This window comes from Triticum urartu, chromosome 3, assembly GCF_003073215.2.
Source record: "Triticum urartu cultivar G1812 chromosome 3, Tu2.1, whole genome shotgun sequence".
Taxonomy (NCBI): Eukaryota; Viridiplantae; Streptophyta; class Magnoliopsida; order Poales; family Poaceae; genus Triticum; species Triticum urartu.
Genome location: NC_053024.1, coordinates 718,493,096 through 718,565,184, shown reverse-complemented (window position 1 = coordinate 718,565,184; position 72,089 = coordinate 718,493,096). Strand labels below are relative to the sequence as shown.

The 72,089-nt window shown below is 41.6% G+C and overlaps 3 protein-coding genes, 1 non-coding gene and 2 pseudogenes across 7 annotated transcripts; 1 reads left to right on the top strand and 5 right to left on the bottom strand.

Moving 5' to 3' along the window:
- Positions 1 to 19,510: 19,510 nt before the first annotated feature.
- On the bottom strand, positions 19,511 to 24,377 carry LOC125549388 (E3 ubiquitin-protein ligase RGLG3-like). Of its 2 annotated transcripts, none has more exons than XM_048712816.1 (15): positions 24,205 to 24,377; positions 23,691 to 23,744; positions 23,495 to 23,569; positions 23,327 to 23,383; positions 23,053 to 23,227; positions 22,473 to 22,557; positions 22,232 to 22,372; positions 22,016 to 22,129; positions 21,193 to 21,290; positions 21,038 to 21,111; positions 20,859 to 20,964; positions 20,456 to 20,583; positions 20,198 to 20,342; positions 20,046 to 20,102; positions 19,511 to 19,882 (listed from the first exon to the last, which is right to left on the bottom strand). In XM_048712816.1, exons 2-15 carry the CDS (start codon positions 23,729 to 23,731, stop codon positions 19,742 to 19,744), a joined length of 1,437 nt encoding a protein of 478 aa, XP_048568773.1. In that variant the 5' UTR covers positions 23,732 to 23,744; positions 24,205 to 24,377; the 3' UTR covers positions 19,511 to 19,741. The 2 variants fall into 2 exon arrangements, with proteins under 2 accessions (XP_048568773.1, XP_048568774.1); XM_048712817.1 differs by lacking the exon at positions 24,205 to 24,377 and adding an exon at positions 24,006 to 24,171.
- Positions 24,378 to 31,861: 7,484 nt separating this feature from the next.
- Positions 31,862 to 36,286, bottom strand: LOC125546179 (E3 ubiquitin-protein ligase RGLG3-like). Of its 3 annotated transcripts, none has more exons than XM_048710352.1 (12): positions 36,130 to 36,286; positions 35,406 to 35,539; positions 34,818 to 34,902; positions 34,578 to 34,718; positions 34,362 to 34,475; positions 33,489 to 33,586; positions 33,333 to 33,406; positions 33,157 to 33,262; positions 32,789 to 32,916; positions 32,531 to 32,675; positions 32,393 to 32,449; positions 31,862 to 32,242 (listed from the first exon to the last, which is right to left on the bottom strand). In XM_048710352.1, exons 2-12 carry the CDS (start codon positions 35,520 to 35,522, stop codon positions 32,159 to 32,161), a joined length of 1,149 nt encoding a protein of 382 aa, XP_048566309.1. In that variant the 5' UTR covers positions 35,523 to 35,539; positions 36,130 to 36,286; the 3' UTR covers positions 31,862 to 32,158. The 3 variants fall into 3 exon arrangements, with proteins under 3 accessions (XP_048566309.1, XP_048566307.1, XP_048566308.1); XM_048710350.1 differs by having other exon boundaries at positions 35,406 to 35,591; positions 36,130 to 36,284; XM_048710351.1 differs by having other exon boundaries at positions 35,406 to 35,578; positions 36,130 to 36,284.
- A 2,606-nt stretch (positions 36,287 to 38,892) lies between these two features.
- Positions 38,893 to 38,965, bottom strand: TRNAR-UCU. Its single transcript has one exon. It is a non-coding gene; the product is annotated as a tRNA-Arg (tRNA).
- Positions 38,966 to 45,215: 6,250 nt separating this feature from the next.
- On the bottom strand, positions 45,216 to 50,909 carry LOC125547286 (annotated as a pseudogene).
- A 7,246-nt stretch (positions 50,910 to 58,155) lies between these two features.
- LOC125546178 (probable splicing factor 3A subunit 1) lies at positions 58,156 to 60,921 on the bottom strand. The gene is made up of 2 exons (XM_048710349.1): positions 58,729 to 60,921; positions 58,156 to 58,634 (listed from the first exon to the last, which is right to left on the bottom strand). The coding sequence occupies exons 1-2, from the start codon at positions 60,832 to 60,834 to the stop codon at positions 58,365 to 58,367; spliced, it is 2,376 nt and encodes a 791-aa protein (XP_048566306.1). The 5' UTR covers positions 60,835 to 60,921; the 3' UTR covers positions 58,156 to 58,364.
- Positions 60,922 to 62,352: 1,431 nt separating this feature from the next.
- Positions 62,353 to 68,693, top strand: LOC125547285 (annotated as a pseudogene).
- Positions 68,694 to 72,089: the final 3,396 nt, after the last annotated feature.

Below are 72,089 nucleotides of genomic sequence, written 5' to 3'. Positions count from 1 at the left end.
ATTGTATGCAATGCAATCGCCCTGTAATGCTTTACTTTATCACTAAGCGGTAGCGATAGTCGTAGAAGCATAAGATTGGCGAGACGACAACGATGCTATGATGGAGATCAAGGTGTCACGCCAGTGACGATGGTGATCATGACGGTGCTTCGAAGATGGAGATCGCAAGCACAAGATGATGATGGCCATATCATATCACTTATATTGATTGCATGTGATGTTTATCTTTTATGCATATTATCTTGCTTTGATTGACAGCAGCATTTTAAGATGATCTCTCACTAATTATCAAGAAGTGTTCTCCCTGAGTATGCACCGTTGCGAAAGTTCTTCATGCTGAGACACCACGTGATGATCGGGTGTGATAGGCTCTACGTTCAAATACAACGGGTGCAAAACAGTTGCACACGCGGAATACTCAGGTTATACTTGACGAGCGAAGCATATACAGATATGGCCTCGGAACATGGAGACCGAAAGGTCGAGCGTAATCATATAGTAGATATGATCAACATAGTGATGTTCACCAATGAAACTACTCCATCTCACGTGATGATCGGACATGGTTTAGTTGATTTGGATCACGTGATCACTTAGAGGATTAGAGGGATGTCTATCTAACTGGGAGTTCTTTAGTAATATGATTAATTGAACTTAGATTTATCATGAACTTAGTACCTGATAGTATCTTGCTTGTTTATGTTTGATAGATGGCCCGTGCTGTTGTTCCGTTGAATTTTAATGCGTTCCTTGAGAAAGCAAAGTTGAAAGATGATGGTAGCAATTACACGGACTGGGTCCGTAACTTGAGGATTATCCTCATTGCTGCACAGAAGAATTATGTCCTGGAAGCACCGCTGGGTGCCAGGCCTGCTGCTAGAGCAACACCAGATGTTATGAACGTCTCGCAGAGCAAAGCTGATGACTACTCAATAGTTCAGTGTGCCATGCTTTACGGCTTAGAATCGGGACTTCAACGACGTTTTGAACGTCATGGAGCATATGATATGTTCCAGGAGTTGAAGTTAATATTTCAAGCAAATGCCCGGATTGAGAGATATGAAGTCTCCAATAAGTTCTATAGTTGCAAGATGGAGGAGAACAGTTCTGTCAGTGAGCATATACTCAAAATGTCTGGATATAATAATCACTTGATTAAATTGGGAGTTAATCTTCCAGATGATTGCGTCATTGATAGAATTCTCCAATCACTTCCACCTAGCTACAAGAGCTTCGTGATGAACTATAATATGCAAGGGATGGTTAAGACAATTCCCGAGCTCTTCGCAATGCTGAAAGCTGCGGAGGTAGAAATCAAGAAGGATCATCAAGTGTTGATGGTCAACAAGACCACTAGTTTCAAGAAAAAGGGCAAAGGGAAGAAGAAGGGGAACTTCAAAAAGAACAGCAAGCAAGTTGCTGCTCAGGAGAAGAAACCCAAATCTGGACCTAAGCCTGAAACTGAGTGCTTCTACTGCAAGCAGACTGGTCACTGGAAGCGGAACTGCCCCAAGTATTTGGCGGATAAGAAGGATGGCAAGGTGAACAAAGGTATATATGATATACATGTTATTGATGTGTACCTTACTAATGCTCGCAGTAGCACCTGGGTATTTGATACTGGTTTTGTTGCTAATATTTGCAACTCGAAACAGGGACTATGGATTAAGCGAAGATTGGCTAAGGACGAGGTGACGATGCGCGTGGGAAATGGTTCCAAAGTCGATGTGATCGCGGTCGGCACGCTACCTCTACATCTACCTTCGGGATTAGTATTAGACCTAAATAATTGTTATTTGGTGCCAGCGTTGAGCATGAACATTATATCTAGATCTTGTTTGATGCGAGACGGTTATTCATTTAAATCAGAGAATAATGGTTGTTCTATTTATATGAGTAATATCTTTTATGGTCATGCACCCTTGAAGAGTGGTCTATTCTTATTAAATCTCGATAGTAGTGACACACATATTCATAATGTTGAAGCCAAAAGATGCAGAGTTGATAATGATAGTGCAACTTATTTGTGGCGCTGCCGTTTAGGTCATATCGGTGTAAAGCGCATGAAGAAACTCCATACTGATGGACTTTTGGAACCACTTGATTGTGAATCACTTGGTACTTGCGAACCGTGCCTTATGGGCAAGATGACCAAAACCCGTTCTCCGGTACTATGGAGAGAGCAACAGATTTGTTGGAAATCATACATACAGATATATGTGGTCTGATGAATGTTGAGGCTCGTGGTGGATATCGTTATTTTCTCACCTTCACAGATTACTTAAGCAGATATGGGTATATCTACTTAATAAAACATAAGTCTGAAACATTTGAAAAGTTCAAAGAATTTCAGAGTGAAGTTGAAAATCATCGTAACAAGAAAATAAATTTCCTACGATCTGATCGTGAAGGAGAATATTTGAGTTACGAGTTTGGTGTACATTTGAAACAATGCGGAATAGTTTCGCAACTCACGCCACCCGGAACACCACAGCGTAATGGTGTGTCCGAACGTCGTAATCATACTTTACTAGATATGGTGCGATCTATGATGTCTCTTACTGATTTACCGCTATAGTTTTGGGGTTATGCTTTAGAGACGGCCGCATTAACGTTAAATAGGGCATCATCAAAATCCGTTGAGACGACGCCTTATGAACTGTGGTTTGGCAAGAAACCAAAGTTGTCGTTTCTGAAAGTTTGGGGCTGTGATGCTTATGTGAAAAAGCTTCAACCTGATAAGCTCGAACCCAAATCAGATAAATGTGTCTTCATAGGATATCCAAAAGAAACTATTGGATACACCTTCTATCACAGATCCGAAGGCAAGACTTTTGTTGCTAAATTCGTAAACTTTCTAGAGAAGGAGTTTCTCTCGAAAGAAGTGAGTGGGAGGAAAGTAGAACTTGATGAGGTAACTGTACCTGCTCCCTTATTGGAAAGTAGTACATCACAGAAACCGGTTTCTGTGACACCTACACCAATTAGTGAGGAAGCTAATGATGATGATCATGAAACTTCAGAACAAGTTACTACTGAACCTCGTAGATCAACCAGAGTAAGATCCGCACCAGAGTGGTACGGTAATCCTGTTCTGGAAGTCATGCTACTAGATCATGATGAACCTACGAACTATGAAGAAGCGATGGTGAGCCCAGATTCCGCAAAATGGCTTGAAGCCATGAAATCTGAGATGGGATCCATGTATGAGAACAAAGTATGGACTTTGGTTGACTTGCCCAAAGATCGGCAAGCAATTGAGAATAAATGGATCTTCAAAAAGAAGACTGACGCTGACGGTAATGTTACTGTCTACAAAGCTCGACTTGTCGCAAAAGGTTTTCGACAAGTTCAAGGGATTGACTACGATGAGACCTTCTCACCCGTAGCGATGCTTAAGTCTGTCCGGATCATGTTAGCAATTGCCGCATTTTATGATTATGAAATTTGGCAGATGGATGTCAAAACTGCATTCCTGAATGGATTTCTGGAAGAAGAGTTGTATATGATGCAGCCAGAAGGTTTTGTCGATCCAAAGGGAGCTAACAAAGTGTGCAAGCTCCAGCGATCCATTTATGGACTGGTGCAAGCCTCTCGGAGTTGGAATAAACGCTTTGATAATGTGATCAAAGCATTTGATTTTGTACAGACTTTTGGAGAAGCATGTATTTACAAGAAAGTGAGTGGGAGCTCTGTAGCATTTCTGATATTATATGTAGATGACATATTAGTAATCGGAAATGATATAGAATTTCTGGATATCATAAAGGGATAATTGAATAAGAGTTTTTCAATGAAAGACCTCGGTGAAGCTGCTTACATATTGGGCATTAAGATCTATAGAGATAGATCAAGACGCTTAATTGGACTTTCACAAAGCACATACCTTGACAAAATTTTGAAGAAGTTCAAAATGGATCAATCAAAGAAAGGATTCTTGCCTGTGTTACAAGGTGTGAAATTGAGTAAGACTCAATGCCCGACCACTGCAGAAGATAGAGAGAAAATGAAAGATGTTCCCTATGCTTCAGCCATAGGCTCTATCATGTATGCAATGTTGTGTACCAGACCTGATGTATGTCTTGCTATAAGTCTAGCAGGGAGGTACCAAAGTAATCCAGGAGTGGATCACTGGACAGCGGTCAAGAACATCCTGAAATACCTGAAAAGGACTAAGGATATGTTTCTCGTATATGGAGGTGACAAAGAGCTCATCGTAAATGGTTACGTTGATGCAAGCTTTGACACTGATCCGGATGATTCTAAATCGCAAACCGGATACGTGTTTACATTAAACGGTGGAGCTGTCAGTTGGTGCAGTTCTAAACAAAGCATTGTGGCAGGATCTACATGTGAAGCGGAGTACATAGCTGCTTCAGAAGCAGCAAACGAAGGAGTCTGGATGAAGGAGTTCATATCCGATCTAGGTGTCATACCTAGTGCATCGGGTCCAATGAAAATCTTTTGTGACAATACTGGTGCAATTGCCTTGGCAAAGGAATCCAGATTTCACAAGAGAACCAAACACATCAAGAGACGCTTCAATTCCATCCGGGATCTAGTCCAGGTGGGAGACATAGAGATTTGCAAGATACATACGGATCTGAATGTAGTAGACCCGTTGACTAAGCCTCTTCCACGAGCAAAACATGATCAGCACCAAAGCTCCATGGGTGTTAGAATCATTACTGTGTAAATCTAGATTATTGACTCTAGTGCAAGTGGGAGGCTAAAGGAAATATGCCCTAGAGGCAATAATAAAGTTATTATTTATTTCCTTATATCATGATAAATGTTTATTATTCGTGCTAGAATTGTATTATCCAGAAACATAATACTTGTGTGAATACATAGACAAACTAAACGTCACTAGTGTGACTCTACTTGACTAGCTCGTTAATCAAAGATGGTTATGTTTCCTAACCATAGACATGTGTTGTCATTTGATTAACGGGATCACATCATTAGGAGAATGATGTGATTTACATGACCCATTCCATTAGCTTAGCACCCGATCGTTTAGTATGTTGCTATTGCTTTCTTCATGACTTATACATGTTCCTATGACTATGAGATTATGCAACTCCCATTTGCCGGAGGAACACTTTGTGTGCTACCAAACATCACAACGTAACTGGGTGATTATAAAGGAGCTCTACAGGTGTCCAAAGGTACATGTTGGGTTGGCGTATTTCGAGATTAGGATTTGTCACTCCGATTGTCGGAGAGGTATCTCTGGGCCCTCTCGGTAATGCACATCACATAAGCCTTGCAAGCATTGCAACTAATGAGTTAGTTGCGAGATGATGTATTACGAAACGAGTAAAGAGACTTGCTGATAACGAGATTGAACTAGGTATTGAGATACCGATGATCGAATCTCAGGCAAGTAATATACCGATGACGAAGGTAACAAAGTATGTTGTTATGCGGTCTGACCGATAAAAGATCTTCGTAGAATATGTGGGAGCCAATATGAGCATCCAGGTTCCGCTATTGGTTATTGACCGGAGACATGTCTCGGTCATGTCTACATTGTTCTCGAACCCGTAGGGTCCGCACGCTTAACGTTACGATGACAGTTTAATTATGAGTTTATATATTTTGATGTACCGAAGTTTGTTCGGAGTCCCGGATGTGATCACGGACATGACGAGGAGTCTCGAAATGGTCGATACATAAAGATTGATATATTGAACGGCTATATTCGGACACCGGAAGTGTTCCGGGTGATTTCAGAGAAAACCGGAGTGCCGGAAGGTTACCGGAACCCCCCCGGGAGAAAGTAATGGGCTTTATGGGCCCTAGTGGAAAGAGAGAGGGGCGGCCAGGGTGGGCCGCGCGCCCCCTCCCCCTCTGGTCCGAATTGGACTAGGAGAGGGGGGCGCCCCCCTTTCCTTCTCCCTCCCCCCTTTCCTTCTCCCTCTCCCCCTTCCTTTCCCCCTCCTAGTAGGAGTAGGAAAGAGGGGAGTCCTACTCCTACTAGGAGGAGGACTCCTCCTTGGCGCGCCCCAAGGGCCGGCCGGCCTCCCCCCTTGCTCCTTTATATACGGGGGCAGGGGCACCTCTAGACACACAAGTTGATCTTCAAGATCGTTCTCTTAGCCATGTGCGGTGCTCCCCCTCCACCATAGTCCTCGATAATATTGTAGTGGTGCTTAGGCGAAGCCCTGCGACAGTAGAACATCAAGATCGTCACCACGCCATCGTGCTGACGGAACTCTTCCCCGACACTTTGCTGGATCGGAGTCCGGGGATCATCATCGAGCTGAACGTGTGCTAGAATTCGGAGGTGCCATAGTTTCGGTGCTTGATCGGTCGGGCCGTGAAGACGTACGACTACATCAACCGCGTTGTCATAACGCTTCCGCTGTCGGTCTACGAGGGTACGTAGACTACACTCTCCCCTCTCGTTGCTATGCATCACCATGATCTTGCGTGTGCGTAGGAAAATTTTTGAAATTACTATGTTCCCCAAGAAGAGCTCCCACTCACTTTCTTGTAAATACAGGCTTCTCCAAAAGTCTGTATAAAACCAAATGCTTTGATCACACTATCAAAATGTTTATTCCAACTCCGAGAGGCTTGCACCAGTCCATAAATGAATCGCTGGAGCTTGCACACTTTGTTAGCTCCCTTTGGATCGACAAAACCTTCTGGTTGCATCATATACAACTCTTCTTCCAGAAATCCAATCAGGAATGCAGTTTTGACATCCATTTGCCAAATTTCATAATCATAAAATGCGGCAATTGCTAACATGATTCGGACAGACTTAAGCATCGCTATGGGTGAGAAAGTCTCATCGTAGTCAATCCCTTGAACTTGTCGAAAACCTTTCGCAACAAGTCGAGCTTTATAGACAGTAACATTACCGTCAGCGTCAGCTTTCTTCTTGAAGATCCATTTATTCTCAATGGCTTGCCGATCATCGGGCAAGTCAACCAAAGTCCACACTTTGTTCTCATACATGGATCCCATCTCAGATTTCATGGCCTCAAGCCATTTTGCGGAATCTGGGCTCACCATCGCTTCTTCATAGTTCCTAGGTTCTTCATGGTCTAGTAACATAACCTCTAGAACAGGATTACCGTACCACTCTGGTGCAGATCTTACTCTGGTTGACCTACGAGGTTCAGTAACAACTTGATCTGAAGTTCCATGATCATCATCATTAACTTCCTCACTAATTGGTGTAGGTGTCACAGGAACCAGTTTCTGTGATGAACTACTTTCCAATAAGGGAGCAGGTACAGTTACCTCATCAAGTTACACTTTCCTCCCACTCACTTCTTTCGAGAGAAACTCCTTCTCTAGAAAGGATCCATTCTTAGCAACAAATGTCTTTCCTTCGGATCTGTGATAGAAGGTGTACCCAACAGTCTCCTTTGGGTATCCTATGAAGACACATTTCTCCGATTTGGGTTCGAGCTTATTAGGTTGAAGCTTTTTCACATAAGCATCGCAGCCCCAAACTTTAAGAAATGACAACTTTGGTTTCTTGTCAAACCATAGTTCATAAGGCGTCGTCTCAACGGATTTCGATGGTGCCCTATTTAACGTGAATGCAGCCGTCTCTAAAGCATAACCCCAAAACGATAGCGGTAAATCAGTAAGAGACATCATAGATCGCATCATATCTAGTAAAGTACGATTACGACATTCGTACACACCATTACGCTGTGGTGTTCCGGGTGGTGTGAGTTGCGAAACTATTCCGCATTGTTTCAAATGTAGATCAAACTCGTGACTCAAATATTCTCCTCCACGATCCGATCGTAGAAACTTTTTTTCTTGTTACGATGATTTTCAACTTCACTCTGAAATTCTTTGAACTTTTCAAATGTTTCAGACTTATGTTTCATTTAAGTAGATATACCTATATCTGCTTAAATCATCTGTGAAGGTGAGAAAATAACGATATATGCCACGAGCCTCAATATTCATCGGACCACATACATCTGTATGTATGATTTCCAAAAAATCTGTTGCTCTCTCCATAGTTCCGGAGAACGGCGTTTTAGTCATTTTGCCCATGAGGCACGGTTCGCAAGTACCAAGTGATTCATAATCAAGTGGTTCCAAAAGTCCATCAGTATGGAGTTTCTTCATGCGCTTTACACCGATATGACCTAAACGGCAGTGCCACAAATAAGTTGCACTGTCATTATCAACTCTTCATCTTTTGGTTTCAACATTATGAATATGTGTATCACTACTATCGAGATTCATCAAAAATAGACCACTCTTTAAGGGTGCATGAGCATAAAAGATATTACTCATATAAATAGAACAACCATTATTCTCTGATTTAAATGAATAATCGTCTCGCATCAAACAAGATCCAGATATAATGTTCATGCTCAACGCTGGCACCAAATAACAATTATTTAGGTCCAATACTAATCCCGAAGGTAGATGTAGAGGTAGCGTGCCGACGGCGGTCACATCGACTTTGGAACCGTTTCCCACATGCATCGTCACCTCGTCCTTGGCCAGTGTTCGCTTAATTCATAGTCCCTATTTCGAGTTGCAAATATTAGCAACAGAACCAGTATCAAATACCCAGGTGCTACTACGAGCTCTAGTAAGGTACACATCAATAACATGTATATCACATATACCTTTGTTCACCTTGCCATCCTTTTTATCTGCCAAATACTTGGGGCAGTTCCGCTTCCAGTGACCAGTCTGCTTGCAGTAGAAGCACTCCGTCTCAGGCTTAGGTCCAGACATGGGTTTCTTCTCTTGAGCAGCAACTTGCTTGTTGTTCTTCTTGAAGTTCCCCTTCTTCTTCCCTTTGCCATTTTTCTTGAAACTGGTGGTTTATTGACCATCAACACTTGATGCTCCTTCTTGATTTCTACCTCCGCAGCCTTTAGCATTGTGAAGAGCTCGGGAATCGTCTTATCCATCCCTTGCATGTTATAGTTCATCACAAAGCTCTTGTAGCTTGGTGGCAGTGATTGAAGAATTCTGTCAATGACGCTATCATCCACAAGATTAACTCCCAGTTGAATCAAGTGATTGTTATACCCAGATATTTTGAGTATATGCTCACTGGCAGAACTATTCTCCTCCATCTTGCAGTTGTAGAACTTATTGGAGACTTCATATGTCTCAATCTGGGCATTTGCTTGAAATATTAAGTTCAACTCCTGGAACATCTCATATGCTCCATAACGTTCAAAACGTCGTTGAAGTCCCAGTTCTAAGCCGTAAAGCATGGCACAGTGAACTATCGAGTAGTCATCAGCTTTGCTTTGTCAGACGTTCTTAACGTCGTTAGTTGCATCTGCAGCAGGCCTGGCACCCAGCGGTGCTTCCAGGACGTAATTCTTCTGTGCAGCAATGAGGATAATCCTCAAGTTACGGACCCAGTCCGTGTAATTGCTACCATCATCTTTGAACTTTGCTTTCTCAAGGAACGCATTAAAATTCAATGGAACACCAACACGGGCCATCTATCTACAATCAACATAGACAAGCAAGATACTATCAGGTACTAAGTTCATGATAAATTTAAGTTCAATTAATCATATTACTTAAGAACTCCCACTTAGATAGACATCCATCTAATCTTCTAAGTGATCACGTGATCCAAATCAACTAAACCATAACCGATCATCACGTGAAATGGAGTAGCTTTGAATAGTGAACATCACTATGTTGATCATATCTACTATATGATTCACGCTCGACCTTTTGGTCTCAGTGTCCCGAGGCCATATCTGCATATGCTAGGCTCGTCAAGTTTAACCTGAGTATTCTGCGTGTCCAAAACTGGCTTGCACCCGTTGTAGATGGACGTAGAGCTTATCACACCCGATCATCACGTGGTGTCTGGGCACGACAAACTTTGGCAACGGTGCATACTCAGGGAGAACACTTTTATCTTGAAATTTAGTGAGAGATCATCTTATAATGCTACCGTCAATCAAAGCAAGATAAGATGCATAAAAGATAAATATCACATGCAATCAATATAAGTGATATGATATGGCCATCATCATCTTGTGCTTGTGATCTCCATCTCCAAAGCACCGTCATGATCACCATCGTCACCGGCGCGACACCTTGATTCCCATCATAGCATCGTTGTCGTCTCGCCAATCTTATGCTTCTATGACTATCGCTACCGCTTAGTGATAAAGTAAAGCATTACAGGGCGATTGCATTGCATACAATAAAGCGACAACCATATGGCTCCTGCCAGTTGCCGATAACTCGGTTACAAAACATGATCATCTCATACAATAAAATTTAGCATCATGTCTTGACCATATCACATCACAACATGCCCTGCAAAAACAAGTTAGACGTCCTCTACTTTCTTGTTGCAAGTTTTACGTGGCTGCTACTGGGATTAGCAAGAACCTTTCTTACCTACGCATCAAAACCACAATGATAGTTTGTCAAGTTGGTGCTGTTTTAACCTTCCCAAGGACCGGGCGTAGCCACACTCGGTTCAACTAAAGTTGGAGAAACTGACACCCGCCAGCCACCTGTGTGCAAAGCACGTCGGTAGAACCAGTCTCGCGTAAGCGTACGCATAATGTCGGTCCGGGCCGCTTCATCTAACAATACCGCCGAACCAAAGTATGACATGCTAGTAAGCAGTATGACTTATATCGCCCACAACTCGCTTGTGTTCTACTCGTGCATATAACATCAACGCATAAAACCTGGTTCGGATGCCACTGTTGGGGAACGTAGTAATTTCAAAAAAATTCCTATGCACACGCAAGATCATGGTGATGCATAGCAACAAGAGGGGAGAGTGTTGTCCACGTACCCTCGTAGACCGAAAGCAGAAGCGTTAGCACAACGCGGTTGATGTAGTCGTACGTCTTCACGATCCGACCGATCAAGTATCGAACGCACGGCACCTCCGAGTTCAGCACACGTTCAACCCGATGATGTCCCTCGAACTCCGATCCAGCCGAGTGTTGAGGGAGAGTTTCGTCAGCACGACGGCGTGGTGACGATGATGATGTTCTACCGACGCAGGGCTTCGTCTAAGCACTGCTACAGTATTATCGAGGTGGACTATGGTGGAGGGGGGCACCGCACACGGCTAAAAGATCAAACGATCAATTGTTGTGTCTCTAGGGTGCCCCCCTGCCCCCGTATATAACAGAGCAAGGGGGAGGTGCGGCCGGCCAGGAGGGGCGTGCCAGGAGGAGTCCTACTCCCTCCCTTTTCCTTGTTGGATTAGGAGAAGAGGGGGAAAGAGGTGGAGGAGAAGAAGGAAAAGGGGGGCCGCCGCCCCCTTCTCCTTGTCCTATTCAGACTAGGGGGGAGGGGCGCGCAGCCCTTGCCCTGGCCGCCTCTCCTCTTCTCCACTAAGACCCACTATGGCCCATTAACCCTCGGGGGGTTCCGGTAACCCCTCCGGTACTCCGGTAAAATCCCGATTTCACCCGGAACACTTCCGATATCCAAATATAGGCTTCCAATATATCAATCTTCATGTCTCGACCATTTCGAGACTCCTCGTCATGTCCGTGATCACATCCGGGACTCCTAACAATCTTCGGTACATCAAAACATATAAACTCATAATATAACTGTCATCGAAACGTTAAGCGTGCGGACCCTACGAGTTCGAGAACTATGTAGACATGACCAAGACACGTCTCCGGTCAATAACCAATAGCGGAACCTGGATGCTCATATTGGCTCCCACATATTCTACGAAGATCTTTATCGGTCAGATCGCATAACAACATACGTTGTTCCCTTTGTCATCGGTATGTTACTTGCCTGAGATTCGATCGTCGGTATCTCAATACCTAGTTCAATCTCATTACCGGCAAGTCTCTTTACTCATCCCGTAATGAATCATCCCGCAACTAACTCATTAGTTGCAATGCTTGCAAGGCTTAAGTGATGTGCATTACCGAGAGGGCCCAGAGATACCTCTCCGACAATCGGAGTGACAAATCCTAATCTAGAAATACACCAACCCAACAAGTACCTTCGAAGACACCTATAGAGCACCTTTATAATCACCCAGTTACCTTGTGACGTTTGGTAGCACACAGAGTGTTCCTCCGGTAAACGGGAGTTGCATAATCTCATAGTCATAGGAACATGTATAAGTCATGAAGAAAGCAATAGCAACATACTAAACGATTGAGTGCTAAGCTAACGGAATGGGTCAAGTCAATCACATCATTCTCCTAATGATGTGATCCTTTTAATCAAATGACAACTCATGTCAATGGCTAGGAAACATAACCATCTTTGATCAACACGAGCTAGTCAAGTAGAGGCATACTAGTGACACTCTGTTTGTCTATGTATTCACACAAGTATTATGTTTCCGGTTAATACAATTCTAGCATGAATAATAAACATTTACCATGATATAAGGAAATAAATAATAACTTTATTATTGCCTCTAGGGCATATTTCCTTCAAAATGAATCAGTACATCACTTGTTCTTTGACTGTGTGGTGGCAAAAGAGATTTGGAAAGATATTGTTGATTCTTTTGATTTTTAAAACCCACAAAGTATGTTGGAACTTTCTTTTCTGTGGGGTGCTAATAACAAAAAGACTGTTATCAACATTGCTTGTGTTGCTGCCATTTGGAGCATCTGGACCATGCGTAATGATATTTGTTTCCAGGGCGTGCCGTGGACAAGTACTCGGGTGATCTTGGGGAGAGCTTGTGCACTACTTCACCAATGGAAGATCCTGTGTGTGGGAGATCAATCGATCTTACTGCGGCGCTGTCTCCGGCTGCTGGACCGGCAAAGAGGCGAGCTGCTACGCATTGCGTGGTAGGGAAGACAAGGGATGGAGCGAAGGGGGAACTAGCTGGCTTCATGCTCAAGGCGCACTCCGGCTGATGCCTCCTGCGAGAGGAACAAAACTCATGTAATAAGCTAGCTATCTCTCCATTCATAGTCGGCGCTGTCTGGTTCAGAGATCCCTAATAACTTTTAGTTGCCCTGTGCGGCCTCTACTGTTCCTTAGTTCTCATGTAATCTGGCCTGCTACTCTGGCTAGGCCCGAGAGCTACTAGATCCACCTGGATGTTGTTCCCTGTTTTTTGTCAATGAAAATGGGGAGGGGGGAAACCCCTTTTGTTCAAAAAAACATAAACAAACAGAGTGTCACTAGTATGCCTCTACTTGACTAGCTCGTTGAATCAAAGATGGTTAAGTTTCCTAGCCATAGGCATGCGTTGTCATTTGATTAACGGGATCACATCATTAGAGAATGATGTGATTGACTTGACCCATTCCGTTAGCTTAGCACTTGATCCTTTAGTATATTGCTATTGCTTTCTTCATGACTTATACATGTTCTTATGACTATGAGATTATGCAACTCCCGGATACCGGAGGAACACTTTGTGTGCTACCAAACGTCACAACGTAACTGGCTGATTATAAAGGTGCTCTACAGGTGTCTCCGATGGTACTTGTTGAGTTGGCATAGATCGAGATTAGGATTTGTCACTCCGATTATCGGAGAGGTATCTCTGGGCCCTCTCGGTAATGCACATCACTATAAGCCTTGCAAGCAATGTGACTAATGAGTTAGTTGCGGGATGATGCATTACAGAACGAGTAAAGAGACTTGCCGGTAACAAGATTGAACTAGGTATTGAGATACCGACGATCGAATCTCGGGAAAGTAACATACCGATGACAAAGGGAACAACATATGTTGTTATGCGGTTTGACCTATAAATATCTTCGTAGAATATGTAGGAACCAATATGAGCATCCAGGTTCCGCTATTGGTTATTGACCGGAGATGAGTCTCGGTCATGTCTACATAGTTCTCGAACCTGTAGGGTCCGCACGCTTAACGTTCTGTGATGATTTGTATTATGAGTTATGTGATTTGATGACCAAAGTTTGTTCGGAGTCCCGGATGAGATCGGGGACATGACGAGGAGTCTCGAAATGGTCGAGACGTAAAGATAGATATATTGAAAGGCTATATTCGGACATCGGAAAGGTTCCGAGTGATTCAGGTATTTTTCGAAGTACCAGAGAGTTACAGGAATTCGTATTGGGCCTTAATGGGCCATACGGGAAAGGAGAGAAAGGCCTCAAGGGTGGCTGCGCCCCTTCCCCATGGACTGGTCCGAATTGGACTAGGGAAAGGGGGCGCCCCCTTCCTTCCTTCTCCTTCTCCCTTCCCTTTTTCCTATTCCATGTGGGAGGTGGAATCCTACTAGGACTCTCCACACTTTGGGCGCACCCTATGAGGGCCGGCCTCCTCCTCCCTCCATCCTTTATATACGTGGCCAGGGGGCACCCCATAGACACACAAGTTGATCATTGATCTCTTAGCCGTGTGCGGTGCCCCCCTCCATCATAATCCACCTCGGTCATATCGTCGTAGTGCTTAGGCGAAGCCCTGCGCCGGTAGCTTCATCATCACCGTCATCACGCCGTCGTGCTGACAAAGCTCTCCCTCGACACTCTGATGGATCGTGAGTTCGTGGGACGTCACCGAGCCGAACATGTGTAGATCTCGGTGGTGCCGGACTTTCGGTGCTAGGATCGGTCGATCGTGAAGACATACGACTACATCAACCGCGTTGTCATAACACTTCCGCTTACGGTCTACGAGGGTATGTAGAAAACACTCTCCCTCTTGTTGCTATGCATCACCATGATCTTGCGTGTGCGTAGGAAATTTTTTGAAATTACTACGTTCCCCAACACTGTCATGGGACCCTATGAGCACGGAGAACATGAAGGTTGAATATGCATCAACTGACATGTTTGGAGACTACATTTAGTCCCTCGATCTCCTTAGTGATCTATTTATTTATGTCCATTTCTGATGTTATAATATGAACATGATCGTTTTTGTCATCATATATTGATAGCACAATATATTGTATCAGCATTTTGATACAAATACATTTGTATGTATTCTATATATCTGGCAGTGATTTTCTTGAGAATGTTCATGTCTATATAGATTTCTACGGGGGTCAATCTGATGAAAGATGATTTGTGCTATGTGGACATATGCACCACGAACTCTATACTCACGGAAATGATTTCCACTATCGTTGAGAGAAATGAGATATTTTAAATTCGCTAGATGCGATGAGGTATTTGTTGTCTCAACTCGGGTCATATTTACTATCCCTGTGGGTACTCGAGTAACGTCGGAATGCTTTATTCCTTCCGGGTTTAACTCATACCCTACTAAACTATAGAGGTCCGTCAAAATAGTTTCCATAGTGAAACTCATGATGACAACAAAGAGGAATATCTTCTCTTTACCATATGCAACGGATATAGAAGCACATTCTCTATGTATAATCGGCATTGCACTACACTTACTACAAAACCTGTAGCACATGTTGCGTATAAGATAGTTTTCCAGAGTGTCTTTTGCGTGACAAACTTGGCATACTCGTCTTGGTCATCCAGACATTGGGTTGAAACCGAAACTATCAGCAATTCCAATGGTTTATGATTATTATTATGCTAAATTCTAACAATATTTGAATTTTGTGTGCACTGCATGTGAAACAGGGAGGCAAATTTAAGGCCCGCACGCCTTAAAGTGTATGCTGAACCACTCAGACTCCTTGAATGCATCAAGTCGAGGTAAGTGGCTCTTCCCAACCATTGAGTAGACTATTCAAGTATTCCATGGTTCTAAAAGACATATCTACATGATGGTCTTAAGTGTGTGCTTTATTCACACAAAACCATTGGCTCATTATCTTGACATCGATTTCAAGCAAATCGAATGGATAACATTGCAGAATTCTCCTTGAGTGCCTTCTCTATGGCCCTCGGATTGAAGTTTAGCAATTTGTCCTATGTCTAGACTCAAAATTGTTTGGTAGAATCCCATCCAAAGAATTGAGCTCATTGCATGATCTTTACTTTGAAATTTCAACTTACCAACCTTACGTTGGAGTCATGCAATCTTGCACGCTCATGACCAAACTGCATAATATTATTCCCCTCTATCTTTGTTACGTGGAAATCTACCAAGTATTTCCCATCTACAGTAATTCGGTTGCATATCGATATCACCACCCGACATACATCATTGGCCCCTCAACATATAGTTGGGATCTATGTGAGGAATAACTGCATTACTGTCAATATCTCAAGCCCCTCACATGGGGAGTTTTTCAAGGCCAGTATACTGATTCAGTGAGGAACATTTCCAAGCATTAGGGGGAGATTTCAAGTACCATAAAGAATGCCATGAAATTAGTGGAATGTTCAACACATTTCTGCCTCAAATCCACATACTCAAAGATCTTAACCATGCGTTCAGAAGATTTGCAACACATTGCAAATAACCTTCCAGATTCATTTAATGACTACAAAGGTGTGACGCAATCCTACAATCCTGCAAAAATATGTCGGAAAGAGTGGAGGTACCAACTAAAACCACTCAACTCCCCGCTCAAAGCAACAGGGGGAGAAGTACGACAATAGTACACCAGGATTCAGCTTCTTGCAAGCAAGGATATCGAGGCCTCTGAATCAGTAAATGCAAGTCAACTTCACGTTGACAGACACCTAATGGATGGTATACACCTCGTGGATGAGAAACCTTCACCAACCCAGGTCATAGTGCACACAATGACCGGGACATCAGAATACCCGACTCAACCGCATTGGGAAATCGCGAGCAGTCACCATGGGTAACGATATTTTCATCAACTGTATATTGATATATAGATTCTAGAGAAACATATAACCGGAAGGCTACAACTGTCGACATTCATTTCTCAACTAGATTGCAAAAACCTTTCAAATGATTCAGATCCAAAGACCATGGCCATGGAAAAGTGTGAACAACACTCGGACTGGACTCGAGCAAAGGGTATAATCTAGGTAGAAATACTCTTGCTCAATAACGGGAAGGTATTCATAAACAATACCTACACCAGTTTTCTTCTGGAAATGGAATTGAGAACAATGAGGTGGTGAAACATAGAGCAAGTATTGTAGCACAAGGGTTCATGCAGATACCCAACTATTCTCCAGAGGTGAAATCTCTTTCCGATAAATTATATCATTGGCAGTACAAAATCATCTATCTCTGCAGTTGATAGATGTAGTGATTACATATCCATGTGGGTCACTAGATTCAGGTAGATGGTTCCCGATGGAATCTCACTTCTGAATCGAAATGCAAAATGCAACATACATTGTGTGAAATCAATAAGTCACCATATGGCTTATTATTGTCGGAACATTTGGTACAACCGACATAGTGAGTTCATTATTCACAAGGATTACTCCTACATTAATGATTACCCATGCATGTTAAGCATGTGATCATCTAAATGACGGAATTTGAGTTGAAGGATCAGGTTGAAACCTCGAGCACCTTCACTCATACACTATGGTACACCATGTTGTCTATATCCAAAATATATTGGAGAAATTCATTATGGACAAATCTTATGCATCCACAACTCGTATGGCTTTATTCCCTAGATATAAAGAAAGATCCATCAAAACCATGAGTTGATGGGAGTGCGATATTGGGACATAAAGTTTCATATCCTAGTGCCATTGGACCCACCACATATAATTGATTGGGGATCAAGAATATCTTTCAATATTTCCAAGGCATCAAACATCTTGTCCTAGTTTTTCAGTTTCAGAGAAATCTGGATACCAATATCATTGGATGCATCGATCAGATCCCTACTATGTCAGATCGTAGACAAACTTTGTGTTCCTGTTAGGTGTGGTAACCAATATCCCATGAAAGTCTTCGGAAACAAACCTCAATGGCTACATCCACCAACTATTATCTCAAAGATAATGTTGCTTGTGTTGCCCAGATGCAAACAAGTTACGTAATAAGCAATATTACTATATTCCATATCTTGCAAGTCAAATCATGTGACTGATTTGTTCACCAAGTCTCTACCAACTTCTACATTCCAGAAATATGTTCATGGAATTGGTATGTGATGGCTTCGGAATTTGCAAGAATCAGGGGGAGTATCTTCCTAAATTGTTCTTGTTCAAAGCATCATATTATACTCTTTTGCCTTCATGAGTTTACTTTACAGGTTCTCATAAAGGTTTTTTAATGAGGTAATATCAACATGAGATCATATGTCGTATTTTCTTTTCCCAACCGGGTTTTTTAGGAAAGTATATACTACATATTTATTTTCTCTAAATTTATGAGTTTCTCATATATCGAGTTAAAAGAGACAATAACCATCATATGTTGCATTATTTTCTCCTTATTTTTCCCACTGGGTTTAAAGGAGTTTTAGCAACATATCAACACTGTTCTCCTCATATTTTTCCCACAGAGTTTTTTTTGGGGGGGGGGGGGGGGGACTTTCAAGATCATACACAAGATTTCTCAAGATGAACATCGTATATACAAGAAGTCTTGAATGATAGATTATTCAAGAAGCGGTGTTGTACAAGGGGGAGTGTTAGAAATAGAATTACCACATGGGGTTTACTAATTAATATGTGCTAATTAGTGAACCGTCATTGGTCTAACTGGTGTGTCCAACACCGAACCGACGCCGTGTACAGACGCATCCTTTCCCTCTCTCAAAACTATAACTGGCGCCTTTTCTAGGTGTCTCTTCATCTTGTATATATAGTTCAAAGATCAATGAAATAAGTGTTTGTTCGATCATTCGTTTCTCTCATTTTTCATTCAACAAAGTCATCATCATCATCAGAAGGTGATAGCATTCGCACAATAATGAAAATGGCTTGTCGGAGAAACCCTAGACGGTTGGGAGTCTTCCTTCCTTTCTAGGGAAGAACGTTGAGTTGCTCCTCTCAGTGCCTTGTGGGGCAGAGGGCGGAGTGACGCGCGAGGACGATACCAAGAGCACGACGAACAGGGCTCTATTTTGGTTTTGGGTTCGCCGAATCGGACAACGAATATGAAGCCCCTGTCAGCGCACAAAGTATTTCAACTCGCTGCACTGACTATGTGTCAATAATAGTCTTTAGTGAATTGACAACCCTAGTTCTGCAACCCATATTTTTTGGACCGGTATATCCAGTGAAAGTCGGATTTTTTGGCATGGTAAAACAAACGTTTTTCATGGCAAGTTGTGTTCGTCGAGGATGACAAGTTTAGTTGAGCATGACAAATCTGCCTTAGTTCATATTTTTGTCAAAAAACACCGTGCTTCGAACTAAATTTGCCATCTTGGCGCCAATATAAATTGCCATGAAAAATGTTTGATTTGACATGCCTAAAATTCCGATGTCAAATTTTAGCCTTTCGGTAGTCTGTTGTATTACCAGTCCGTTCGTCTTCCATGATTTTTCATAAGAAACAATAGTATGCTACGTGGCAAGTAGCTATGCAAGCGGAACCCGAATGTGAGCATGCTGAAAGTCAACCTTATGCGAATGGCAAGGGAGGGATTACACTAGGTTGACTTTGTGCAAACACACAAGAATGCTTCGCGGGTTGCCCGCTTTGCATCCTTAATGGTGGAAGTATCAGGTCGGCGGTATGAAGATAAGAGTCATGCAGATCATACTGTAACACAATTGCTGGTATTCCATTCAGGTTTTACCAGAAAAAACACAGTTAACTACCACTGCAACTTTGTACATGATGACAGTAATAAACGGTGCAATCAACAGGTCACTGGAAGTCTGAAACATAGTTGGTTCCGGACATATATAAAGTAAAGTTCTATTCATGTATCTTTGTCTTTTCAACCTTTTTTTTGACCGGATTGTCTTTCCAACCTCTTGCTCCTTAATTACTCCTGATACCAAATTGGATGGAACGGCGGATCCTCCGCTTCAGAAGGCCGCGCCCTCCTTACGAGAAGAGCCTCATGCGTGATCGGGACACGGCACACGGGGCAGGTCGATAATGTTGGGCCGCATTCCCTGCATGTCTTCGGACAGAAAAAGAAGGGCAAAGGAGGTTAGATCAGGCACTCATCCAAGAAAAGAGCTACTACTTCATTGTATCTGAATTTAGCCGTGTTTGTTCATAGTAAAGTCGGGGTTTCATTGTAAGTTCACAAGTCGAGTTTGTCCGGCGCTAGAGAGGCTTACCAGATGACCGCACTGGAAAGCCATGTCCTTCGGATTCCTTAAGCAGATGGGGCATACCTACAAGTTTTACAAAAACAGAGTCTAATAAGAGGCCATGACTGTAAAAAAAAATGAATATGGTGCGGACTTACTACTAGCCTGAAGGTACCAACCTGTTCATCCAAAGCGTCATTGCCAACGTCGGTTAACTGGAAGATTGCGGCTGGAGCATAGGTAGCTGCAACAGCATCATCACGTTCAAGGACTTCAATTGGTGGCGGAAGGATCATCCAAGGGTCAGCCATTTCTTCGTGCCACCTGAGAGATTAGTTTAGGATAAGACAATAAGTATGACGCCGGCAAATGAGAATATGACAAGGATGCCAAGGATAACTAATGCAGGGACGCCAAGAATGAAGAAGAGCGAGTACTCTGGAGGTAGGAGGCCTTGGGCCGCTTTGTATTGAGTGGGTATTTCCATCAGAGCTGCAAAGGCAAATGCAGCCTCCTTCTTCTCCATATCCTTGCTTGTTGACATGATGTCAGTAAAGTTCACAAACTGCAGTAGTTTATCAACAAGGTTATAACTGCATCAATAGATATATGAATGCAACACAAATCTGAAATTCTTCTAATCAGAAGGCAACGGCACAAAGTAAATTAATCTCAACAAAATGTGTTATTTTATTTCTTATTGGAATCATCAGCCTTCCCACATCATCAAGTCCAAGAAACACAGCTAGAATCATTAGCATTGAAGGCAGCACTTTTTTCTGTGTGGGGCACAACAAAAGAATTTGGAACTGAAGCAACATAATAGTATTGTTAAATCACCTGGAAATTGTAAAAAGCCCTGCTAGGAATACATTCATCAGCAGGCTGCATTTCATCCCATGGTCCATCGCCCACTCCCACCATCACAATTGAAAGAGGATAGAAGCTAGCAAACAAAAAGGCTTTAGTTAGTAATACAACAACACCAAGTCGAATAACAATAGATGAACTGCATTTACCTAGCATCAATAAGTGCTTGTATAGTTGCCTCTTCTTGTGGACTTACGATGCTGTAAGAATTTGAGGTGGTTGCCTGCAACTTTTGCTCAAGTGAGACTCACGCAAAAGGGATGAAGTTCCATTGAAGAATTTACTGCTACAATGAACACATTACCTGCCCATCAGCTATGATGACGAGGACATGATGTTGGTAGTTACTGTTTTCAACAACTGAAATCGCCGCGTAGATAAGAGGTGCAAAAGAAGTTGGTCCTACAGTGACCAGCTCAACCAAATTATGGATGAAACAAAAGATTTAAGTATTGCTGGTGAAGTATTCTGCTGCCCCTAAACAGAGACGGGGTCATAGATACAAAATTATTCAGTCAAAACACAATACATGAGTTATACTGCAAATACCTTTTGTCTTTGTCAAAATAATGTGTGTAATCATGATGCAACAATCGCAAGGATATAAACCTTATCAACAAGTGATGTCAGAAACTTAAAGATGCACTACATAGAACTATTTGCAGTGTGCTATCCTAGGGTAATCTGGGAACATTATCAAATAAGTTTTTTTTTCTCAAATAAGCAACAGAATGTGTGTTATTTTGTATTAGGAGGAAGTATAAGATGACGCAACCTGTACAGGCGACCAAATGAACACAAAGCAAGGAAAAGCCAACAAAATTAAACAAAAGGAGGCCTGGAATAAATGAAACAAGAAACAGAAAACTGTACGGCTAGCTATCCATCAATGCAGGGAGGGGTCAGCAGGTCTGGCGTGCACGTCATCAAATAAGTTGAAGCAAGGAAACAGAGCACAGCACTATATGGCTACCTAAAAACATAACTTGTCGTAAAAACAGTTCATCGATTAGAAAAAGACTGTCTCCAGTGTCAAAGTTACTGAGACAGATAAAACTCAGATTTGTTATGGTTTTACAATCCCAGAATCTCTACTGAATGAAAAAAGGGGAATAAGCCTTCATTACCTGAAAGCTCCAAATATGGAATCATTTGTTTGTATCTGTCAAGAACCTCCTCAAAACCACAACAAGGACGGTAATCTTCGTAAAAGCTGAAGACGGAATGATCACATGTAGAAACTACAGGTTTGAATTACATTTCATCAAGTCACAGAAGAAGTACAAAATTTCCTTGAAAGAAAGTTAAAATAGAAAAGGAAAACACAGTGAGCCAATACTTACCATCACCAAATCCAAAGCATGGTATCAAGTTATCATCATCAAAAGGTGATAGTGTTCGCCCAATAATAGAAATGGCTTGCTCATATGGATTTGGGGTGCGGCTAATGGCATGCAGAGATTCTCCTCCGAAGGAATGCTTACCTACAGAAATCCAGCAGGATACTTATTCAGTTAAACGACAGGGACCCTGTTGGGTAAAACGGCAGATCTGACGGTGACAGTGATACAGAAGTAACATTACCTGACCAATCGTTGCTTTTGGTGAAGTCAATGCCAAAAATCAGATTTGATGATTCAAGCCCAGCTTCTCTCAGTGCAGTAATGACCTTCATATATCCAAATTAGTACCAAATGTCTAGAGAATGCAAGTGCACGACAACATGATGTGGATACGATTTTATTTACTTACAATTTTAAAATGGAGATAAAGTAGCTGAAAATATTTTAAACAGAAGGTAAATGTGTGGCTCGGAGAAACAGTTAACGTTATGCAGATTAGGGCATGTAGCATACAGGTTAAAACATTTTATACCCTGCCAGGATATGACATTTCGCAACGTTTATCAAGAAGACCGCGTCGAAGATTGAATAACAGGGACGCAGAATTTGAGCAACACGCTGAGGTTTTAACCAAGCGGACACTAGAATAAGCTGGGTGACCGCCTCTGTCTGACTTTTCGCTGAAGTAACTTATGCTCAACAAACAGCGGTAGGATTCAGAGCAAAGAGTGTACATATAAGTAGCAGAGAAATGTATCTACACTTGATAGGCATGAGGAAACAGAGTGACCATACTGGGACAATGTCTGCTTGTGACTCACCTCATCCACCGTGCTGTAATTGTACATGGGCTCCCCTTCCTCGGAGCTCCCGGAGGGAACTTCCTCGGAACTCCCGGAAGGAACGTCGTCGGAACTCCCAGAAGGAACGTCCTCGGAACTCTCGGAAGGAACGTCCTCGTCATCAGTATTTTCGTCCCACGATGTCGGCGGCGATCTGCAGAACCACACGAATTCCGCGTGAGCGTCAGCAACCGTGGATCAACGCAATGTGCAAGAAATAAAAATGATTTCTCTCGGTTTCCTAGAAATTTACCGGGTGTCATGCTCGTCATCAGTCTCCTCCTCTTCATCCCACATCGTCGGCGACGACCTGCAGAACAACAGGAATTTCGCCTAAGCGTCAGCGGCCCTGGGTGAACGCACTATGCCAAAAAAAACATTGTTGGGAAAAATGATTTCTCGCGGTTTCCGAGAAATTTACCGGGTGGCATGCTCGTCATGAGCCTCTTCCTCTTCCTCTTCCTCTTCACCCCAGCCCCACATTGTCGACGACGATCTGCAGAACCACACGGGGATTTCACCTACGCGTCAGCAACCCTGGATCGACGCGGCACTATGCAAAAACAAAAAATAAATGGTTGTGAAGAATGATTTCTCTCGGTTTCCGGGGAATTTACCGGGTGTCACGAGCCTTTTCCTGTTTGCCCCAGCCCCACATTGTCGTCGACGATCTGCAGAAGCACAAGATGAATTTCGCGTAAGCGTCAGCGACCCTGGGATGAACGCAGCATGCATGCAGAAAATAAAAATGTGTGGAAGAGATGATTTCTGCAGGTTTGCGAGAGATTTGGTGGGTGGCAGTGGCAGCTTGCTCTAGCTTGCTCTAACAAGGACAGCGACGGGGGCGGTGTGGGATCCAGATCTCTCCCGATAGATAAAATACAGTGATAAAATAAGACCGAACACAAACAGAGCATGTACAGAACTAGTACTAGTAACTAGTAAGGGTCAGATGAGGGACGGCATCGATGTATCAATCAATCAATCAATCGGCGCTCGCTGCCGTCAGGCCAGATCGGGCGGAGCGGAACCCCTGATCGCGCCCACCACCACCAGAGCGAGGGCCGATCCCCCGCCGCCGAGGAGGGACGGGGAGCGGCGGCGTGCGTGCGTGCGTGCGTACGTACGTACCGCTGCGGCGACGGCGACGGCGAGCGGGGAAGGAAGGAAGAGACGACGGCGCGCGGAGGCGGAGGCCCCGGCTTTGGGCTTGGGTTGCTGTTTGATGGCTAGAGACGCCAAACGAGCGGCAGTTTCCCGTGGGTGCGGGCGGGCGGCTATTTCGATCCGCGTTGCGCAGCCAGCACAGCGCACGGTGGCAGCCTGGCAGCGGCGGCGACCTTCACTTCTTTCCTTTTTCTTTATTTTTTATTTTTTATTACTATAGTATATACTCGTTTTGTTTTATCGGTCGTCCGGAAATTCCTCAAGTCTCGGTCACGCTCCCAAGCCAACATCTCCCGTCACTTTTTAGAATGTGAGCATTTTCCCTAAATACTTGCGCCTGCATACGGGAAACGTTTATAGCCGACAGGCGGTCCGGCGTTGAATCCCACAGGATCACACGGCCGTGCGTGCGTTCCGAAAGGGGTCAAACCCAATCGCTTCGCACGTGAACCTCCACCACACTTCCATCGGTCGTCTTCCCTCCCACGCCATCGCCTTCTCCTCCTGAGCACGCGCCAGCCTGATTCCGTCCAAGACGACGAGGGATGTACGCCGGTGCTGGAGACGACGCACCTGTACCGCTGCCACGGGGGGCGGCATCTTTTTTTGAGTCATCTTTGTGGTGGCCTTGACGCGCTGGGGACATCGGTCACCGTGGATGTGCCTCTACAAAGCTTCACCTTTTCTTTATTGATTGCTGCAACCGCCGCATGAGACGCTACATCCGGTTATGAGGGATGCTACAACCGATAAACCTTTTTTGCTGGAACCAACGACTACTGGTTTCGTCGCTGTTTTATGTTTTGCTACTCTGGCAGTGAACTGCAACCAAACGGAAACGACGATTTTTTCCTGCCAATGCCGTCGGATTTTTCTACAACCGGCGGGAATTTTTTGCTACATTCATCCATGGCCGAGTTGCGGCCCCGCTACGGTGGTGATGATTTTTCTTTTGTTGCAACCATCGTGGATTTTTGCTACATCCGGTGAATTATTTTGCTACAGCCATTCACGGCGATGATGATGATTTTGCTGCAATTGTCGTCAATTTTTGCTATGACTGGCAATTTTATTTGCTACGTCCATTCATGATGAGCTGCGACTCCGACAGTGTTTTTGTTGCAACCGCCGTTGCTTTTTGCTACGACCAACATGTTCTTTTGTTACATCCGTTTCATGGTGTGACTGTTGGCCGTTGTTCATGAAAACTCATGCAGACCGCGAGGGCGGGGGAGACGCACCGAAGTGCTACAACCATAGAGCATCGACGGCAGGAGTTGCCACTGGTCGAGGGGGAAGTTGCAACCAATCGACAACGGGATCTGCAACATAAATTGAGAGCAGGGGAGGTTCCTTGGCGAGCACCGTTGCGGGAGACAACGTGCGGCCTCGCCACTGTGAGTGGCGGCGATCCAACGAGCGACGCCGTCTCATTTTTGTCCTGCACGCGCTCACGTGATTTGGGGACAAAGCCAGGAAAAGAGGGAGTTGAGGAAGAAGGGATCCCCTGATCAGACGGCTATGATGCAGCGTATCGGACGTTCAGGGTGTGACCGGCCCAACTTTAGGCCGGCGCACCTGCGTCTAGTACTCGCCTGCGCCTATACTATATTTCACCCAAGTTTTTTTTCTGTCAGATATATTTTTCACCGAATTTGTATGCATCATATGGTGCAATTTCAGGACTAGTTATATTCTTTTTTGGTACCCGCCATCAAGGTAATTTATTCAAGTGTTTGGCGGATTTGCATCTGACTGTACAACGTCAAACAGAAATTCAGGGATAACATCGAAACCAAACAAGCTAGCATCTACTGTACCTTACACGCTGCCATTGCACTCACATATGGGCAGCGACATTTACTTCTCTCCACATGTTGTAGCTTGAACTCCTGGTGCGTCCCTAGCAATTGCACCCGTCCCAGCAATGAGTAACTCCATGGTCTACTGAGATGGCTCCGTCAACATTAATTTGCGTCCATCCCTGCTCTGCAGGTTTCCACCTTTCTCCTATAAACTGGTCCTTCGGACTCCCTGGAGTCGGAAATCCAGAGCTAAAATGAGCTCATCAATTAGCTCTCTTCATGGGCGAAGTATCAGGTGAAAATGACTATTCGATGAAAATCTAGAAATTTCTATCGTGAACTGTTGGATCAGGAGCGGACGTCATGGATCACGGGTGGGAGTCCTAACAATCCACTTAAACGCACATTAGCAGATAACCCCCTCTCTCTATTCAACTACTCCAGGATTTGGTTACCCCGTATGAGAAAATTGACCGCCTCCATAACCTAGCCGCACGCCCGCACCATGGCGACTCGACGGGGCGGCGCTCTCTCCAGGTGAGGGCGGCTCGATGGCCGGGTGGCCACCCCTCCCGCATCTGCAACGGTGCGTCGACGCTTCGGGCGACGGCGACTAGTGGTCAGGGCGCTGCCTCACACACAGGTGACTCGGCCGCCGGAGCTCCGCCCACACATGACGGTGCTCGATGCCTCGGGTGATGCTACGGCCGCGCAGCTACCCCTCATGCTACGGCGACCACCCCGCACAACGGTGGCATGATGGCCGTCGTGATGCCCTCAAGCAGCGGTGACATAGACCCAAAACTTATTATGTCCTGTTGTCTGATTCTACAGCCCAATGCTTGCTTCTTAGTATTAGTTCAGAAGTTGTATCTGAATGTTGTATTTTTTGGTGAAGCCTGTAAGCTTGCTTATGTAGTCCAAATTCTGAAGTTGCATTGGCATGCAATCTGTAATCTTTGGATGTATGAATTTAGTTGAATAAATTTCCTGAGCTGGGCTATTTTAAATCAGTGATTGACCAAACAGAAAAGCGAAGTTCTGTTCCAGCCCTTTTCTAGTCACTCAATGTGAGTTATCTTGGGCAATCCATTCATACTGGCCCTTAATATGAATTCAGTTGAAGATAATTGAAATGGGAAGAAAAAAAAGTCAGGTTTCTCAGTCATTCAATATATAATAATTGAAAGATTTGTTCGGGTGGATTTCAGTCTGCAAAGGACCTACTAGCAGCTAGCATTGTTGTGCTAGTTGTGGAACAAGCTTCATCTAACAAAGACGTTATTCAAGGCATACCCAGGCTACAAAATTGGCAACAACTTCAAGTTATTCCTCTCAGAAGAGTAACTAGACATCTCTCAGAAGAACTATGATATTCACATCTAGAAGTAACAGCAGTACAGCTCCCGGAAGAACTATAATATTCATTCTTAAAATTTATCCAACACATGAAGTTGTTGTTCTGCACCAACATACGCATTGGATATGAACCAAAATCCCAAGTACATACTGAGATGAACCAAAATCCGAGGATATTCTTATGTGCTCAACCTTAACAACAACAAGAAAAAATACTGATCATATTACAAAAGATACAATTCAGTGCAGACATTGTGCATAAACCAGTGAAAACTTACAGATCTTTCACAAGATAAATAACTATTTGTGTCTCTCTAGAAGGGAAAATTGAATTTCTCTAAAGGTAAACAAAAGAAAGTATCCAAAGACAATATTTGCCATCTTGCATATGCTTGACAGTTATCATGCATGGCCTCACAAGCACATCTAGTTAACTTTCTTGCATGTTTTCTTCGCTTCTCTCCCTTCAAGTCCTTGTGTTCCTCCTCATTTGTTCGGAAACCAACTTTGCCACAAAGAAATCGCCTCAGACCACCACATTATCTACAACCCTTTTTTGTTCAATTCTGATTGAAAACCCAACATTGTGTGCATATGCCTTGTAAAACTTCTCGACATCTTCCATAGTCTCGAATGCCATACCTACAAACACCCAGTAGTCATATAAGTCAATGATTATTAGAGAGATTTGAGTGAAATTATGGTGATAATGGTACTCACATAAAATAGGCCACTTGTAGCTCTCTTTTTTCATGTACCAAAGTTTCCAAATTGATCGGAGGAGGCAGAATTTCCATATCATGGGTCCCTCCATTGTTGACATGCTCAGGTTCATGCTCCATCTATAATGCAACATCGCATGATTAGTTCTTATCAATTGAGGAACAACAACAATCGCCAAATATCCATGTTCCGTATAGTAAATATACATGCTCTGTACACTGGTTGACCTATGACTTTCTATTGCGTAGCTTGTGATCTTTTTTCTAAAAAAGAATTTCTATGCTTGACAAAAACGGTGAAAATAATGTATGTCTTTTGTAGCAGCCAAAGCTTTCTCATGATGCTGAAGATAGTGACAACCAATTTGCGTACAAAAACATTGTCTTATCAGTGTATCCTACTCGTCATTCTAGGTAAGCATCTAGTGAATTACGATGCTTGTCCATTTGATGTACTGGATTACCTGTATATGACTATGAAGAGGCAGCGGCACGTCAGGGTTCAAAATTGTGAGGGGCAGCGGTGACAAGTACTCCTAAGGATGAGTCCCGGCTACAAGAGGGTGAGCCAAGTCCAATGGAGGGCGACACGCAGCCGACGAAGGCCCCATCACTGTCGATGGAAGGGCAGCCATGGCACGAGGCGCGGTTGGCAGAGGGAGAATTGCGATGGATGAAAGGCCCATCCCGACGGTCGGAGGGCCAGCCGTGGCCGGCTGAGGGCAGTGGTTACGCGCCGGCGGCGCTCAAGACGATCGAAGAAACAGATCTCAGGATCTCACGAAGGGTCGAGCCCTGTTCACCTCAAGATTAATATAGAGGGGGGTTATCTGCTAATGTGCGTTTAAGTGTTTTGTTAGGACTCTCACCTGTGATCCATGACGTCCGCTCCTGATCCAACAGTTCACAATAGAAATTTTCAGATTTTCACCAAATAGTCATTTTCACCTGATACTTCGCCCTCTTCATGAACATATTTGTTTCCGTTGGACCAAATCGCCCCACATGACCGAAACTGCAGTCGCTGCCTTGTTTTTGGATATAAAACTTGTCCGGGAGATCCTTTGCTAGTTATACTCCACTGCGTGATTTTTAGGTGAAAGAAGTCCACATAACCCCCCGAGGTTTCATGAACCGGCCAATTTACCCCTTGAAGTCTAAAACCGGGTAACTAACCCCCTGAACTTTTCCAAACCATGTTAATCACCCCCTAACCCTGGTTAGAGTGGTTATGTAAGTGGTTTTGATGACGTGGTGAGGTGCTCCTCGTTCCCGACATGCACCTGGCCTCGACCATACTACTCCGAGCACGAACCAGTGTGGTACCACTCATGGCACAGGACATCGACATGTAGCTCGCCGAGTCTCACACTTCTAACTTTGTGATCTTCTTGGCGCGCGGTGAGCCTTCCCAGCTCCAGGTCGTGCAGCCTGCACGAAGCCAGCAGCGTCTTGCATCGAAAGGCAACCCCTCGACCAGGCAGGCCAACGTCCTTGAACCTGCTCTCCTGCCTAGTGCATGCGCCCAAGGTTTGAGAGATCCTTATGGCTGTCTGCGCCATAGCGCTCCTGCTGCTTCCCACGTGACCAGTGGCTGGTACAGTCATACTCATGCTCTCCGAGGCGGACAGTGGAGGTCGTCTACGACGGTGACGAGCAGGGCACGAGCGCCGGAAGCACGAGGAGCTGGTGAGCCGCGTGCACTTGAGGAGGTAGGCACGAGGTCCCCGATGGCACGTGAACGCAAGCTCCGCCGGAGACAATACACACGTACATACATACTGCTGTTGAATCGATTCTCTCCTGGACAAGCACACACGTACACACATCAAGTATGTGCCACCATGTACAAGCTAGACATGACTATTCTAATCGTGATTAGCTCTAAAATGGTGGACGTCGCCAGCTGCCGGCGGCAGCCCCAGCCGCAGGTGGCATGAGCGCGAACTCGGTATGTGGTGCAGGTGCGAGCTACTGTCGACTTGAGGACAAAGCGAACGCGGTCAGCGAGGGCTGCCGAGGCGACTAAGGCGACGACGGTTCAGTTGCGTGTGCTTGCTTTTAGGAGCCAGGGGCCTTGCCAATTTGCCATCCGATTGATGCACCAATTTTTTTACGGATGAGGACGGAGCTCGAGAAGCCATTTCGCCGGGTTCAACGAGAGTACAAAGGCGAGGGGTCACGCAGAGTGGGCGCAACAGTAGCACATCATGCGACACAAGGTACTCCTTGTACCATGCTGGGCTTGGCTCCCTCGTGGCCGGCTGCTTGTTGGTGCTACCATGAGGTCGACGAGTGGTTTGGGCGCGACGTGCAATGGCAGAAGGATCGGAGGAGGACAGGAACCGTGCCGACCTGGCACCTGCAATCTGCCCAGTCACCAAAACCGCTTGAAAAACAAGTCTAGTAGATGTGAGGGGATGATTCACCTGGTTTGGGAAAGATCAGGGGGTTATTTACCCGGTTTTAAACTTCGGGGGGTAAATTGTCCGTTTCAAGAAACCTCAGAGGGTTACGTGGACTTCTTTCATTTTTTAGGTGACCGAGATTTACCAAACACCGAGGGCGCTCAACATTTCTAAAGTGCTCCTGCCTGTTTTATTTTTCCTAACGAAGGTTAAAGGTTTGCCCATCCATTGATTAAGCATACGTAAAAGAATTGCTCGGTGCGAACCAACCTATGATTGGATAGTTAGGAGGACAGTGGTATCTCCAGCCCACCAGGGTCCAAATCCAGGTGATTGTATTTATTCTGGATTTATTCCAGGATTACCGGCAATGCGCGTTCAGTGGAAAGATACATTTCCATCGACTACGAGCCGCCTATAATGACTTTGTAAAATCTAAAGATGATACGTCGGCTCAGTCTTTCGGAGGTGCTAGGGTGTGCGTGTGTGCATTCATAAAGAAGAGTGTATGCACGTATATATGAGCGCTTGCATCTGTTCTGTGTTAAAAAAAAAGAAATTTTGCACCGTTAATTAGCGGAAAACCGAGTCCTCTAGCTTGTGGATCGGCTGAGCGTGGATTACAAACAATTTGGAAGCTTGAACTCTCCCTTTCGACTCGAGGAGGGCATGGCACATGGCTTTGTCTCTGCTCACCGTAATTCTAGCGGTGCTTCCTTCAACCCTATATTTGATCGTTGCAACTCCTTTACGCACTGCCACTCTCTCCGCATTCACGCAACGACTCTTCATGGTCTTTGCTGTAGGCTCTCACGTCCATGGTGTTAACCGTACGATCATCCTACAAGCGTTAGAGGATAAATTCGCTTTTCCTCCTCTAACCAGCACCTAATGGATCCTCAAAAGCTTTAGAGGAGGATAATTTTTACTCCAGCCCCTCTCGATCCCTAAATACACTTGCCCATGGCTAGCTGGAGTAAAAAAGAAAAATTCGCTCCAAAGACACCCCCACACCTCCAAATCCGCTCCAATCTATCAGGATGGTGATATGAAGATGCAAATTATATTGAACCACAATTATTTCTAGTACTTCCTCCGTTTTTATTTACTCTGTATATTAGAGTTGACTAAAGTCAAACTTCGTAAAGTTTGACCAAGTTTATAAAAAATAATATAAACATTTAGCATAACAAATTTATACTATGTGAAAGTACATTCAATAATAAATCTAATGATGTTGATTTGTTATCGTATATGTTAATATTTTTGTTTATAAAATTGGTCAAAGTTTACAAAGCTTGACTTTGACTAAAGCTAATACGCGAACTAAATAAAAACGGAGGAAGTATTGATTCATTTAGGTTTTACAGGAAAACACGATTTTCAACTACGACTACTGCTGCTACTTTTTTTACAAGATGACAGGAATAAACTGCACAAGAGGTGATGGAAATTATTCATCAGACTCAGACAGCCGAAACAGTTGGCGCTGGACATGTTATACAGTAAAGCTTTATGAACATGTACATATCTCCTTGCCCGCCCAACTTCTTGCTCCTTGATTACTGCCGATAACATATTGCATGAATGGCTGATTCTTCACTTCCAGAAGTCTGCATCATCTTTATGAAAAGAGCCTTACACGGACAGTGATTGGCGCGCGGCACAAGGGGCATGTCGATAGCGTTGGCCCGCATTCCTTGCATGTCTTGCGACAGACATAAAAGGAGACAGGAGGAGGGTTAGATCAGAGTACTCATCCAACAAAGGAGCTAGTACTTCATTGCATCTCAATTTTTCCAGTGAACTGCTTCATTATATGTTCAGAGGTTGAGTTAGTTTGGTGCTAGAGACTCACCAGATGGCCGCATTGGAAAGCCATGTCCTTTGGATTCGTTAAGCAGATGGGACATACCTTTCATGTTAAAAAAAAGAGTTAAGGTCATAACTGTAAAAAGAATATGAGGCGGAGTTACTGGCCTCAAGGTGCACGAACCTTTTCATCCGAAACGGTGTAGCCAACGTCGGTTGACTGCGAGGTTGCGGCTGGAGTATGAGAAGCTGCGACAATATTGTCACGTTCAAGAACTTTGCTGGGAGGGGGAAGGATCCTCGGAGGGTTGGCGTTTTGTGCGTGCCTCCTGATAGATTAGTTAGGCTAAGGTGTTAAGTACAAGATCGGAAAATGAACGCTTTCATAAGGATGCGAAGAATAACTAATGCAGGGCCTCAAGGAATGAAGAAGAGCAAGTACTCTGGAGGTCGGAGGCCTTGAGTCGCTTTGTATTGGGTGGGTATTTCCATCAGCGCTGCAAGCGCAAATGCGGCCTCCTTCTTTGACATATCCTTGCTTGATGACATGATACCAGTGAAGTTCACGAACTGCAGTAATTTATCAACAAGGTTATAAGTACAGCAACAGACAAATAAATGCAATGCAAATCAGAAATTCTTCCAAGTCCAAGAACAAAGTAAATTAATCTCAATGCAGTATGATATTTTCTTTTTATTGGAATCATCAGCCTCCTTGCATCATTAACTCCAAGACACACAGTTAGAATCATTGTTCTTGGCACTGAAGAAATTTGGAACTGAAGCAACATAATAGTACTGTTAAAACACCTGGAAATTGTCGAAGGCTCTGTCAGGAATACAGTCATCAAAATGCTGCATTGCATCCCATGGCCCATCGCCCACCCCCACCATCACAATTGAAAGAGGATAGAAGCTAGCGAACAAAAAAGGCTTTAGTAATAATACAACACCAAGTTGAATAACGATATATGAACTGCATTTACCTAGCATCAACAATCGCTTGTATAGTTGCCTGTTCTTGTGGACTTAATCTTCCACCTGAAGTTGAAGTGGTCACCTACAACTTTTGCTAAAGTGAGGCTCACGCTGAATGGCTGCAGTTTCATAAAAAAATTGTACTACTACGATAAACACATTACCTGTCCATCAGCTATGATGACGAGGACATGGTATTGGCAGTTACTGCTTTCGACAACTGACATCGCCGCGTAGATAAGAGGTGCAAAAGAAGTTGGTCCTACAGTGAACAGTTCAACAAAATTATGAGGCAACAAACAGAAGATTTGAATATTGCTGGTGAACTATTCAGCTGCCCCCAAACAGAGACGGCATCATAGACACATTATTATTCAGTCGAAACACAATACATGAGTTATACTGCGAACACCTTTGTCTTAGTCAAATAGCTATCGCACCATGTTCACAGATTACATAATGTATGTAATCATGATGCAACAATCACAATGATGCAAATCTTATCAACAAGTGATGTAAAAAACTTACAGATGCACCGAACAGTTGAGCACCGACAGGGCTATTTGTTACTATGTGCTATCGTACAGTAATCTCAGGACATCATCAAATAAGTTGTTTTCTCGAACAAACACCAAAATTCATGTCATTTTTTACATTAGCAGGGAATGTCAAGATGACGCAAACTGTACAAGCGGCCCAGTGAAAACAAAACAAAAACTACCTAAGCTAGCCGAAAGGAACTGGTAACGAGACAGAAAACAGAACCAGAAAACAAAAAACTGTAGAGCTAGCTATCCATCACTGCAGAGAGGGGTGGGGAGGCCTGGCGTGCACGTCATCAAATAAGTAAGCAAGGAAACAAAGCATAGCACTATATGGTTACTTTAAAACATAAGTCATCCTAAAAACAGTTTGTTGATTAGAAAAAGACTGTCTCCACTGTCAAAGTTACCGAGGCAGATAAAAACTCATATTTGTTATGGTTTTACAATCCCAGAATCTCTGTTGAAGGAAAAGAGGGAATAAGCCTTATTTACCTGAAAGGTTCAAATGTGGAACAATTTGTCTGTATCTGTCAAGAACCTCCTCAAAACCACGGCAAGGACGGTTTTCTTGGTAAAAGCTGAAGACAGAATGATCATGCGTAGAAGCTACAGGTTGAATCACATTTTATCAAGTCATAAAAGAAGTACATGATTTCCCTCGAGCAAAGTTAAAATGGGAAAGTTAAAAACAGTGAAGCGAATACTTACCATCACCAAATCCAAAGCATGGTATCAAGTTATCATCATCAAAAGGTGATAGTGTTCGCCCAATTATAGAGATGGCTTGCTCATATGGATTTGGAGTGCCACTAATGGCATGCAGAGATTTTCTTCCAAAGGAATGCCTACCTACAGAAATTCAGAAGAATACTTATTCACTTAAACGACAGGGATCTTGTTGGGTAAAACAGCAGATCTGATGTGACAGTGATACAGAAGTAACATTACCTGACCATTCATTGCTTTTGGTGAAGTCGATGCCAAGAATTAGATTTGATGATTCAAGCCCAGCTTCTCTCAATGCAGCAATGACCTTCATATATATCGGAATAGTAGCAAATTACATCGTGGTAGAGAATGCAAACGATATGATTACTTATTTTTAAAAGGAATTGAGGTAGCTGAAAGCACTTCAACAATGTTTACTGTGAGCAACAATACAGAAGGGAAATCTGTGGCTCGGAGAAACAGTTTATGTTATGCAGATTTGGGCATGTGGCATATGGGGAAAACAGTTTATTCCCTGCCAGGATATGGCATTTCTCAACGTTTATCCTGCAGATTGTCTCTGTCTTATTTCTCAACGTCGGAGAAACAGTTTAAAACATTGAATAACAGGTTTGTGCAATGTCCTAAGGTTTTAATAACTAAGCAAATACTAGAGTAATAAGCCAGGTGATGGCCTCTGTCTTATTTATTTTTTTCTGCAGTAAAAAATTATGCTCAACAAGCAGCAGCAGGATTCAGAGCAAACAGGAGTAGCAGAGAAATCTGTCAACACTTGATATGCATGAGAAAAGGAGAGAGGACACTCACCTCATCTACCGAGCTGTAGTTGTCTGCTATGAACTTGGGCTGCCGGTCCTTGGAACCCCCGGACGGAACGTGGTCGTGATGGTGCCCATGCCTGTGATGAGCCCTCTCGCCCCACATTGTCTGCCGGCGACGATCTGCAGAACTCGCACGGATTTCGCCTACGCGTCAGCAACCTGGATCAACGCACTATGCAAAAAATGTTACTGGGCGGCAGTGCGCTCTGGCTAGTACACGCTAGGATAGGAGCGCGCGGTGTGACAACAACAGCAGCAACGGACTGGACTGGACTGGAATCTAGATCCATCCCAGTGAAATAACAGCAGAGCAGAGCAGACAGAGCGTCGGCTTAGGCGGTTGCAGACTTGCAGTGCGCCGACTGACTGACGGATTCGCCGGGCCGGGCAGCCAAGCAAGCAAGCATGAGCAGAAGGGCTGGCGCGAGTGATGCGTGATGTGCGGGCCATGGAACGGATCGCAGCCACAGTGGAGCGTCAGGGGCTCCGTGGGTGGTGCATCGATCGATCGGCTCTAGCTACCGCCGGGCCAAATCGGCCGGGACCCCTCCCCCGCCAGAGCAGGGGCAGGGGCCGGCGAAGGGGGCTGCTGGGGCTACTAGGCTGGAGGGGAACGAGCGGGCGAGGAATTCGGCCCGGCCTGGGCCCCTGAGGAGGAGAGGCGAGGAGGGAGGGGGCAAGTTAACGGGGAGAGAGGCGGGGGAGCGTACCAGCGCCGACCGGAGGGCTGGACCGCGGCGACGACGACGGTGACGGACGGCGACGGGGGCTGCTGCTTGCTTGCTGGATGGGATTGGGGAAGCGTGCGTGCGTGAAGGTGAAGCAGAGAGAGCACCGAAAAGGACGCGTCGGCTGGGCGGCGTTCACTCCTTTCTTTCCTTTTTTCTTTTCTTTTCTTATTCGTTTTGAGTTGCTGCCTTTGCTTTCGACGTGATCCATTCCACGTGCGATTCTTATTTTTTATTTTGCCTGCTAAAGTACACTTGAGTAGTTTTCCATCCTGACCTCAGCGCTAGATAGGTTCAGCGAGTTGTATCTTAGTACTCCCTCCGTTTTTTTAAGACGTTTTAGACAACTGATTTTGAACCGTTTCAGAAGCTGCCTGAACTTTCTAAAACGTCTTATAAAAGTGAACGAAGACGGAGAGAGCAACTTTTTATTAGGAGGTTGTCTCATCGTCAGTTGTCTGGAAATTTCTCGAGTCCTGACGTTTCCAGTCAATAGGTCAACAACTCCGGTCATGACTTTAGGTGACCGATATTTACCAACAAAAAAAATAGCAAACATTCTGTAAAAGTGGGGACAAAATCGATGAACCCCGACTTGTTTTATTTTCCATGACGGAGGTAAAAGGTTTGCCTCATCCATCCATTAATTAAGTAGGAGATAATTTTCCTAATTAATTTGCAAAAAACCAGGTGCCCTTTTTTTAGCAAAAAAAGGGACCTTATTCCCCTCCAATTTCATACAAAGAGATTAAAGCGCCATCAACAAATATTCAAGATTAAGTCTATTACAAACTGGAGGTACGAAGACCTACCATCACATCAGGAATAGAACATGATCCAGGACCAGAGGCCAGACAAGGCTGGAAACCCGCCAACAGATAAAATTGACTCCGAGAAAACATCAAATTAACAAAACTAAAACACAGGACTAGGGGAGCAAGCAAGAGAAGCTCCAACTTCAATGGAGCGCCAAGTCAGGAACTATAGTATCTCCATCTGTCAACCACCAATCCGAAGAACTCACGGCCTCTACCCTTGCGACACCCGCTAAACTTCATTTGTTACTCGCTTGACTAGCTTTGCTCCTAGCTTCAACACCCTTGTTTCTGGCTGCTTTGTCTGCAAAATTGGGCAATCGATGACCGACGAACACAATAACCTCACAAGGATTAAAGAGCCACTAATAGTTTTTCTTTCAAACATAATGTCATTTCTACATCTCCAAATAGTCCAAAACATGGTTGCAACACCAACCAAAACAAGTTTCTTATCATGTCTAGGGAATAATCAGATCCATCTACCCAAGAAATCATTGAGACAATTAGGAGTAGAGTTTAGATTAGAAGCACATTTCTTCAGGATCCACATCAACCTAGCAGCCGAACAAGTAAAAAAAACCAATGGTCAATAAACTCATTCTAACCACAAAAGGCACAATTTTTATTACCTTTCCAACCCCTTTTAAGCAAATTATCTTAAAATGAGCCACAAAAGGATTTATAGTCCCTGGCCATAAAATGCTTTTTCTAGTCAAGAGCCACTAAAGGGTTTTGATCTTAGCTAGGACATTGGTTTTCCACAAAAAAATTATGTGGGAAGCCAATGTCAAATTTAACCAAAAACAAATACAAGGATATAACAGTAAATTTCTTATCAATTGTCAGTGACTCAGCATCCACTTAATGTGATGTTTACCCCCATTCATTTGAATTTCATCACATATAGTTTTCAAGCTATTCCAAAGGTCAAGGGATTCACCCTACAAAGTTCGTCCAACAGTAAAAGTATCCCACCCTTTCTCAATAGCAAAACCGAGTGCTCTAGCCTGTGGATCAGTTGATTGTTGAATCTTTGCTTGCCTTCATTTTAGTGGCACTTCTTTCACCCTATTTTGATCTTGTAACTCTCTTACGAATTGCCACTCTCTCCACCTCCACCTCCATGCACTGCATCTTTGTGGTCTTTGTTGTAGGCTCCCACGCCCATGATGTTAATCCTACCGTCGCCCTACACCATCTCTCACATATGGCGGTGTTGTGTCATGCCTCGTCCCCCCCCCCCCCCTCTTCATCTGCCATTGCCACATCTAGGTAGCATGGTGTTTGTCTTCGAAGCGAGTGATCCACTAGCATTTCCAAGACAAGCATGACAAAGGAAGAGTGCCATGAAAAAAAAGATGGAAGATAGTTCTAAAACTATTGTTGTCGTTTCATCCTAGATTTGGTGTATTTTGTTTTGCAAATTGGAGAGCGACGGCGCCTCACCAATCGACCTCCCTCACTTCCTCCTCCGTCATTTATCTTCCTTCTCCTCCTACATGTTGTGTCGTAATACCAAACTTTGAATGGTCGTCCTCACAGATTAGTAAGCACATCTTTGTTCTTTTTCCGAGCTCGATCACTTTTCATGTGCGTAAACATTAACAGTAGGATTTTAAATCGCCGATGATGAAGCCAGCACCCAGGTAAATTTTGCATCGTGAGTGCACACGTGAAAGCAACAAGAGGGACGATTCTCGCACAAGATTCTTGAACATGAGATAGATTTGAGCTAGACGGGCAAGTTTCTTGACTAAAAAAGATTCGAGTATATGTGCTCATGCTCACCCAACAGATGGGATAGAATTTGCAGCCCAAAGTAAGTGTCGATGATTCATAGCTAGTCAACAAATATATTTCCACAAGAAGAAGAAAAAAACGCAGGAGAAATGAAGTGTTTGCAAAACGTGAAAAACAAAAATAGAAGCACGCCCGGTGGGACTCGAACCCACAATCGCCTGATTAGAAGTCAGACGCCTTATCCATTAGGCCACGGGCGCCGTTGTGATCACAAAAATAATATCAACTTATTTATAGGTTTACAAGAAGTGGGCAGACTGAGAGCACACAAATGTCCGCGTGCATAAAATGTAAATTCTGATTTTAGATCAACGCTCTGTTCGCACCAAAGAGGCCAAGGGATGAACGAGGTGCTTCAGTTTTGGCAAAGGGCTCCTTCGGTTCATATGATTGGAAGAAATAATGAATGAATCCTATGAGATTTTTTTTTCCCCGGGAGCTTCTTCCATAGGAATGATTCCAAAGGATTGCATTCCTACAAAATCACACACCTATAGAAAAAATTCCATAGGATGGCAATACTATGAAAATCCTACGAATCAAAGGATTGTTTATGGGTGCGTGGAGTGGGTTAGTTATGACTGGATTTGTTTGTTAACGGGAGAATGGTGCCGGTCTACAAAAATACCCCCTTCTTCACAAAATATAAGGCGCCGGTTGGTTGACTTTTTTGGTCTTCGTTGCACAATTTTGACTATGATTTTCACATAAGTATACAGACATATGAAATAACATTATTTTGCAAGACAAACATGACAATGCCATTTATACGTGTTCAATCCATGTACTTTGGTATATATTAGTGGTCAAAAAGTCATGCATCAAAGATCATGCAAAGTCAATCATGTCTTACATTTAGGAAGGAAGGGGTATCACCTATGAGTGCTTTAACGTTGAACACATATTTGATTTTTCCTACAAAAAAGAACACTTATTTGATTGATGACCAAGAAGTGGTATGTGGGAAAATTGTGCCAATCAATTATATTTAAGTGTCGTTACAAAGAAGGGGTCCACTTTGGTTTATTATAGCCATTGAAAGTTCTATGCAATATAGTGATCCAAGTGTCCATGGAGAACCAAGAAGATGCCCTAAGGGTAGTACCATCACCCAAGAGAGGATCATGGATCGACAGCCTCCTCATTTGCACGGGAAGAGCTATAAAGAAGGCTAGATTGAGAGACATACTTTGGAAAATAAGTATCATTATTTTTATATAGAATTGATTTTTCTACGCTTATTGAAAGATCACCTGAGACCAAGATAAGTGCATAGAAATAATCAAGCATCAACGGCTTCTCTGGAAGATCACAACACCATTGAGCTCTCAAGACTTATTCAGCCATGAACGGGACACAACTATGATGCTAAGCAATTCACTCACAGGTGTGACCAGACTTGTCACTCCTGGGCCTGTAGACGACACTACAAAGCTGCACAATGACATGTCAAGTAATGAGATTGTTGTCCAAAATTTATTCCATATTTTGGAGGTTGACATTGATTAACTAAAGGAACAAGCAATTGAATTTTTTTTAGCGTTAACTACAAGCATGAAACAAAATTTCTTCGAGAGGCTGCATCACATCGTACTTAAGGATAATGATATAGAGGCAGAACAGAATGAAGAGAAAGAGAAAAGAGTGATTAGAAAAGCCGGGGAAGGACTCATCAGATTTGTTTAGGGTCTCAAGTGCAACAGTCGACATTGATCTACTTACCATGGAAGATGGAATCAAACTATTGACGAGGGTAATTCTCTGTCACTGCATCCACCTAGTTTTAATCTTATTCTCATTTTCTCTAAGGATTCTTAGCAGTTCAAACATGGATAAATGGGTCAAAATGGTTGCTTTTGGCTCCTGGGCATGAGTGATTTTAGGGCGAAATCAATTGTTTTACCAAGGTGGTTTTCTTGGTTGCATATACATGTCATTTTAGTATTCTTCCTCCAATGTTCTTGTGAAGTTATAAAGACGAGTAATGTTAGAAGTAGATTATTCTTGTTGACAAGTAATTATACAAATATGCTATTTTTGTTGATGAGCAATTGTCGGGTACTCTGTTTTTGTTGCCTATTTGCATTGCATTGATATGTATCATTTTCATTGCATTCATTTGTATTAGTATCATATGTGATATGATTAATCCTTGCAAAAAAAAATACTATGATTATAACATTTCTAATTGGCTTTTTGTGCTAAAATTATTGTTCTAGGTGGTTAATTAAATACTATCTAGCGAGGAAAAAAATACTATGAAAAATGAAGAAGAGAGCAAAATGTTGGCTGCCATGTTATTCAGGCTCTTGAGACCATGTCGGGTGTGTATGAACGCATGCTCATGAGTGGCAACCATGACGAGATGCCTGTCAAGGCTTTGGCTTCCCTTGTGAAATGGAGTTCGTGGCACAAGGCTAGAGATGTGATGCACTAAGAAATGGGTGTTGCTTGTTTTTGTCCTAATTTTTTTATTTTTTGCAAATGGTGTGCTTGTACAGTTTGTTTTATTAAGTTTTGTTTTTATGCTGAAAATGATAAAATATTGTTTCAAATGACAAATTAAAATTATATCCTCTTTTATGGGTCCAACCAACCCTTTGACCCGAGGTTTGTACATATTTTATACTAAAATTTTACACTTATTATCCTACCGTGTTAAGGATTATAGTTTTATTACTTATTTGGCATACTTAACAACACAATAAAGTTCAATATTAATCCTATTATTTATTTATTACATATTTGTAATATATAGTACCGAAAAATACTCATGCATTGCGCTAAATTCAATTTGTACTTTGTAACAAAAATGTTTTTTAAAATAGTGTTTGATACTTATGTAAATTATATACATATCTATGTTAGATATATCGCTAAAACATATGGTTTGACAAATATCGTAACAGTGGTTGTACTATATGATTAGAAAAACATATATGTAGAAAATTCTAGAGTACAAATTTAATTGTTGCTTAAGTTATATTCGTTTTTGGAGCATCCGTGTACTAATTTAATCATATATTTGCTAAACCATATGGTTTATTAGATGGACCTATATACCTTTTTTTAAATAGAAATAATGAAGGCAAGTAGTGTAGCCAGCCGCCGCCAAGCTAGGGTTCTCTGCCTTCCGCCGGCGCCGGCGCCGGTCTGTCCCGTCTCCGGTGGCCTTAGGGCCATGGAGGCGAAGTGGATCTCGGCCCTTGCCGGTGGGAGGGCTCCGTTTTTAGATCTTTTCAAGCTTTTTTAAGGTTTGTGTCCTGCTCGGGAAGGTGAGACGGCAGCGGCTCCCTGAAGATGGAATAAAGGTCTTCCCACCTAGCCCCGTTCCAGTGATGCATCTAGCATCATCGGTGGGCATGTGGAGATGTGTCTCCGAAGGATCTATCTTTGATGGATTTGCTCGAATTTGCTCGTCATTCGTCTTCGTTCGTGTGTCTTCGGGTTGGATCCTTTTGATCTACACTCTTCATTCGCGGCGATTGATGTTCTGGTGCGTTGGTTCTATGGGGCCTTAGCACGCGACGACTTTCCGACTGTCTACAACAACAAAGTTTGCTTGACTCTGACAAGGGAGGGGCGATGACAGCGGCGCGCCTTCGACTCACTTCAATTCTTGTAGTCGTAGCTAGGTGGTCCATGGATTTGGATGCATTTTTTATTATTTCTAATGTTTGTTGTACTACTATGATTGAAGATGAATATATTGGAAGTTTTTCCCGTAAAAAATAGAAATAATGAGTGTACATCTATACACCCATGTACTGCAAGGCCCCAGATTTTAACTCAACCTGGCAGCTACCACACTAATCTAATACTACGAAATCTTGGAATATTTAGAATTTTCGGCAGGGTTTCTCTTGTTTAAATGGACACCCGTGTCATGCAAATAGACATATATATCAGAATAATCAATAGCATAACTTAAATGACAAAAGACTCGCAGAAGGTAGATAAATATTATCCAATTGTTATACTACAACTAGTACATAAACATTTGAGTGTCATCTAAGGATTATATGAAGGTATATGTTGTACTCAAGTGATGTAGTGATGCTACTCCCTTGCCCATGCATTTCACTACTTGGTGTACTTGAAATCCAAATAAAATCCAACAAAGAAACAAATACTACCTCCGTCCTGGTTTATTGACCCCCTTCACATTTTATGCTAAAATTTGACCTTAAATTTAACTAACAAAATGTTAATGCATGTAACAAAAAATAATATCCCTGGATACTATGTTCAAATATGAATCTAACTATATAATTTTTGGTGACATGCATTATTATTTTCTTAGTTAAATCTATGGTCAAAATTTGGCGCAAAATACTGAGGGGACTAATAAACTAGGACGAAGGTAGTAAGAGTGAGTAATGATTACTCAGCAAGTACAATTTAGATCCATAGAAATAAAAAGTAGTCACAGAAGGTAAATCCATAACAGAAGAAGTCTGAACCAGAACTGAGTATTTCGGTATACTGAATCATCACATTTGGGGCTCTCCGGAATAGACACATCCTGTGTCACTCTCATCGTCATCGGAGATTGAAGCAGACATGACGGACTTTCCACAACGGTATTTACCGGAGAAGTCGACCAATGCCTGTACTGGACGCTGAATGACATGGCGGACACTTCAGTTACCGAAAGAGTCGACTGATGCGTGAACTGAGCTGTCAAAGCTGAACGTATGGGCTTAAAACTGAAACTTGCAAGTGCAGAAAACACTGAAACCGAACAGGTATCCACAACACAGAAAGATCAAACAACATAAGAATGGTGAACCACAAAAATAACCAAAACAACTTGCAAACCACAAAAATACACCAAGGTCGTCTTGTACTTGCCTCAAATTCAATGGAGCAGAACGGTGCATTGTCGGCTTAACTCCTGACGGAGCAACACCAGAACCTGAGCAAATATTGTCTACTCCGAAAAATAGCAATGCGTACTGCTCTCTCCGTCCCATATAATATAAGAGTGTTTTTGACACTAGTGTAATGCCAAAAACGCTTTTATATCATGGGACGGAGGGAGTATGTGATAAAATATCTAAAGGTGCTGTCCATGCTTTTGTTAATTTCAGATTTAATTATCTTCAACTGTAACTTTACTAGAACAAACGAAAATAAGGTGTTTAATATATTGCTCCATGTGCACCGTGTGTACTACAACCACCCCTGAGCGTACACAAAAAAAAAATCAGAGCTTAAATTCCAATATCTGAGTCATATATGTACTGCAACTGTAGCTTCATTGTGTCAATTAATTAAAGATAGAGCCAGATGGAATAAAGGCAGGGACTAGTACGAGTGAATCACATGATGCTGTGCCAAAATTACTAGCTAAGGCTAGCAGCTCGTGTTCCTCCTACCAAACCAAAAGTACTAGTGATGTTTCAACCAAATCAGATTCTTGATTCTTTTTACCAAGCAGTCAGCTTGGTAAGCTACCTACAAAAATTTGCAATCAAAAAAGACTCTTGATTCTTTCTTTTTTTTGAGCATTTTTTTAGCATAAAAAAGACTCTTGATTCTTTGTTCGGTGCTGAAGACTCAAAAAGAAAAAAACTTGGACTTTACAACATGGATAATCGGATGTACTCCCTCTGTTCCTAAATACTTGTCTTTCTAGGCATTTCAACAAGTGACTACATACGGAGTAAAATGAGTGAATCTACACTCTAAAATATGTCTACATACATCTGTATGTAGTAGTCATTTGAAATGTCTAGAAAGACAAATATTTAGGAACAAAGGGAGTATATGCTAGAGGCTCCGGCAAATCTCAACATGTACTGCTACACGTAGAGCCATGCCAGTCTCTGTTTCACAAATCGAGGAACACTGAGAAATTGAGATTGGAGATGAATCTATAATTTAAACATCCTATAATTTTAGGAGCATGTAAACATAAATTGTTAGAGATAAGAGTTGGAGAAAATTCATTAGCATGTTTTGTCTCTTTATTTGCCAAACAGTGCGTAAGACGAGAATGTCTTATCACCCGCTATATACATACGTTGAATGGATGAAGATCTAACGACAACAGCGACTGACAACTAAGGAGGAAATGAAGATCGAATGGTTGAAAGAATATGTGGTGTGGCCCACCCACATTTCCCACCCCTTCTCTCAATTATCCCCTTTTGTAATTTACTTTGGTGCCCATATCCTTGATTGATTGCACTTTGTTTGTTTGAACCCAACTGAAGCTAGCACTTGGAGCGTGTTTATTTTTCTGTGCCAAACGACCAGGCAAACCAACACAAAAACCCTATCGGTGCAGAACAAATTGTTGGCAGTTTTTTGTTAGTTCTGTAAAAATACCATCAACCATGCTAGAGCAGGTAAAACACCCAAGTTAAAGCCGCCGTTGCTAGGTGATTTGTGTCTACTACCATGTTGGTGACTGTGATGATACTTGGCTGGAGCCCTTGGTCGTTTCGTATGCCCAAGTTTTAATTTAGTTGTTGGTTCATCAGTTTGTTTGCGCAACAAATTTACAGCATGGTATGAATTAGTCTTAAATTGCTCTGCTCAACTCGGTCAGAAATTTAACACAAACTACTGTATCAGACAGAGCCTTGGGCAAGCCAAGTTGATGCGCCTTCAGCTCATAACCCTGCTAGACACAAGCAAAATGACTAGATGAGAAAGTTTATCCTCTCTTATGCCTGTAAAACCATACTTGATATGTTTACAACCTTTGCCCCTGTGTCTTCTTTTTCTCTAGCTTCAGAAAGTTAGAGCGGCCACCAATATTGATGGAGGAAAAAAGAAACTCTCTGTAGAAGAGAAGAAACCAAACTGGTCACTGATTGCCATCTGCAGTCACAAAAGCATTCGCCATAAACAACATGATGTCAGTACTACGTATATAGCATTAATATAAGATACAAAGATATATAAGCTTGTACCTAATCGACAACTTGAGTCTTTGGTGTGCTGCTATACTTCAATATGTGGGGACTAAGACTGCGTTGATAACGGGCAAGGCACTGGAAAGGTGTTCTCTGTGTACCCAACGCAACTGCAATATTAATCCAGTTATGCATTCCTTTTTCTTGGACAGTTAGTATAAGTCTTTTCTCCTCACATGCAGTCCAGGCGTTGTGATTAATCAGTGGATCGTCATAGTTTAGCCACCTAGAGAATAAAATTACAATTTCTTGAATTAGGACTAACCAATTGAAAACACAGATGCAGACACATATTGCAGAAACGTTAAATGACAATATCAGGAGAGATGGCAAAGTAAGATCTGGTGAAACTTTTGCAAGATGAGCGAAATGAAAATTGCTCCGTGCGCTAGAAGGGAAAAAAATCTTCTAGAGGGAAAGTACCTTGATTCGCATTCAGCACCGGATCGACCAGGCAGGTACATAGCAGCGATATAGTCCCAGTTTACTAATGGCAAGACTGACCGGAGAATCTCAGGAGTCGCCTCAAAATTACCCCCAGCGTTCGTCAGTGCATAAGCCATATCTACAGCACTGAAGTCACCACTGGAACTGCAGAACGAAAAAGGAATAACAGAATAAGATTGCATGTCAAATCTTCTAGCAGAAGACCATGTAAAATTACATTAAAACTCATAAGTTTGGCATCAAACCCACATCTCAATTTGCGGAAAACAAATACCCCAGTAGCACAACTATAGAGACTATAAAGACTGTCAATTCATAATTTATAGACAGTTCAGTCAGGAACCCATTGAATTCATATTGATAGAAAACCATCAAGAAAAATGGAAAATAGCTATTAGAACCAGATACTCCCTCCGTACCAAAATAAGTGTCGTTGATTTAGTACAAAGTTAGTATAAAGTTGTGCTAAATCAACGACACTTATTTTGGGACATAGGGAGTACAAAACTTTTAACACTCTTGAAGCTTAAAAAGGGGTGCTCTTCAAGTGTTAGCAAAGAATAATTGATAAACTATGACAATGGGTTGTTCAATGTGATATTAAGTGATTAAGTCATGATTCAAGATCCATGACCGAAATAGAAGATGAAAATGCTACATTGGTGCAAAGAGTTCAATAATTCGACAAACCTTCCATTCTTCATGGAGTCCTTAATTAACATTTCCTGATACTGCTGCTTTATTCCTTTAGCAAGCCTGTCTTTCTCTGTATCTGACCATGAATGCTTCTGAAGCGACATTGGGAATTGCTTCAGAACTACTTGTACTTTTCAATATGAGGGTTCTCAGCTGGGCCAAGAAGTAATGGAGACATCTTACATTTATTCTGCAAGAATAGAATACTCTTTTGTAAGTGCCATATTATCTGTTCCTAAAAATCAAGAAAGATAATCACTTGAGAGTCATGTTCATGCACATGACAGAGCAATATGTGACTATATTCCCATGATCCGCGAGCTACTATGTTTTTATGTACCATTCTCTCCATTATGAAATGGAAAACAATGGTTCGGGCAACAGAGGAAGAATATGTACGTGTACAATAGAAACAATATTTAGAATTGATCTGTCTAATAAATAAATTGATTTAAGTGTGATAGAATAGCAATTCAATATCCCTAAAATAAAGAACAGCAATTCAATTAAATTCTACAAAATACATACATGTTAACAAGAAAAGGATCTTAAGTAATTTAGTCAACAGACTCAACATGACTGAAAATGCTATCACAACATAGTTGCAAATCAACATCTAGCTTCTTATACAATAGAGATCTACCCTGCTAATCAACATATGCAAGTCCGATTCAATGAAAATTTGTTGTAGATGATTACCAGATCCAAATGGATGCTATTTCATATTTGAATTTCTACTAATCAAACAATCACATAATCTCAGGGAACATTGCCTGAAGAGAGCAATGAAAATAATAGCACAGGTGACACACTTAAACCACCAACATATGTCATTCCTACTTGCACTAGGATACGAAACCTATTCGCCTTTTCATACAGGTATTTACAACTATCTTATGCAGGAAACAAGCGTGGGTGTAGAAAAATCTGTAATGAAAGTTAATAACTACGTGGCGTTTTCAGAGAACAAATAGGAACATCAACAACAGAAGGTACAAGTGCTCTATAAGTCTATATATCATAAGGTGATTATATATGTTATCTAATATACAATACACAGCTGTAAATACTGACGTTATTACCATTGCGGATTGTGCGGTTTGTTTTTTAGAGGAAATCAATCGAACACGAGGATCCACCTTGTGGCATAAAAAATTGCTAAATGATCTTCTGCAGCTTAACTGATAGTCCATAAGGCATTTGACGCGATCCCTAAGATCCTTATTTACTTCAATCTTTGCTTCAATGTTAATCATCTTCCTTCTAATAAACTTCTGGCATGCTCTGTTCTTCTTGAGAGCATCTACTAACAACAGTGCAGCTTTGGGGAACCCAGTTTGAGTGAGAGCTTTCATGTTTTTGTTCTGTACATCCTCTTCACCAGGTCGATGTGCAATAAATTCATCGTCCCCTTCTTTCGATGCCTCATTTTTCATGTTTTCCAATGGACCAGTGGAGGTACCTTCAGTAGGTAAATAAAGATTAAGGGACCCTTTATGTATCGACATATATGCCTTTTTACACTATTCAGGAATTATGATAACATTGTATATGTTGAGTTTTCGATTATATACTGGTACGCGTGTCTTCAAGAGAAAAGGGTTCTGCTTACATGTAATAACTCGTGAATCAGAAAATCAACCATATATTGCATCTAATTTGTCGACAGAGTTTGTAATGGGTTATTCTCATGCATTGCAATTCTAGTATCAGGATAACACTACATATTGTGTTAGCACAGCCCATAGTTTAACATTCAAAGCTAACACTGTATGGAAGTTACTACAGATGTAGCATGTTTTAGTTACTAGCCTTTATAAGACATCATTGCTACATAAAATTCAGAACAGTATAAAATCAGAAATACTCAAAAATGGCAATCAGATACTTCTTTCATACCAAACGAAATGCACTGAATATTTTATGATTAAATGTAATCAAAATTCAGCTTGGAAGTTTCTCATGGTATTTTGAGATATCTATCTAGAATAGGGATTACCAGGCTATATCGTACTATCCTTGATGTACCATCAAACAGACATGTCCATACACAGAAGAAATGCGAATGCACACAAAGTCCCGAACAAGCCGAAAACACTCACCAGGCACTTCCAAACTGGAACTGGGAAGAACCGGATCGTGAGTGGTCTCACCAGAATGGTAGTGTGAGAAGCGGCGCTGTATCGCGCGGAGCGTCTCGAGGCCATCCTCTTCATCATCCTCCGTGTCGGAAGGCGGCCAGATGCAGATCGGGCGCGGCGAGGAGGGCGAGGCCTTGTTCAGGTGAAGGTTCTCGCGGATGCTGCGAACGAGGGCGAGGTCCTCGTCCTCCTCCTCCTTGTCCGACAAGCCATCAGTTGCCGCCACCGCTGTGTCGTCGCAGGGGCGACGAGATAGGAGGAGGCCTGTGCGACGGCGGCGTCTGGGTCAGCGCCGGCAATGATGCAGGAGCGGCGGACCAGGTCAAGATCCTCCTGGAGGTCCTCGTCGAACTCGGAGTCTGAGTCATCGTCGGAGTTCAAGTCCACTGAGGCGGCAGCAGAGGCGCCGGTTGTGGCGATGGTGCGCTAGTAAAATAGAAGGTAAAATTCTGGAGGATATGTGCAGCCACCTGGATGAAAAATTAAAAGCTTAGAATGTATAAAAGGGCGTTTGCAATGCAATCTGAATAATTAGTGGACTGGGCTGCTGCATACACGTCATATCTATATGTTCTAAGGAAAACAGGAAATGGGGTGATAAGTTGGTGCTTCCTCATGTTGTGCAAGAACTGGTTCTACATGCTATTTAAATGCTTCTTGTATTTAAAACCAAACTGTTCTGGTTGTTTTGTGGAAATATAATCATCAACATGATTTCCAATTGAGTTGGAAAATAACATTCACAGAGCTCGCACCTTGGGAGCAGAAAGTAGATTACGTCGCCACCATTTATTGGAAGATCCTAGCTGGGCTGAAGTGGTAAAGCACGTAGCAGGAGGTTTCCAATGTCCGGTAAGTAAATCCCTCCATCGGCATGAGAGTGCTCCCAGCCCGGCTTAGTCACCTCAAACTATGGAACACTAATATGCTAGTACCAATGTCCAGGGCTCCAGGCTGATGGACACTTGAGTTCCACCAACCTATGTTTTTAAGGCGACGCTTTGCTTTAAGGCGCTGGGGGGGCGCCTCGACGCCTAAAGCGGACATATTTGCAAAGCGCTGGGGGGGGGGGGGGGGGGGGGGGGGGGGCGCCTCGACGCCTAGGCGTCGCCTCGCCTTAGAGACGCCTTAAAAACATAGCCACCAACTTATGCATATTAAGTACTACGGACTAACCCTATCTTTCTGTCTTTCTTCCTTCTTTTATCCTTGTTCTAAGTTTTAAGACTTCTCAGTATGATATGCTAGTTGCAAGTTTGTTTCGTTATGTATCTGATAAGCAAAGCTAGATTGGTGGAAGTACAGTTTGCAATTTGGGCCCGATAACAAATCTGATAAGACATCAATCACTGAGCAAGAAACGGTGAACATGGTGTGATGATCTGCAATACTAGATTGAAGCTTAAGACCAATTTAACACCCTGAAACATCAAGAATGCATTAACGAACCAGTGGCTGCTGCATAATACCGCTAGTGTCAGAGATGCAGTAGTGGCGGCATAAGAGGAGCTAAGCAGAGGGCTGGACGTGAGGGGCGGGCATGGAGGATGGCAGGGCGGGCAGGAAGGACGGCAGGGGCGTGGGACAGGATGGCGGGCACGGCGGGCGGGGTGTGGCACAGGGGAAAGGCGCCCGCCGGTCCTGGGGCGCCGCTGACCTCCATGGCGGAGGGAAGGAGCGACGGGAGCAGGGATGCGGGAGGGGGCGGAGATGGGGAAAAGGGGAGGAAAGCACCTGCGCAGCCGCCGGTCGCCGTCGTGGTCGCCGCCGGCCTCCCTGCCTGCTCGGTCGCCGGTCTCGTCTTTTTTTTTTTGAGGGCTTGTCGCCGCTCTCGCCTGCGACCCACCTAATCGTCGCGCGGGCCGGAGAACACCTACCAAACGCGCACTCCCCTGCGCGATTTGGTCCAGCCCACGGGGCGCAGGCGCCATTTTCTTTTACGTTTACGTTTTCACTTTATTATTTTCTGTTTTTACTACTTTTTAAAATTTATAACAAATAGAGAAATGATTCCATATTTTAAACTAAAATCGTAGATTCAAAAAATGTCCTTGAAACCAAAAAATGTCCAGCCCATTAAGGGGCGCGGGCGCCATTTTCTTTTATTACGTGTATATTTTCCCTTTTGTTTTCTGTTTTCACTACCTTTTAATTTTTATACAAAATATCCTTTAAAAAACAATTATCAAAAATAATAAATTCTTACATGTTGTAATAAAATCATAGATTCAAAAAATTTCCTCAAAAACAAAATATATTTGTGAATTTAAAAATATTTAAAAATTCAAAAATGTTCACAGATTTCAAATAATGACAATGTTTGTGAAATTCGTAAAATGTTCACAATTTCAATAAAAATCTAGAAAACAAAAAAGTATTCATCAATTCAGATAAATCGGAAATATAAAAAATGTTTATAAATTACAAAAAAGTTAGTGAATTAGAAAATATAAAAAAATTAAAATGTTCATGAAATAAAAAAGTTCGTCAACTAAAAAAACACAACTTGAAAAGTCTGACTTTTCAAAAAAATGTTGACGAACTTAAAATATGTTTAAAAAATCCCAAAATGCACAAAATGTTCTGGCATTTAGGTAAAAATGTTCACAAATTGTTAAAAATGTTTTCAGAAAATTAAGTTGATGAAATTCAAAATATATTATTTAATTGTGAATGAACTAAAAGGAAGGAAAATGAAAGGAAAAACCCGAAAAGAAAATTGCAGAAATAAAAACCGCTCTTATAGGTGAAACCGGATCAGATTCAGAGTTTTGATCATAAAGATTCCATTGATCCCGTCAAAAGGAGTCCCAACACCTGGGATAGGACGGTACATCTAAGAAATTATTCCATGAATCATACTCCCCCTTGATGCAGGAATAGCAAGGATAATATTTATATCGTATCATATTTCATATGAGTTTTTTACTTTGATTTATTTTTTCTTGTTTGTTTCTTATAAGATGTGATATTGCCCTACTTCGGATAATGATTAACATAGACAAATGTTGTTCAAATGAGATATTGTTCTTCGTCTTTTAACCGCCATTCCCCAATAGTATGTACACATGATTCATAGTTTTTTTTCCTTTTGTAGATACTCTATGAAGTTCTCACTACAAAACTAAGAGTTTGACTTATATGTTCCTACAATTGTCAAAGTGCTAAAATATATGGAAGAAGAAGACAACGATGACATAAACAGAAGGCAAACATGTGGTCTTCTCGTTTATTTCCAGTCTTTTGATTTTTGTGCTGTACTTACGGGTTATATCCACTATATTGCTAATCACAAACACATTATCATTGGTAGTACAATGGAAGAATCAATACATTGTGAATGCCATTAAATGTGTGCATTCAACCAAAACCTCCTTAAATAATATAAGGATTGATAAACATGGGACCTCAGGTCATTTTTGTCCTGGGTCCGCCCCTGTCTCTCATGGTGGAGACATGCAAAAAGATCAATGGAGAAGATTCTAGTGGTGTCATCTCTGACCATGTCAATGCATCAGTGATGAACAAGCTCAATAAGATAATAGAAATGAACAAGAATGCTACCACTCAAGACTGGATAATTTTGAACATTGTATTTGATATGATCATATCAATGGTTCACCTCAAGCCGAGTTGTGCCACTGAGTTGAACCAAAATAACTTCCACGAGGTACTCTCCAAGGCTGTTGAGACCATGCCGGGTGTGGATGAACGCATTCTCATGGGTGTCAGCCATTGCAAGATGTCTGTCAGGCCTCTGGCTTCTCTTGTGGAATATGAACAGAATGAGCTCGTGACACAAGGTTATAGACGTGATGCACTAAGAAGTGGGCGTTGTTTACTTCAGTCGCCAAAAAAATCTTTATTTGTTGTAAATAGTGTGCATGTGGAGTTTATCTTGCTAAGTTATGTTTTATGTTACTGATGATACAATTTTGTTCCAAATGTCATATTAAAATTATCTACTTTTTCATGGGTCCAATCGACCCTTTGACTTAGAGTTTATAACATATTTTATACTAAAATTTTATACTTATCATCCTACTGTGTTAAGGATTATAGTTTTATTACTTATTTGGCATACTTAACAATATATCAAAGTTAAATATTAATTGTATTCTATATTTATTATATATTTGGAATATATATTACTGAAAAATACTCATGTGTTGTGCTGAATTCAATTTGTAATTTGTAACAAAATTGATTTTGTAAATAGTGTTTCATACTTATGTAAATTATATACATATCTATGTTACATATATCTCTAAAACATATGGTTTGACAAATATCGTAATAGTGGTTGTTGTACTGTATGATTAGGAAAACATATATGCAGAAAATTCTAGAGTACAAATTTAATTATATGCAAGGAATTGTTTAAGATATACTCGGTCTTTGGAGCATCCATGTACTAATTCAATCATATACTCCACAATGGTATTTGTTAAACCATATGGTTTAACAGATGAACCTATATACTCTTTTTAAAATAGAATAATAGATGTACATCTGTACACCATGTACTGTAGCGCACCGGATTTTAACTCAACCTTGCAGTGCTACCACACAAATTTAATAATACAAAATCTTGGAATATTTAGAAGTTTCGGCAGGATTTATCTTGTTTAAACGGACACCCATGTCACACAAATAGACATATATCAAAATAATCAGTAGCATAACTTAAGCGACAAAAGACTCGCGGGAGGTAGATGAATATTATCCAATTGTTATACTACAACTAGCACATAACAATTTGACTGTCGTCTAAGGATTGTATGAAGGTATATGGTGTGCTCAAGTGATGTAGTGATGCTACTCCCTTGCCCATGCATTTCACTACTCGGTGTACCTGAAATCCAAATAATATCCAACAAAGAAACAAACAAGAGTGAGTAATGATTTCTTAGCAAGTACAATTTAGATCCATAGGAATAACAATTAGTCACAGAAGGTAAATCTATAACAAAAGAACTCTGGACCAGAATTGAATATTTTGGTAATACCGAATCGTCATATTTGGGGCTCTTCGGAATAGACACATCCCGTGTCGCTCTCATCAGAGACTGAAGTAGACATGTCGGACTTTCCACAATGGTATTTAATGGAAAAGTCAACCAACGCCTGAACTGGACGCTGAATGACATAGCGGACTTTCCACAACGGGGTTACCGAAAAAGTCGAAAAATGCCTGAATTGAACTCCGAATAACATGGCGGACTTTTATCTAGTTTAATTTAATCATCCTATAATTTTAGGAGTATGTAAAAAATATTAAATTCTTACATGTTGTAACAAAATCATAGATTAAAAAATTTCCTCAAAAACAAAATATATTTGTGAATTTAAAAATATTTCAAAATTCAAATGTTCACGGATTTCAAATAATGACAATGTTTTTGAAATTCGTAAAATGTTCATGAATTTCATAAATGTTCACAATTTCAATAAAATCTAGAAAACAAAAAATATATTCAAAAATTCAAATAAATTGCAAATATAAAAAAGGTTTATAAATTCCAAAAAAGTTAGTGAATTAAAAAACATAACAAATTTCAAAACGTTCTGGAAATAAAAAGATCATCAACTAAAAAAACACAATTTGAAAAGTCTGACATTTCAAAAAAATGTTGACGAACTTAAAACATGTTTAAAAAAATCTCAAAATGCACAAAATGTTCTGGCATTTAGGTAAAAATGTTCACAAATTGTTAAAAATGTTTTCAGCAAATTAAGTTCATGAAATTAAAAATATATTATTTAATTGTGAATGAATTACATTCGCAAAAAATGTGAACGAATTAAAAGGAAAGGAAGGAAAATAAAAGGGAAAAAGCAGAAAAAAAACCCAAAAAGAAAATTGCAGACATAAAAACCGCTCTTATAGGTGAAACCGGATAAGATTCAGGGTTTTGATCATAAAGATTCCACTGATCCCGTCAAAAGGAGTCCCAACACCTGGGATAGGACGGTACATCTAAGAAATTATTCCATGAATCGTACTCCCCCTTGATGCAGGAATAGCAAGGATAATGTTTATATCATATCATATTTCATATGATTTTTTACTTTGATTTCTTTTCTCTTGTTTGTTTCTTAAGATGTGATATTGCCCTAGTTTGGATAATGATTAACATAGACAAATGTTGTTCAAATGAGATATTGTTCTTCGTCTTTTAATCGCCATTCTTTATGTTTTTTTTAACCCGAGTGTCAGTGAAATTGGACAACAATGGTCATTGGAGTGATTGATTGTGTACGTTATTGTCCCTTTTATCCTTTACGGCCCCTTTGGATGTCGATACTGAAGGCAAAAATTGGACTTTGGCATTCGGGTGGCCCCTATATCTCTGTTTGTATGGTCACAACATTCATATGCGTAATTGCCAACACTTGGTCCACCCCATCCCGAATTTTTGTTGCCAGTTCTGTGTGGTCATATATGTATTGATTTATGCTGAAAGTATATAGGATTATATTGAGAGTTGTGACGCCCGCTCCTGCTCACCGCCGACCACCATGGCCGCCGGAGATTGGTCGGAGAGGGGCCAGCGAGGGGGTTGGAAGAGAAGATCAGAAGTTAGGGGCGGCAAAGGGGCACAGCCTCGGCACGAGGGCCAATCCAGAAGTCTGAGTTCTCGACGAGGATGCTCACATTGTTCATTCTTGCAAAGGCCTCTGCAGTTCAGGCCTTCTTATTACGTGAATTATGCTACAGACGTGGATGTGCAGAGGATTAGCACCTAACGACATGTACCTGACGACTATTCTGAGTTCTACTAAATACTCCCTCCGTCCGAAAAAGCTAGCATCAAATTAGAGCTAGATACATCCATTTGAGGGACAGCTTTTTCAGACAGGAGTATCTTCTAAGCACTTTTCACTTGCCGTAACAATGACATGCAGATTGATCACCCGGGCCAAGATGTGCCTCTCCGATATTTGCACAGAAAAGGGAAGCACAAAATTAAATTATTGAACGATCTCCTTCAATTTGACAAACCATGATCTATGCGCACAGTTTGAATCTCCAAATTTAATATTTTGGATGACGGTTGTGGACACAAAACTATATCATCACAAGGAGCATCCTTGCATCAATCTCTAACTTATTTAGTTCTCGCTACAGATCATCGCAATTCAGGGCCAAGAGGACTTGAAACTGCGGCGCCGTTGCTAAATTTATACTTACCAATTATGAATCAGAGCTACTCTCAGTGTGCATTCTTCCAAGCTCTACTCTCAAAGCAAGCTGCACCAGACACAGCTCCTTTTGCTTACATGATCCCAAATCTAGGTGCAGAAAGAACATGTAGTCAGACTTTGGATCGACAACATTTAGAAGAGTACCACCATCATCATGACTTCATGAGTATTTGCAAGCTCATGCAATCGGAGAAATGGTAATTTAAGCTCGTTCAGTAAAACCACTGAACTGGCTTTGTGTGGATACGACGGGCACAGCTGTGAAGTAAAGGATATTAAGTTCCTACTATAAGAAATAAAAACAGGCAGAAACAGAGAAACAGATTTAAAAAAAAACAGAAAGGGATACTCATAGTACTGTGTTGATGTGTTGATGTGTGAAAAAATCGAATAGTAAACAACTCTTTATAAGCATCTACATTATGAATAAAAGGGATACTCATAGCTCGCAAGGCATAAAGCCTTCTACTGGTGATTTAACTGAAAGCTCAGCAGTCATAAAGCCCACAGGGTTATTATTACTCACCAGAGCAGGGCTTAGTTAACAACAACTGGAGAATACAAAATCCAGTTTTGTCTAATCTAGTTGATATGCTAAGAAAATCTTTCTCTTCAATGCATTAATTAAACTAGAAAAAAGAAGAACAAACATGATGTGTCTAATCTTTCTCCAGTTGTGCCTAATCTAGTTGATATGCTCACACCATACACTTTGAGATATATAAGCCAACTCAGACTATAAACCTGCAAGTATCAAAGTCGCATCCTGGCAACTGAGATGATCAGAATATTTGTAGACAATAGTAAATGACCAAGTTCACAACACATTTTGTATTTGAACTAGTTAAGATGCATGTGCTACACTACCGAAGCAAAAAAAAACGTACATAGAACATAGTTTACTCAAATGATATTCACTCCGGCGCGTTCATTTACCAATTATAGACTATGGACAAAGGAACTGCTATTAAATGCAGGGTAAATTGGTGCAAGGTCTATAGACTGGACGAACCCTGGTAGCTTTTGCTCTCAAGATTCGATGAGCTTTGGCATGAAAAGGTTGTTGGGTTTGAATTTTAAATGGGGATGGGTAAGGGGCAAACAGACAACCACCAACTCAGATATTTACAAGGGATGGCCGGATGGGAAAGGTTTCATGAAGTGAAAATGTTTGGTTGAGGCACAATCATAATGATACTTCTGTGACATGGCAAACAGTGTCGCACCATAACTTAATTGTGCCTACTCTTGCCCTTCATTTTATTATTGACAATGGAACAAGTCGGTTAACAACATTAAAAAAAGAACACAATCGTTATCAGAACCAAAACAACCATATATGCCTATGTTGACCAAACACATACCGCCTTCAGAATAACTAGAAAGCATCTATTGTGATTTTTTAGTCGCTTAGGATGAAAACACCACAATAAACATGAAATTAAATGCATAGCCTACAGAAATCAACTTATGACCGCCAGCAACCACAACAAAGGGCACAGCCTGCCTTTTTAGCAGCAAGAGCAACCATACTCATCACTACTCACTGCATGCATAATTAAGTTCACAATAAGCAATGTACTACTATACTTGTTACAAGATTGCAGCAGCAGTGATCTCTGATAGATGCCATGCTATTCTGTCAACAAGATTTAGAACATCAGCCATCACCCACAACTCTAATTTAATTAGAACTGCAATAATAGGCTTTCCACAGACCTTTCATAATAAGCACTTGAAGAGACAGTACCTTTACTGATGCAGTGCAGAAGCATCTACAGAACACAAAAGATACATATAAGAGGACATCCCAGAACATTCCAACATGGGGAAAAGCATTGTGCATTTTCAAGATATCAAGAACACCTTAGAAGGCAAACGGTAGAGCCAATGCAGGCACCTGAACTCTGGAGCACTATCAAATAGGCAGGTAGGCATCGTTAGCTTTCTTGAGTAACACAAAAGTAATAAAAAGGATAAACATCTCCAACAATATGTAGCCATATTAAGAAACATAGACAAGTCTGGAAACTACATAGTGCAGATCATAGTGCTGGACTTATAAAACACATGATACAAGAATCCAGAAGGCAGCAACCAACAAAAATAATCTCCATGATAGCCACTGAAGCTTGGTTGTAAGCATTGTCCTGCGAGTAAACTGAGATAAGGAAAGCTCATTTCTTTCTCCCACCACGCTCCCTCAGAGCTAGATTGATGACCACCCCAGGGCCCACATTGTAATAAGCAAGAGAAAGATTGTCCTTGAGGAAACTAGTCCTCACACTCAGCTTCTGCTTATTAGCAGGAAGCTGCAGCTCTCCAGCAATTTGCTCCTTCAGACTGCCGACTGTGTCTGAGAGTGATTGGACAGAGATTTCCAAAACTTGGCCTCGCAAGTTTCCTTCATCAAGGTTGGGCACAGAAACTGAGATGCGAGCAGGGCCCTGTAGGAGGAACAAATAAATTAGCATGACAGCGCAGAATAATAAGAAAGATAAGTACGTGATTAGAGTGGAAGTATATGAAAAGAGACATTACCGGATGCTGAGCGAGGAACTGCTCAGCTGGGATCAGAGAAGCATCATCTGTTCTCTGCCTCTTAGGTTCTGGTTCCTCAGGTAGAGGTGGCTGCTCCTCGGCAGGTGGTTGTGGAGGCAAAGGTGGTGGAGGCTGGGGGATTCCGATGGGGTTGACCATGGTTGGCATGTTCTGCATGTGCGGGGGAGGGGGCATAGCAAACCGTGGTGGACCAGGCATGAACTGAGTATTATGGCCTGGAGGCGGCGGAGGGATATTACTTGGCATATGACCCATGGGACCTGACATCCTAATCATGTGTTGTTGACCTGGTGGCAGAGGTTGGTGCATGTTGGACATCATATGTGGTGGAACTCCTTGCATATGATGAGGGGGTTGGACATGATAAGGCATTGGATTGGGTGTAAATCGGGGAACATTGACCAAGGAAAGTGGTTGGGGAGGCCGGGGCAACGGCATGCCAGGCCGGGGAAGTGGAGCTGGACCTGGAGCATTCGAGGCATCACCCTGTTCTTCTCCACCGACAGACATTGCCTGAGTGGCTGTCCAACCGATGCTCCCAGAATGACCATCCCAAATAACCTGCTTTGGCTGCTCATCCTTTTTCTTTTCAATTTCTGCCTTGACGGCATTAGAAACCTCTTCCTCGGTGGTTCCAAAAATATCTGGCCTCGTACGTGCAAGACCAATAATGTTACGAGAGATCTCATCATCAGGAGCAAGAGTGGTTTCCTTAATCTTGGCCAGCATTCTTTCTTTCTGTTCCTTGTACTTGGGGTCAATGAGCGAGATGCGCATGTGTTCCTCCATCTCGCTGATCGGAATGAGCTCCCCGGTTATTGGTGAGACAACAACCTTGGTCGGGTCCCTCTCCGCAGGGATCCTCTCCTCAGGCCTCTTGTAGTTTTTGACAATTCTCATAGGCGGCTCATCATCATTACTGGCCACCTTAACTTGTGCTCCTCCATCATTCTCATCAAGCCTTGCTGCCTTCATTCCTTCCTCGACAAGCTGCATCTCCTCCTCATCCATCTCCATCTCAACATCCTTGGCTGGTTCAGCCAATTCCATGGGCTCCTCCTCTCCCAAGGTCTCCATCCTCTTGCGGCGCTTCAGCTCTTCCAGCGTAGGCGGCACAGGGAGGCCCTCAAACTCATCATCATCAAACTCAATAGTCTCGACAACGACAAAATCATGCCAATCAATCATGGACATCTGCATCCTCTCCATCTCAACCTCATCCTCCGCCTGCTGCTTGGCCTGCTCCTGCGACCGGTCCCACTCGAGCCGGTTGAGGCAGCGCTCCAGCACCGTGGTGAGGTCCTTGGTCCCCTCCTTGAGCTCCCTCATGAGGGCGGCCACGCCCTCGTCAGGCCTCATGACCCTCGAGTAGATGTCGGCGAGCGCGGTGAAGAAGGGGAACATGCTGTGGGTGGGGCGGAGGAAGTTGAACTGCGGGTTGGTGCTCTCCCGGGACGCGAGGCTGGCCAGGAAGGCCTTGCCGTTGCGGGCGACGAACTGCGCCGTCAGCTTGACGATGTCCACCTCCTCGGTGGTGATGCCCTCGGGGAGGCGCACGGTGTAGAGCTCGGCCTTGGGCGGCACCAGCACCTTGGCGGGCGGGCCGACGCGGAAGGGCGCGGAGTGGTCGTCGGCGGGCTTGCCGTCGGCGGCGGAGTCGTCCGAGGGGAGAGCGTCGGGGTCGGTGGCGGCGGCTTCGGGGGCGGGCGGCGCGTCGGCGATCTCGGAGACGCGGTGCTGGTAGTAGGCGTGGTAGGGGTCGGAGGGCTGGAGGAAGTTGAACTTGGCGTTGCCCTGGTTGTGGGCGACGATGCGGCGCTCGAACTCGGGCCCGTTCTTGGCGACGAAGGTGGCCGTCTTCTCGATGATGACGCGGATGTCGGGCGGCGGGTGGATGATGCCGATGGTGCGCGTGTGGGTGGCCACCGTCGGCGCCGGCTCGGGCGGCTTGGAGGGGGCGGGGACGGCGGAGGAGGGGACGATCTGGAGCTGCTGCTGCCGCTCGTGGTCGCCGTTGGCGTCCGCCTCGCCGCCGTCCGGGGCGGCGGCGAGGAGGGGCGCGGGGGCCACCGTTGGGGATCCCATCGGCGGCGGCGGCGGGGTCTAGGGTTTCGGCGGCAGATCGGAAGCGATTGTGGGGGTGGGTGGGGATCCGGTTGGAGGGGTGCGGGCCGCAAATTTGGCAAGGTGAAGAGAAGAGAGGAGGTCGGTTGGACTTGGATCGGGCCGGTGCCCTACCCAAGTCCAAGTCGGTCCGTGGGCCGACTCGGCTCGAGTCAGTACCAGTCGTGCCACAGGCTCAAAAAAAAAAAAATCTTTCCCTCAATCTATTTGATTTGGTGTATATATTGCTAAAAAAAATTGATTTGGTGTATGTACATACTGAAGTACATAGGAGACTTGAGTAAGGATGTAAATGGTATAAATAATTTTCGTTCCAAATCCGCATTCATATCCGTTTTTAAGGATGTGGTATGCATAAGGGTGAAAGTTGTTAGGATAATTTTCATATGAAACATGGTACAAAAGGGTTAAAAGTCAAACATCGGATTCTTGGGATTTGGAATCACGTGTTTTATCTACCATTGATCAAGTAGCACGGATCTTGGCCCATGAATGGCTACCACGTCACTTTCTGCGGTTGTTCACTCGGGCGCCCGAAGCGAGTGCACAAACTTTTTTCCCTCACCCATTGAACTCACAGACTGGCCTCACCGACTCTCTTATTTTCTCCATCTCCCACCTTTTTCACCACGCGTCCTCCATCCCATCCCCTCCCTAACGACCTTCCCCGGCAATCCTCGGAGGCGATGATGCGGGCGACAACACATAGATCCGGCGATTTTTCGGCACATCGGAGGTGGTCTGGTGGCACGGAGAACACATAGAGGTAGCAAAGGAGCGCGTGTGCTCCCTGCGTGAGCGCGCCCGCAGGGGGGGGGGGGGAGGAGTTGCGGCATAGGAGCTGCACATCGAGCTCGAGCTGGAGCGCGGGGAAGGAGGGTCCGGCGGGTGGCCCCATCGCCGCTCCCTTCCACTAGCTAGGTTCTGGTGCTTCCACCTGCCGGAAGGAAGGGTGGAAGGGATAGGACTGCTGCAGCAGGAGACCGGGGCATGACGGCGTTAGCAAAGGAGCAAGATAGGGGCGGCGGCCGCCGACATCACCATGGACCTCGACATCCTCGACTACCCCCTCTGCTTCAACCCATGTGCCCTCCCGTTTTCCAGATGCCCACTGTGTGTGTGATCCGTACTGATATACTATTTTAAACCCTAAGAGCTACTCATGGATATAATCATTTCATGTGCCATGGAGACGGATAGTGTCAGTGAATCTGTAGATTTTTTTGTGAAGCTCATGCTGCTTTGTTCATATACTATGCGATGATTTTCATCTCGTGTCTAATTTAATTTTGTTCGTGTGCTACAAAATGTTCCTGTGGTTATCAAGTTGGAATTCAGTAATTGATGCTAAAGTGGAGTTCGTGATTCACACCTTGTATCGTCAAGGTAAAGGTCCAAGATAAATATTACCTTGTCTTCGACGGCACACGGCTAGAGCAGAACCGCACGGTAGAAGACTACGACATCGAGTGCGGGTCCATGCCCGGCCTCCAGGAGATGATGCAAATCTACGTGACTGAGTTGCTGATTGGTAGGACCATCACCCTCGAGGTCGACAACCACGAGACCATTGGCAATGTCGAGGACAAGATCTAGTACATGGAGGGCTTTCCCAAGGCCAACAGTGCTTTTGTCTATGTGCTCTAAATGATCTTTGTGAATTATTGTTTATGCCGATACAAAAGGAGAAGACAACAGGCTAAGAAAGAAAATGAGAAAAAAAGTATATACGTACTAATAACAATGAAAACTAGAGACTAGAGATATAAGAAGATAATGATAGACTGAACAAGGACTGAGACTAGATTTGATTGAAGAAAGAAGAAAATTGGAATCTGAGAACAAAAGATGATATTAAGAGACTGGACAAGAACTGAGACTGAATATGATTGATGAAAGAAGAGACTAAAGACATAAAGACATAAAGAAAGATGACCGAAGGGACAAAAATAATGAACATGAATAATTATGAGTAAATACTAAAAGTAAGTGGTTGTGGTCCTACAAAGGTTGTGCTAACTAAGATACAAATGACCGGAAATTAAACTAACAAACAAAGATAACTTATTTTCTCTCAATGATGAAAATGATGGACTATGAAATGAAATTAGAAAATGAAGAACTGTTACGATGTTACCAGTCTTCACATTGTGAAGAAACGAGGGGTCAACATTGCTTATATATGTGCACTTGACTATATGTGATGTCACCTAGTCTTCACATTAGTTAATCTACTCATGCCTAGACAATGAGTAAAGAAATAGAAGCAACTACTAAGCGCCTGTTCTGATCTCCTCCAGCTTCTCCAAACTCCACGAATCCAGCTTCTTAGCGCAGCTTCTTGCTCCACGTAGCGAAGTCATTCTGTTAGGCAGCATCGCCATGCTTCTCCATCGCTAGCATGGGCTGGCAGCGTCGCTGGCCTGCCTAAGCGCCATAATGGGCTGTCTGGAGCCAGCCCAGTTCGGCCAACCCTATGTACGAGAGAGGGAGCCGCTCCTCTAGCGAATCGTTTTCTGTTTCGAGGGGGAAGATAACGAATCGTTTTCTTAGGCGGTGGCAACATCGCTGTAAATACTCTCAACTCTCACTTTTTGCTTTCGTGGAGCTGGGTTTCCCTGGCTTCTCTAATTTGCACTATGGCCCAACTCAACATCTCGTTTCCAGCTTCTACGACCTAAACCGTTCGGCACAGATTCACTCCAGAATTTTGAGAAGATAGAAGCTGGAGGAGATTAGAACAGGACCTAAGTCTTCACATTACTTCATCAACTCATGCCCCCCATGATCAAAATGATGGACTAAACAAAAGACTAAAGCTTATGGTGGACTGAACATTGGTAATCTCAACACTTGACTAAAATCAAATACTAATGGACCGGAACAGTGTGTGATCCATTTCTGTAGCCCCAACATCAACTTGTGGTTGCAAAGGCTTCAAATGAAAAAAAAGCAAGGAGATACTAAGAATACTCTTTCAAACTCAAAGTATTCTTTAGCTATTTGTTCCACATAATACTGATAGCTAAAAGTAAATTTCAGCAGAAGAAATATTGTGTCCCCCATACTAGCACAAACACAAACACCTGCTGCAGCAATCGACACTGAAAGCCCACACAGTGCTGAATCGAATCGCCAACACTTTCCAAGAGCCAACAAAAAAGGTCTTGATCCTGGCCCCCTGGGCCTGCTTCAAGCTATAGCAGATGGGACTAAGCTAATTTTTAAAGAAGATATTCTGCCATCCCGAGGATATATTTCTTTATTTAGTATTGGACCCTCTATAGCAGTCATATCAGTTTTATTAAGTTTTTTAGTTATCCCTTTGGGATATCATTTTGTTTTAGCCGATCTTAGTATTGGTGTTTTTTTATGGATTGCCATTTCAAGTATAGCTCCTATTGGTCTTCTTATGGCAGGATATAGCTCAAATAATAAATATTCTTTTTAAGGCGGTCTACGAGCTGCTGCTCAATCCATTAGTTATGAAATACCATTAACTTTTTGTGTGCTAGCAACATCTCTACGCGTGATTCGTTAAAATAGATCTTTTTCCTATAAAATCCATTAACTATTTATATTCCTTTTCTTATTTAGTATTTGGGTTGGTAAGTTAAACTAGATAGCTATATGAGTGAAACAAAATAGCTTATAAATTTGTAGTAAAAAGAAAAAAGAATCTCATTTCCTACGTACAAGAAAAAAGTGGAAGTAAACATAAGTAGTGTAAACTCTTTATCCCAAGGTTGATATTTTTTTAATTAGTCATCATATCTTGAAGCGGCCAAGAATAAAGGATTCGCGATATGGAATTCCATTACTAGAATACTCCTAGTTATTACTATAACTTAATAATCCATAAGAAGAATCCACCAAAAGTTAGTGAAGGGTTAGGAACACTAAAGTACATAAAGGATTAGTAATGGAAAATCTAAAACATTAGAGATTTTTGCCCATAAAAGGAATCATAATAAGGACTTGCAATTTGTAGAAATTATCAAGTAGTACTTTCTTCGGATTCCGATCCAGAGTATGTTCACATTCACTTGTTAAGGAAATGGCTATCAAGAACGAATTAACCCTTTATCCATTTTTTCTTTTTAAATATCCCCTCCCTGGGGAAAGAAGAATAGTAAAAAAGATATGGAGTGCACTAGAATTTTTTTTCATCATTTCCTTCCTCTATCCATATTCATGCAGAATTGCTCATGAACTAATACCCAACTGTTTCCATTTATTAATTGAATTCCTATAACAAGTAACAAGTGTTTTATTCCAAGATTAAGTTATTACTGAACAAAGAAAATTTTTCATTATATTATAAAGGATGAGATCAATTTGGAAGCGCTTTTTCTTATTCTAGCAGACGGAATTCCTTTGGTCTAATTTAGGACTTTCAAATCTATTTTATTTTATCTAATTCTATCTACGCCCCCGGGGCTAGGAACAAAACAGTCCTTTCCTTTTTCTGATCATAGAGAAGCCATATGAAGCTAAGGTTTCATGTACGGTTTTGAAATAGCGGTGGGAACTGTGATGTTATCATCGACTATGATTATCTAACAGTTCAAGTACAGTTGATATAGTTGAAGCACAGTCAAAATACGGTTTTTTTGGATGGAATATTTGGCGTCAGCCTATAGGTTTTCTGGTTTTTTTAATTTCTTCTTTGGCAGAATGTGAAAGATTACCCTTTGATTTACCAGAAGCGGAGGAAGAATTAGTAGCAGGTTACCAAACTGAATATTCCGGTATCAAATATGGTTTATTTTATCTTGTTTCTTACCTCAATTTATTAGTTTCTTCTTTATTTGTAACAGTTCTCTACTTGGGCGGGTGGAATTTATCTATTCCCTATATATCCTTTTTTGATTTTTTTCCAAATGAATAAAGCAGTTGGAACTTTGGAAATGACAATGGGTATATTTATTACATTAACTAAAGCTTATTTATTTCTCTTCATTTCTATCACAATAAGATGGACTTTACCGAGGATGAGAATGGATCAGTTATTAAATCTTGGATGGAAATTTCTTTTACCTATTTCCCTGGGCAATCTCTTATTAACAACCTCTTCTCAACTTGTTTCACTATAAATAAGATAATACAATAATAGTAAGAATATTTTCAACACAAAAGCTCTCTCAAACAAGATAAAGAAACATATCTTTTTCATAGATATTTAGAATGAATATGTTCCCTATGGTAACTGGGTTCATGAGTTATGGTCAACAAACAATACGTGCTACAAGGTACATAGGTCAAAGTTTCATAACTACCTTATCCCACACAAATCGTTTACCTATAACAATTCACTACCCTTATGAAAAATCAATTGCACCAGAACGTTTCCGAGGGCGAATCCACTTTGAATTTGATAAATGTATTGCTTGTGAAGTATGTGTTCGCGTATGTCCGATAGATTTACCCGTTGTGGATTGGAGATTTGAAAAGGATATTAAAAGAAAACAATTGCTTAATTATAGTATTGATTTCGGAGTTTGTATATTTTGTGGCAATTGTGTTGAGTACTGTCCAACAAGCTGTTTATCAATGACTGAAGAATATGAACTTTCTACCTATGATCGTCATGAATTGAATTACAATCAAATTGCTTGAAGTCGGTTACCAATCTCCATAATGGGAGATTACACAATTCAAACAATTAGGAATTCGTCTGAAATTAAAATAAACAAAGAAAAATCTTCGAATTCAAGAACGATTACTGATTATTAAACTTTGATTTTGTCTTTTTGTTATAAAAATCTAATAATTCTTTATTAAACTTTAAAATTAAACTATAAAGAAAAAAGAAAAACTACTGCTTATTGGAAATTATTTCTTATTTTAAATCAGACTAGATTTTCGTGATATAATATAATTTATAACTATAAGTTTATACACAAAAAAATACCCTAATCATTTTTTCCTTCCTTGAATCCTTTAGTTTTAGTCAGTTCATGAAAAAATTTATACTATTAATTTCTTTCTATCCATAATGGATTTACCTGGACCAATACATGAGATTTTTATGCTATTTGGGGGATTTGTTCTTCTACTAGGGGGTCTAGGAGTAGTATTACTTACCAACCCCATTTATTCTGCCTTTTCGCTGGGATTAGTTCTTGTTTGTATATCCTTATTCTATTTTTTATTAAATTCCTACTTTGTAGCTGTCGCACAACTTCTTATTTATGTGGGAGCCATAAATGTCTTGATCATATTCGCTGTAATGTTCGTAAATGGCTTAGAATGGTCTAAAGATAAGAATTATTAGACTATTGGAGATGGGTTCACTTCACTCGTTTGTACAACTATTGTTTTTTCACTAATGACTACTATCCCAGATATGTCGTGGTATGGAATTCTTTGGACTACAAGATCAAACCAAATAGTAGAACAGGGTCTCATAAGTAATGTTCAACAAATTGGAATTCATTTAGCAACCGATTTTTATCTTCTGTTTGAACTCATTTCCATAATTCTTCTAGTTTCTTTAATAGGTGCAATTACTATGGCTCGGCAATAAGAAAACTTAGAAAAAGTACAAATTATAAGAATTGCAAATCTAAAATAAATAACTAAAGAATCACAATTTTGATTTAGTAAAATCCATCTACTGCCAACAAATACCTCCTTTTTTCTCTTTTGTTGTGTAATTGTTCTATTGTAATTAATTGAATCGGTTCAATTCTTGCCCTCGTATTGAAATGAATCGAGATTGATAAGGAGTTAGTTAATGATGTTTGAGCATGTACTTTTTTTGAGTGTCTATTTATTTTCGATTGGTATCTATGGATTGATCACAAGCCGAAACATGGTTAGAGCTCTAATATGTCTTGAACTTATACTGAATTCAATTAATCTAAATCTCGTAACATTTTCTGATCTATTTGATAGTCGCCAATTAAAAGGAGATATTTTCGCAATTTTTGTTATAGCCCTTGCAGCTGCTGAAGCCGCTATTGGACTATCCATTCTTTCTTCCATCCATCGTAATAGGAAATCCACTCATATCAATCAATCTAATTTATTGAATAATTAGACTTTTGCATAATTAGACATAGAATCCTCTAGACAAAGGCGCACATATTAAAATAAATAGAAATCAATACTATTTTCTTAGTATTATTTGAGAATATCCATTTTTAGTAGATTATTGCATAGTATTCTTTTTCACTTAAATGAATTTTTGTATTTGTAATTCATTGATATTGCAATTTGAATATTGCAATAATTTATATTGAAAAGACGATAGCCAATTTATTGGCTAATTCGAATACGTCTGTACAATTCGTAAGATTCTTTCTTATTTCTTATTGTTGAAATCCAAAATTAAAGTCTGTTGGCTCTCTTCACGCTTTCTCACAAACAGATTAAAAAATAGATTTTTATTTTTGAAGTTTGGATAAACCATTGCTTCGTCTGGTGTCTACAATACATATGACTCATTATAGTACTAATTTCATTTTTACCAGATCGAAAAATTTTATGTTGAAAAGAAAAATTTATAGATCCAATGTCACATTCTGTAAAAATTTACGATACATGTATAGGATGCACTCAATGTGTACGAGCTTGTCCAACAGATGTATTAGAAATGATACCCTGGGATGGATGTAAAGCCAAGCAAATTGCTTCCGCGTCGAGAACCGAAGATTGTGTGGGTTGTAAGAGATGTGAATCTGCCTGCCCGACAGATTTTTTAAGTGTTCGCGTTTATTTAGGGCCTGAAACAACACGTAGCATGGCTCTATCTTATTGATACGTTACAAAAAACTTCACTCGAATCGTCTGATTCCTCTTTACCGAAGAAGCCTGTGCTCGAAATAATCGAGCACGGGCTTTTCTGGTCAAAACGTATCTTGTCTTTATCACTTTATCATGAGTTATTTTCCTTGGTTAACAATACTTATTGTTTTGCCGATATTTTCAGGTTCATTAATTTTCTTTTTACCTCATAAGGGAAACAAAGTCGTTAGGTGGTATACTATATCTATTTGTTTATTAGAATTCCTTCTAATGACTTATGCGTTCTGTTATCATTTCCAACTGGAGGATCCCTTAATCCAATTAAAGGAGGATTATAAATGGATAGATGTCTTCGATTTCCACTGGAGATTGGGAATCGATGGACTTTCATTAGGATCTATTTTATTGACAGGATTTATCACTACTTTAGCTACTTTAGCAGCTTGGCCAATTACACGGAATTCGCGATTATTCTATTTCCTGATGCTCGCAATGTATAGTGGTCAAATAGGATTATTTTCTTCGCGAGACCTTTTATGTTTTTTTATCATGTGAGAGTTAGAATTAATTCTTGTTTACTTACTTTTATCCATGTGTGTGGGGGGGGGGGGGGAAGAGGTGTCTATATTCAGCTACAAAGTTTATTTTGTATACTGCAGGCGGTTCCATTTTTTTTTCTTAATCGGAGTTCTGGGTATGGGCTTATATGGTTCCAACGAACCAGGATTAGATTTGGAAAGATTAATTAATCAATCATACCCTGCAACCTTGGAAATACTTTTATATTTTGGCTTCCTTATTACTTATGCTGTCAAATTGCCGATTATACCCCTACATACGTGGTTACCAGATACCCATGGGGAAGCACATTATAGTACATGTATGCTTTTAGCAGGAATATTAATAAAGATGGGAGCATATGGATTGATTCGGATCAACATGGAATTGTTACCTCATGCTCATTATCTATTTTCGCCCTGGTTAGTAATAATAGGAGCGATCCAAATAATCTATGCAGCTTCAACTTCTCTTGGTCAACGAAATTTCAAAAAAAGAATAGCTTATTCCTCTGTATCTCACATGGGTTTCATAATTATAGGAATTGGTTCCATAACCAACATTGGACTCAATGGAGCTATTTTACAAATATTATCCCATGGATTTATTGGTGCTACACTTTTTTTTCTTGGCAGGAACCGCTTTTGATAGAATGCGTCTTGTTTATCTCGAAGAACTTGGGGGAATATCTATCCCAATGCCTAAATTTTTTACCATGTTTAGTAGCTTTTCAATGGCTTCTCTTGCCTTACCAGGAATGAGTGATTTTGTCGTAGAATTAGTAGTATTTTTTGGACTAATTGCTAGTCCAAAATTTCTGTTAATGCCAAAAACACTAATTACTTTTGTAATGGCAATTGGAATGATATTAACTCCTATTTATTTATTATCTATGTTATGCCAGATGTTCTATGGATACAAGCTATTTAATGTTCCAAACGCAAATTTTGTGGATTCTAGACCACGAGAACTCTTTATTTTAATCTATATCTTTTTACCAGTAATAGGAATTGGTATGTATCCAGATTTTGTTCTCTCCCAATCTGTTGACAGGGTAGAGGCTCTGTTATCCAATTATTATCCTAAATAGGTTTGCTTTTTTTTACTCGTCTGCTCTATTAATGCAGAAATAAGTAAAAAAGTATAATTAGATCTATCTCGAATTTTTGAGAACCCTTTGAGAAGGCGTTCAAGGGGTTCTCAAATAAAACATAAAAGTAAAAACCTTCATGAAATGAAGGTTTTATTTTATGTAATCATTTAGGTGTTAATGTAAACGAACCATAACTATGTAAGCCTATTCGTAATAGATTTATACCAAAATAACCAATCCAAATTATAAGAAATCCTATCGAAGCTATAAGTGCAGAATTCGTACCCTTCCAATTTGGATTTGTTCTACTATGTAAATAAATTGCGAATATGGTCCAAGTTATAAATGCCCAAGTTTCCTTAGGATCCCCAGGCCTCATTAGCCCATACTACTCCACAAAGAATACCTACGGTTAAAAGGGTAAATCCTAGGCTAATGACACGATAACTCCAAGAATCCAAACGCTCCGTTAATTGATATTTGTAATAATTTGGAAATGAAGGGACAGAGGTTCTTTTTAAAGCACTTATTTTTGCATAAAATATTTAATATCACTAAAGAAAAATGTTTTATTTAAAACATTTTTTCTTTTTAGAAAAGAAATGGAAATTATTTCGAAATCTAATGATTAGAATAGCGGCAGATAATAAGGATCCACACAAAAGAGTTGCATAGCTTAATAACATCATACTGACATGCATCATGAACCACTGAGATTGTAGAGTGGGTACTAGTATCGTGGATTGATGCATTTCAGTTAAAAGACCCGATGTGGCAAAGCCTTGCGTTAAAATAGTACTTGGCGTAGTTATTGTGCTTAAATCATTTTTAGAGTTCTGTATTTTAGGAATGGTATGAAGAATATACAGGGCCCATGAAAGGAAGATCAATGACTCATATAAATTACTTAATGGAAAATGTCTCGAGGAAGCCCAACCAGAAACTAAGAATCCTGTTATAGAGAAAAAAGTAACTATCATTCCTTTTTCTGACGAATCACGTAATCCTCCAAGTTCACGAACTAATAAGGTTATAAAATGAATCGTAATCACAATTGAAATCGTTGAGAAAGAGATATGAGTTAGTATATGTTCTAAAGTTGCAAATAGCATAAGGGGAAGGTCCCATTACAAAATTGTAAATTTCGAATTGATTTCTAATCTATTGTATTCTTTTTCAAGAATGCCGCCACTCGAATTCGAACCGAGATGCTTGAGCACTGCTTCCTAAGAGCAGCGTGTCTACCAATTTCACCATGGCGGCTAACTTCAAATAATAGGTAACTTAAAAGAATAATAGCTATTATCTTGGGAATCGTCGATATTGGGAAAGTCCATAAAATTTAGGAACATTAGAGTTTTCATTAAAATAGACTTCGTTTGGTAGTATCGTTTCCATTTTTTTTACAATAAACTCTTGCTTTGCCCAATAGAAACACAAACACTGCTTGAAAGAGTTGGAACTTATTTTTTCTAACTTGCAATTATAGAACTAATTTTTTCTAATTAATTTCTCATTTACATTTTGAAAATTCTTTCAATACAATGAAAAAAAATCCAAAAGGGTTTATATTTAATGATGAAATTAAAATGGATAAATAGAAAAGGCTTTTTGGATTTTTTTTTAAATTTCTAGAATGAAAGTCTTTATGCTCTTATTAATAAGATTTACTAACCTTATGATTTTGGAGAAGATAGGTGGAAGTTGTAAGTCCTATTGTAAGAATACTCCACTTTTCATAATTTTCCTCATAGAATCCTCATATTCTATTAGGAAAATTATGAAAAGTTCATTGATAGGAAAAGAATACTTA

Coding starts and splice junctions, on each gene's coding strand:
- LOC125549388 (XM_048712816.1), bottom strand. CDS start 23,731: ATGTGGGGCTGGGGCAAACAGGAAAAGGCTCGTGACACCCG. Junction 23,384..23,494: donor CATGACGAGCATGCCACCCG/GTAAATTTCTCG, acceptor GTTGTTCTGCAG/GTCGTCGCCGACGATGTGGG. Junction 23,228..23,326: donor GATGACGAGCATGACACCCG/GTAAATTTCTAG, acceptor GTGGTTCTGCAG/ATCGCCGCCGACATCGTGGG.
- LOC125546179 (XM_048710352.1), bottom strand. CDS start 35,522: ATGTGGGGCGAGAGGGCTCATCACAGGCATGGGCACCATCACGACCAC. Junction 34,719..34,817: donor CAAAAGCAATGAATGGTCAG/GTAATGTTACTT, acceptor GAATTTCTGTAG/GTAGGCATTCCTTTGGAAGA. Junction 32,243..32,392: donor CTTTCCAATGCGGCCATCTG/GTGAGTCTCTAG, acceptor GTCTGTCGCAAG/ACATGCAAGGAATGCGGGCC.
- LOC125546178 (XM_048710349.1), bottom strand. CDS start 60,834: ATGGGATCCCCAACGGTGGCCCCCGCGCCCCTCCTCGCCGCCGCCCCG. Junction 58,635..58,728: donor AGTTCCTCGCTCAGCATCCG/GTAATGTCTCTT, acceptor TTCCTCCTACAG/GGCCCTGCTCGCATCTCAGT.